The 72,089-nt window shown below is 39.6% G+C and overlaps 2 protein-coding genes across 4 annotated transcripts; both read left to right on the top strand.

Moving 5' to 3' along the window:
* Nucleotides 1–20,119: 20,119 nt before the first annotated feature.
* On the top strand, nt 20,120–61,616 carry spsb4a (splA/ryanodine receptor domain and SOCS box containing 4a). Of its 2 annotated transcripts, XM_057335193.1 has the most exons (4): nt 20,120–20,497; nt 32,016–32,046; nt 32,650–33,519; nt 60,294–61,616. In XM_057335193.1, the coding sequence occupies exons 3-4, from the start codon at nt 32,814–32,816 to the stop codon at nt 60,419–60,421; spliced, it is 834 nt and encodes a 277-aa protein (XP_057191176.1). In that variant the 5' UTR covers nt 20,120–20,497; nt 32,016–32,046; nt 32,650–32,813; the 3' UTR covers nt 60,422–61,616. The 2 variants fall into 2 exon arrangements, with proteins under 2 accessions (XP_057191176.1, XP_057191175.1); XM_057335192.1 differs by lacking the exon at nt 32,016–32,046.
* Nucleotides 61,617–62,153: 537 nt separating this feature from the next.
* Nucleotides 62,154–68,684, top strand: LOC130554648 (complement C1q-like protein 2). 2 transcript variants are annotated; one of them, XM_057334437.1, is made up of 4 exons: nt 62,154–63,505; nt 67,599–67,789; nt 67,955–68,080; nt 68,346–68,684. In XM_057334437.1, exons 1-4 carry the CDS (start codon nt 63,318–63,320, stop codon nt 68,624–68,626), a joined length of 786 nt encoding a protein of 261 aa, XP_057190420.1. In that variant the 5' UTR covers nt 62,154–63,317; the 3' UTR covers nt 68,627–68,684. The 2 variants fall into 2 exon arrangements, with proteins under 2 accessions (XP_057190420.1, XP_057190421.1); XM_057334438.1 differs by lacking the exon at nt 62,154–63,505 and having other exon boundaries at nt 66,713–67,789.
* Nucleotides 68,685–72,089: the final 3,405 nt, after the last annotated feature.

Raw genomic sequence — 72,089 nt, 5'->3', positions numbered from 1 at the left:
GTGTGTGTGTGTGTGTGTGTGTGTGTGTGTGTGTGTGTGTGTGTGTGTGTGTGTGTGTGTGTGTGTGTGTGTGTGTGTGTGTGTGTGTGTGTGTGTGTGTGTGTGTGTGTGTGTGTGTGGTGTGTGTGTGTGTGTGTGTGTGTGTGTGTGGTTTGTGTGGTGTGGTTGTTGTGTGTGTGTGTGTGTTGTGGTGTGGTGTGTGTGTGTGTGTGTGTGTGTGGTGTGTGTGTGTGTGTGTGTGTGTGTGTGTGTGTGTGGTTGTGTGTGTGTTGTGTGTGTGTGTGTGTGTGGTGGTTGTGGGTGGTGGGTGTGTGTGTGTGTGTGTGTGTGTGTGTGTGTGTGTGTGTGTGTGTGTGTGTGTGTGTGCGTGCGTGCGTGTGTGTGTGTGTGTGTGTGTGTGTGTGTGTGTCTCTTTGAGGTGACTGAAACAGAAAGTTTGTGTGTGGAGGATCAGCTGAAATGTTCCGCACTTTCATTTTATAGTTAGAAATTGTGTAATTACCTCTTTCTGTATATAAAGTTCTATTTGAATGGAAAGGTCAAAACAACACGATACCGACTAAAGGTGATTTGGACAGTCTGTGGGCGTTATCTCAGGCCTACACAACCAATCCGAGATCACAACAGAAACAGAAATCTTTTGCAATCTTTTAAAAATCTTTTTTTTAACCAGTTATAGTAAGTACGTAAAATAATCTCCTGATTCACGTATTAATATTTAACTGATCTGACAGATTTATGGAACATTTCAGATTGACGTCAATTTACTGAAACCCAAGTAAAGACAGGTTCATATACAACCAGCAATTTAATGTTTCAAACAGAGATGGCGATAGAGAGACAAACAGCTGGAACTACAGATGATATTGTTTCTCGGTTATTTATGTGGACTGTGTCGACGGGTAGAACATTTAATATTCAGTTGTTTAATAACTGTAACTTTTATTGCAAACAATTGTTGCTATATTTATTGTTAAATTGACCTTATCTCTAGCGGTTAAGGCTGTTCGCTCATGCGCGTGATTTCTTACGGACACTAAAGATGTGTCTGAATTCGCCCCCATCTCCTATACAGTATATCTCCTACTATGTCGGGTGTCCGCCATTTTGTAGTGTTGTCCGAATTCTGAGTAAAAAACTCATTCCCTACATTTGTTCACTACTTTTTACCCACAATGCATTCTGATTTTGAGTGTACATTCGATGTACACTCGCTCACTCATATTTCCCATGATACAACTCGAATCTACCGTCTGATTGGAGTCAGCTGGAGGAGAGTGACCGTTAATGCCACGAATGTACGTTTATACACTTGTGTTTGTTCTTGTTGACAGTTATTTTCTACTTTTGAGATTAAATGAATGTTATATATAGCAGTGTTGTATTTTAAAAATATTAAGTATTTTTTTAAACGTAATAAATGTAATAGTAAATAAACGTGGCAAACATTTGTTTTGTTCTCTTTATTAAAAACGAATACAATAAACGTTAGAAATTATGTAAAAATGAACTTTACCATTTTACAAAACAATCCATAAACAATCCATAACAATCACGCGTCCGAAATCGCCTACTTCCATATATAGTAGGCGAAACCTCAGTATGCAAAAAACAGTAGGCGAGGAATACCCGGATGGTCTACTACTTCCGCCTAGATTCATGAGTGTGGATCGGGATGGACACTTCTCTATCCCATGATGCCACGGGAGCTGAGCAGCGGTCAAATTTCAAAACTAAATCGAATAAATATAGCGGAAATAAATTAATTGCCAATGCCAATAAATTAATTTCTCGTGACTAAATTATGTTTTTATCAACTCTCACGTGTAGGTTGTTGTTAATTGTCATAGGTCAAAGAGCATACGGGTCACATGACCATAAAACATGACGGGCGCAGTATGTTCCGAAATGTATTCATACTACTCCCACTCATACTATATAGAACGTACTGTTTTTTGACGGCCGATAGGTAGGTACTTATTCAAATTCAGTACTGTCACAGTATGCGATTTCGGACGCAGCCACACAGCTGTAATATAAGCGTTATGACCAGTGTTGCCAGATTGGGCGGTTTTGAATTTGATTGTGCAGGTAATAATTGGCTTGAGCGGGTAGACAAAATTTGGGCGGATTTGGGATCAGTTTGGCGGGTTTGAAACATGTACATTGTATAGGCTTATTATTTAACAAAACCCAAGTGTGCATGTAGTCCATCCAATTAGTAATCGTGACTTTACTAAACGCGCACTGACGAGGTCGCAGGCTAGCCCGCGGCTTTTAGCCAATCACCAGTGATAGTTTGCCACCGCCTAAAAAGAAGAAGCAGCCAGCACTCAGCGGGAAATATAAACAGTCAATATACCGAAGTGATTCTGAAAAGTTGCGTTCAGCTGTGTTCTTCAGCATCCTGTCAAGTTACAACCGAGACCCTGTTACTGTTCTGCATTTAAAGGTAGGCTTAAGATCTCCCTCTCTCTGTCTCGCTCTTACTTACACACCTGTTTATAATGAGTAAAATGTAGTAATAATAATAGTTAAAATAATAATATTTGAAGTATAAACGAATTGGGTATGTGAATGATCTTTAAACTAAATCTACACTGTAAAAGTGCATTGTGTGTGGTGTGAGGGCGGGGCCATGGGCCATAGACGTGAACGTCTTATGTTGTCATTTTGTTACTGTGGTTCCGTTGCTGCTGGTGTATGTCGCTAGCCATAGCATTAGGGATGTAACGATTCACTTAGCTCACGATGCGATGCGGTTCACGATTCTGATCTCACGATGCGATTTATTCACGATTTACTCACGATTTATTTTGAAAAAATGAATTGAAACAAATTAGAAATGAACAAGGTCCCTTGCATTATTTCTTAAATGCTTCACGTTTCTTTGTATGATAAAATAATGTTTTATTTCAAATAACAAAACTAAACTGCAATTTTATAACAAATTAATAATAGAAAAAGTCTCTTTAATATAAACAAACTAATACTGTCTGTGCTTTTCTTGGATTTTTTGCATTTAAGAAATATCAGCATCCACGTTTAGGTTTGCAGTGAAAATAGCGGCCCCTGCTGTTCAAAAAATGTATTGCGATTCAGTTCAAGCCTCAACCGATTTGAATCGTCGCTCATTATAACCGATTTTCAACCTGCTCACGGTGAATCGTTACATCCCTACATAGCATGGTACATTAATTGTGGCATTTAAAATAGCTAAATATTGATCAAATTTAACCAAATATTAATCAATTATTTTGGGTGGTTTTGTGTGCGTTTGGGCGGGTTTTGGACCGTTTTTGGGCTGGAAACCTTCAGCTCTATCTGGCAAGTGTCAACACTGGTTATGACGAATGTCCGCGACAGCATAGGCTTGTTCGACTTGATGCGGCGCCGCAAGATCCGACAGGCGGATGACATCAAAGTACCGCGAGAGCGATTCGAAAGCTTTCAAACTTCTTATGGTTTTTCGAATCGCTCTCGCGGTACTTTGATGTCATCTGACTGTCGGATCTTTCGGCGCCGCATCAAGTCGAACAAGCCTTTTGTCAGACGCAGGGAATATTACATCAGTGTCCGAAACTGTTCACTCATTTTCATTCACTTCTACCCCATGTAGTGGACTATTTAGCATTCGCTACATAGGGAATAGTGAATGAGTGAACGAGTGAGCGAATTCAGACGCAGCTATATACTATCTTATTTTCATCTTCCTCGCGGTGTGTTTAAGCAAACCAAAGTTCACATCATCGATCCAGTTCCCTCTCGTATTTCTGATTACCGCTTTCTCGTGCATACATAACAGTTACCCTGTCTGGAAGTTTAAAGACATCCCGTCACGTTTCTTCATTCCCCTCCATGGACAGATGAACGCCCCATCATTCTCTCAGTGCTATCATCTGGATGACTATCGAGTCCTTATCAAAATGCAAATGTATTTCGCCGCAGGAGAATGAGCTGCTGTGGGATTTCACTGAGATTGAGAGTGGAGACTGAAGAGGTTTCCCCGGGTCCATTGTTTATCTTTGTAAAAGTCGTATTTAATGCAAGACACAATGGTGTGAGACAGCTTGAGTGAAAGGTAAGAAACACATCTAGCGAATGTAATGTTAATATGTAAATATGTACTATTATTATTAAGGTATCTTTAAGATGACTTTGGTAAATGCAACTACTCTGTCTTAATACATCACCAAACGTAAAAGGACATTTAAAGTCTTGGTGAAATTAAAAATAACAATTCCTATTATTTCCTGGAATATTGCAGTGTTTGTTATAAATAGCTTATCAGTGTGGGCCATTCACTTTTTTAAATTCTTGTGTCTTCATAATCTTTAATCAATATCTGAAAATGCACTTCTGCCCTATAGTGGTTATACGTCTCAGATGACGTCAGTTAGACGGCTTGGGCAGGGCAGAGCCATTAACTCCTCCCCTTCAACTGTCAGTCTGCTGCTATTTAATTTCAAAATGCAACGCCTGGTTTTATACATCCAATCAGATCGCAATGAAAAACACAAGCCCCGCCCACTATTTTGATGGCCGTTTCTCAATATGCGTTCTTCAGCGGTCTTGTGTCCTCGTGTCCGGTTCCAATACTCAAGAACACAAGAACCGAGAACGCATGAAAGTTCTCGATATCAAGGATGCATCGTATGCAGCATTGCGCGCATACGGAATCCTCTTGAAGTCCCAGAAGTCACTTCAGCGCGTCCATCCAAGTTTGTTCTTCCGAGGCTGCCTCGCAAGTCTGGTCTCCACAAGAACACTGTTCTGTCTGTTCTTTGCGTTCTTGGAATTGAGAAACGGCCCATATTCAGTTGCACAACTTCCGGTTCACTGGGAGTTTACATAAAAATCATCCACTCGTGTTTTATAATTGTCCTATTTTTATATAATTTCTATCCTCCTTATTTCTAAATTGTCTCTTGCTGTTTGTGCTAAAACGTAAAGCTGCTTTGCAACAATGCAAAATTCTGAAATGTTTTATAGATGTACATTTAAATTGAATGTTAAATGGATCTGCGTATAGTAGGTGCCAACAAACCCTGTTCCTTTAAAAGCTTTTATTTTCTTCAAATGTTTGTATATTTACTGAGGAAATATGGATTTTCAGGAGATGAAAGTGAGCAAAAGAAGCTATATTATGAATTTAGAGCAGACAAACCGATCTCTCGCTTTATGCACAATATTTGGGTAGGGTTTCTGTATAGACAATTGTGTTCTTAGACTACACCTTACATCCACTACCTGATCCAAACCAAGATAAGATAAAGTACAAACTGATCTGAATGAGCCATATCAGCTTGAATGACCTTTGACCTGTAACCCCATTGATAAATGTAGGCCAGCAGTGTGGTTTAATCCATACTGCAGCCAGGGGGCATGGTGTCTTTTAGGAGGTGTGTCCTGAGCTCAGCTGTTCAGGGTCCATAGGGATGGGGCCAGGTGCCACGCTAAGCCTGTTTTAATTTGGATAATTTGATGTCGGTCTGTGGGAGGCTGACTGATGCCCTGTCATAAGGGGTGGAGGAAAGCTGCACCATTGTGGCCTATTGCCACTTTTATTACTTTTATAGATAAATATGGTGAGAAGAGCGGGGATTAAAAATTGTGAGCCATATTAAAACTTGCAGTGCCCAAATGAGCAGCAGGGTTCAATGTATCAGATCTTTTTTTAGGGATGATTCTGTCTTGAAATTCATATTTCTTTTAATCCGCCTCTCTGTTCATCATAACAATTGTTCCATTCTTTCTCGCTATCTCCCTTTCGACGTATTATCGGTTATCTAACTCATTCTTTTCTTTCTTTCTAAGGTTTCACACGTGTGCTGCTTTCCTTCACACTCGCCCTCTCCTTCCCTTTCATCCTTTTTCCTTTTGGGAGTAATAAAATAGAATTACATGGACATATTCAGAAAAGAGACTGACAGATGGGCTCTCAATGCAAGTCTCTGACTCTCTCTCCCTCTCTCTCAGGCAAAGCACAACACATAAAAGGGGCTCTGAATTACACACTGGTTGGAAAATGATACCGCCGGCTCTTCTTTCCTTCCGGTGGTGCTAAATATGTCTAAGGTGTACGGCAGAACAGGATGGGTGAGAGGATGGCTGGTCTTTGTGTTGAAAACAAAGCCCATTGCTTGCCTGTTCAAAGCTTCTTAGATTGTATGTTACGGCATTGTCGTGTGTGTGTTTTACATAGGTGCTTATGTTTTGCTTAATGTAGCGCTGCGTCTTGGAAAACAATGAGGTGCTTGTGCCATTTACACACACGTCTGTATTGTTTTATAGCTTGATTTAGTAAAAGGAATTATGCAAATTGTATAATGGTGTGACTGCGCCCACAAAATTTATGATGAATGCAATTACCACGCCACGATTGCCCTTCGCAGGCCACTTCTGAGTGCAGAGTTGTGAGGATGCAGCATCGTGACACACTTTACTGGGACTGTAAAGCATCGCTCATGGTTATAATGTTTCCGAGATCAATTTAATAAATAAAGATAAAATCATCTAGGGTAGGAATAGCCAACAAGAATTGCTAAAGCATTGTGTTACCAATGCCAAAGTACTGGCTTCAGTTTACAGGAAACACTATTAAAACTTTTTCCTTAAATGCACTGTAAGTCACCTTGGATAAAAGCGTCCACCCGGTGCATAAATGTAAATGTAACACCCCAAAATCTTTCCAGCCTCCATCTTTCTCTCCTTCCAGACAGTCTGCATTTAGCTCTGTGTGTTTTTTAGCTCTCTGTTTTCGCTCATCAGGCAGTCAGAGTTTGAGCTACCACTGTCAGGCACAGTGGGGGACGCCAGCTCAGCTCACATTTACACTCCAAACCCACCCATCCAGCCTCACAAACAACAGCATTCAGCACTCTGCAACCTCGCCCCTGGGAGCCCAATGCTGACATACATTGTGGCTCTGACGCTCAAAAAATGCCAGGCACAGAACAGACCAGGCCTGACAGAACCTGTCCACATTCACCACGATCACAGACGTACCTGAACTATATTTAAATCAGTGTGTCATCCCCCCTAGAGAGGTAGACTTGGCCCACGAATAAATATAATTTTCTCATCTGTATTTCCTGCGTTCAGCTTTGAATGTTGTGTGGTCCTTCAATTGATATACTGTCTGGGCAATAGTTGTCTTATTTTAGTCAGGTTGTACATAGTATTTGTTCACTTATAATGTTTTTTAAAAAGTTTGAATCAACTGCTTTCACATACTCTATAACTTTTTGTATCTCTACTGTATCAATAAAGGAGAGATTTTAATATAAATCTTAGGGGTCCACAGAATGTGTCTGTAGCTCAAAATACACCATTATACCATGCTCTAGATCAGGGGTTCCCAGGTTTTTAGCCCGCGACACCCAAAATAACAGTGCCAGGGAACAGTGAACAATGAATGAAACATCAAAAAAAACAATTTTTAATAAAAATGAAAAATGTGAACACAAATAATTTAGGAATTTTATATTTAAAGCAAAGTAACATACAAAACAACCACAGTAAAATGTTGAATAATTTCCACAAATTAAGTTTTAATTGTTTTGAGTAAAAAACACAAACTATATTTACAAAACACATCAACTGCAAGTAATAGTAAATAACGATCAACGAACGCTCTTCTCCTTCTTCTTCTTTCCTTTTAATGGCGGGTCGCAACCAACATGTTTAGGTGTATATCGCCACCTAAGGTACCGGGGTGTGTAACATCAGGGTTTTCAGTACTTCGGTGATTATATAAAAAAGCAGATTTTCTAAACCTGTATTTTAAAGAAATTCGTGCAACATCAGCTAACATTGGCGAGACATCTATATTGATCGTCAAAAATATATAAATCCATCGTGTTTATTCATCCTTTTTGCGTAATTTCCCGGAAGCCATATGCGTTGTGCTTGCATTGCACGTTAAGACAGCGTCAGTCTGCAAGTAGTGTAGGGATGCTTAGATAAAATTACCCGAGTTAAAGTTCGAACTTTGGAGAGCTCAGCGACGCCATTTTGCCCCTTCTTTATTATTGAGTGGAGGTGACGTATTTCCTGTTCGAGAGTGGAGCCCACTCGCCCCATCGGCTGCAGCTAGACTCCTCTCGCCAAAGCGCGCATTTTTGCTTATTTTCGTCTTGTGAATATAAAAGTGAATGCGATTTCTTTATTTAAAAAAATGTTTTTCTCTTAGTTTGTTGTTGTAAATGTCCCAGTTGAGACCGAGATTGTGCCATTTTCAAACAGTTTACAAACAGTTCTAGCCTAGTAATGTCAAAATATGGATTAAATTAATCGAATCGAATCGCAAAAATTTCAGATGTATCGCAAATATCGCATCGCGAAAGTTTTACAACTTTGACAACACAGTATTTAATCATTTAAAAAGTTTAGTGTTTTTCCATTTCTTAAAAAACAGCAAATTTGGATGTCCAAGTTTTTGATACAGGTTGACAGACACACAATCACACGTACGCACGCACGCACGCACGCACGCACGCACACACACACACAATCTGCACGAACACAACAAACAATGACTGTGCTTACTCACAGGTTGTGGGTTTGCAGGTCTAATAGTTTTGCTGTCCCATCCAATCGAAATATAGATCACAGAATAAAAAATAAAAAATAAATTATTTTTTAAATTCACTTTTTAATGTTGGTTTACTCTGTTATGTACTCCAAGGGAATATTCTATCCAACGCTGGCAGATGTGGTCTTATTTACATTTAGATGACAGTTTCCAGTTTAATGAAGGTTTTACTGTCGGTGTCCAGACTGGAATTGTTTAAGTTGATTGAATGTGCCTTGAGTCAGTGTCAGGGCGGCAGAATGGCTAATTTAAGATGTTTGTGTGATAGCTGGTTAATGAGTTGTGTTCGTGTGTGTGCGTGTGCGTTAACCTGTGTCATTTATCTGTGTGGAACGCTATCCATTGTGTTAAATAAAGAAAACAAAGCTTTCAGTTTCTGCAAGGTCACAAATGAATGTGCTTTATTAATGGCAGGCATGGACAGGTTTGTGGATGTATGTGCGATATGTTTGTTAATAACTTCTCTGATATTTTTATTTGTGTGTGGATTTGTTTGTATGTGCATGGAAGTGTTTATTACAGTGTGTCTGTTGCATTTGGGTCACTTGTACAGGAAGCAGCTAAGAGGAGGGGCATTAATCATTCACTATGCTCTGAGCCGAGTTCACCTAACAGAGCACAACCCCCTTCCTTTTCATTTATTCATTCATTCATTCATTCATTTTTCTCCACATTTAGGGGAATAAACTGGGTCAAAACCCTGTGTGCCTTTGCCAGACTGGCTGATGTGCTGTATGGATCATTTCATTTTGTCTGCTTCAACCTGCCCTTTTTTCAATTTACCACCCGGCTGGGGTGAATTTGATTCCTCAACGTTTCGGTTGTTCTGTGAGGTCAAAAAGAATTACACCTCATTTAAAAACAATGAACCAGGCTCTTACAAAAATATTCTCATCTCCGGAACGTATTTACACGTGTTTTGTTTGTTCGAAGGCTCCTGCACGGAGCAGCTGATAATTGTGTTGATAAATGAGCTGTTGCCAATTTAGATAAGCTATTTTCATAACATAAATAATATGGTGCAGAAATTTTGAAATAATAGAATAGAACGAAGCTTATTCATTGGATGTCATTTCACAGGGCGATACACATTTGTTTCACTATTACTAACGACATCTCATAGACTTCCATTGTGACCTGCATATAATATTATTAATTCTCTACCCTCAACATAACCCTCCCACAAGTCTGTCTTAAGTCAGTTTTTGATTTCACTATTTGTGAGCATCTGTCAAATCATATCCAGGGGGCAAAGTAATTTTTTGACTGTGCTAGACACGCATTTGTTTTGTACTGACAGATTTTAACTCCAAACCATAAACTTTCTGATGACATCATCCAGCGAAGAGTATGAGAGAATAATCACGGCATTTGTTTGTGCCGATGGGTTTGCTAAATCTCGGCTTACACTCCACCTCATATGTCTCTGACTAATTCAGCGGCACCTATTGATTTCAGGCTGGGTCACCTTTAGCAACACACTACTGTGCTTCAGGGAGAGAGGGAGGAAAAAAGAGAGAGTGAGAGAGAAAGAGAATAGCTGTGTGAAGATTAAGAACGTCAAGGAAGTGAGAGGAGGCAGATATAGAGATATGGAATATGAAATACGGAGAGAATAAAGACTTCACAGTCTATTCTCTCATAAGCATTTATAGCATAAATAAGCATAGCATAAACAAGCATAGCGCTTGTTATTATTTTGTACTAAAATCTTTTTCCACATAAAAAATCAGGAGTTTTTTCACCTGGACAGTTGCAAATATTGCTTTACTGTATCATATACTGCGTTTGACACCTCTAAATCACAACATGCACAGCAAAACGGGAAATGCTTAGAATAGAGAGACATGAGGCTACAAACACAGCTATCAAACTGTCACAAAAAGTATTTTTATCACAGTGTTATTATCTGGGGGGTCATCAGTCTGACCCATGTCACTGACCGTACCATGTGCCCCAGTTTACACAGTACTTGTCTTTGGTAAATTCAGGTTAAGTCGACGACACGTAAACCCCCCTAGCACTTGTACATCAAGAAGGCTGGAAAGTGCCAAGCGCTACTGCAAGTCCCCATGGGAAATTTAGTAGCGAATTGAAGGGTCTGGTTGGCAGGAAGGGCAGCCAATGTGGGGCGACATGAGACGTCTGTAGTCCTCTCATTATACCTTGCTTTTTATTTGTTCTACTTTTCTTGTACTTCTTATCATACTTGTCTCTCTTCCTCTGTGTCTTGCTCTCAACCACCCCCCCCCCAGATAGCATGGGAAGCATTCTTGTTGTGTATGGTGCTTCGGTCTTTCCATGCCATTATTTCACAGTTGTCATGGAAACATAGAAATTTCATGTGCTGAGATTTCAGGGTCAGGATGGAAACGAGATCCTTCTTCCTTGGAAAGTGATATTTCATTTTAATTTAATCTATTTTTTCAATTTAATCTTTACAGAAACAGATTATAGTATTCCACAATAATCTGCCTGCTGCTACCATCTTTAAGAATCGGCTGAAAACACATCTGTTCCGTCAGCACCTGACCGATCATTTCTGACTTCTATATCTTTTCTACTCTATCTATATATAAAAAGATAAAAAATAAACAGCTCTCCTCTGTACACTGTAGTAGGCTTTGTGAGACATGTTTTATTGCACTTATGCTTTTTGTTTTCCTAATGATGACCCAATTGCTTCCATTGTTTACCCAATTTGTAAGTCGCTTTGGAAAAAAGCGTCTGCTAAATGACTAAATGTAAATCTAGATGGATAGCATGGTTATTTTCCATTTGATAATGAAAAAAAATTACATTTTGATTGAAGGGATAGATCATTTATTCATCATTTATTTACTTTCATGTTGTTTCACACCTGTACTACATTTTTTCTGCTGGGCACAAAGGGAGAAAAAATAGTAGGGACCTACAGCCGTCCATTCGCTATTAGTACAGATAAAAGCCACATAAACCTGCTACACATGTTTTTTTCACACTTTGAGTTTGAAACAGCATGACGGTAAGTGTTTATTTTTGTGACTCATACCTTTACAATACATGCGTTATGCTAACTTCAAATAAACTAAACTAATTGCAAATAACTGTTAATCCATTGACAGCCTTAGTTTATATATTTAGCATTTTAATGTTTTCCCTTATGGAAAACCATGTGACCTCTGCCCCCCTGACCTGTGATTGTTTGTTTACATGTGCATTCCTTTGGCCATGATGGAAGATGTGTCTGGCTCAAACTCAGCAGACAGTCCAACCATGCCGCTCATGCATGTGGTCATGACAATCACCTCCAGCTCTTTCTCCCTCTCATTCATTCCCAGATTGAAATGCATGCAGGCAGCAAGTGTTGAGGTGTGAAAGAAACATTGATTGTTGAGTGTAAAGGTTAACAGTGATGTGCTCAGTCTATATCAATCCATGCTTCATTGTGTCGTGTAGATTCAAATTCAATGCAAAGCCTCACTTTTGCCCACTCAGTAGGATATCCTCAAAATTTTGCCTTTTCATTCGTCAGGATCTTTTGAATAGCATGAAGAACCCACAGATGGCTGTCCACGTGTCCAGATGATGGCAAAAGAATCAATAAAAGGATTTGAAGACTTTGCATACAGTATGTCTGACTTGATAGATTTCTATGTACGTTTTTATAAAAGTGGTTGCGTTTTATGGTTCGCTGGGAGAAATCTGTGAGTGTGGAGACCCTTATGGTGGTCAGACTGGTCACTATGACCCCTATGATAAGTCTTGCTTCAGGACTTTATGAGACCCAGACGGCTGTTTTCTGAAAAGAGTCCAACCGAGGCCACATGTCCCTCAAAATGTACGATAAATAATGCAAAGGGCTGTGACCACGCTCTAAAAAAAATACCAGGTTGTTTTCAACCCATGGTTGGGTGAAAAAAGGACAAACCCAACCATTGGTTGGGTCAAATATAGAGATTTTGGGGAGTTAATTCAACCCAACAAATTCTAAGAGAGGGAGAAATTTAAAAGCTTCTCCTTCATATGCATAGACAAATGTGAGAACTCTCAAACGCCAACACACACTCTTGTTGCCCTTGGATATGCTCTGGTCGGAAAGTAGATCTACAGGCCCTCGCCTGCTGGCTGGCCAGGTAACAGGAGCCTCTGTGTCTATGAATATTTCAGCGAGAGAGAGGCAGGGGAAGATGGAATGAGCAAATCAACCATGCCATCCGCTGCTCTCTGTGTGTCAGGGCCCGGGATTGAATTACCGGGGGCCGGCACCCTGAACACATGGTGGCTATTTGGCTTAATCAGAAGAGGGCTTTTGTTGTGATAATACTAGGAGAAAGGAGTGTGGATAACACAAACACATAGTATCTAGGTTATGTTTAGTGGTCTGATAAGCTTTTAACAATGCCTGGCTAGAACAGAAGGTATATTCGTTTCTCTTGTTCTTAAAGAGACAGTCATGAAAAGAACATCTCTTTCCTATATAATGAAAGTAAATGGGGACTGGGGCTGCCATTATACAAAACAGCAAAAAAGTACAGTATGACTGCTGTATTTAAAATTTACAAACTTTACTAATGATTTGCACACTTTAAGTGAGGAACAGACAGAAATTCTAGTGGTTACGGACTAAAAGATCTCGACATCTGCTCTAGTTTTTCCTTTTGCTTTCATATGAGAAGTACAATAGTATTCACTTTCATTATATGGAAAAAATCATTCTTATCACAGGTTTTTTTTCTTTGGATTAAAATATTTTGAATTTGGGGTGTCATCAGGTTGAGGTTTATTCAAAATAAAACTGTTGAAATAACCATATTGCAAGGTCTCAAAGATGGCGAAAGTTTGAGAGGTTGCGTTATGTATGCCACTGTATGCCAATCTCATCTATTCCACATGAGTGCCCGCGGGGCTTTGCGAGCATTATCCTTACATTTTGCATTAGGTATTAGAGGCAGGATAGGTGGTTATAGAATGAGTGGGTGGTTTTAGGGTCACACTAAGATCAACAGCTGCCATGGGGGTCACAGTGGTCAGGGGTTGGGGGTCATCAGGGGAAAAGAGATGAACGAGCGGCTATTATGCTGATTAAACCCTGACCTCTTACCCCTCCCCTGACCCCACAAACAAATATAGAGAAAGACTTCATTGCCTCTGAAGGCCCCTGCTGGTGTGATAAGAGCTTCAATGGAGGAAATTATGACACACAACAATGCTTAGATAAGAGAGGACATGCCCTCAAATGTAAGATCATTGCGGAAACGCTGTAAACTCAAAGATCTTTTGTGGTGTATTACAGACCAGTGGCACACTGGGAAATATAACTGCGACATTTTTAAAACAAATACTTGTTTGGTATATGACATTTAGAGTAACTTAATATTAGTTTTTGGTTTCTGTTGTCTGCATTAGCTTTTGGTCAAATTTTAGCTTAGATCTGTTCTCTTAGCATTCTGTTTAAGCTTAATTAAATTAAGAAAATTAAAAGCAGTTGGATTTCACAGTTGCAAAAACATATTCGGGTGGGATTTTAAGATCCCAGCATGCTTAGCATGGGACTGAATAGTGAGTTAATGTTGAAATAAAGTTTATTATGCATTTTTAATGAAGAGACTAGAGTGTTTTTAGGAAGTTACCATTATGCAGAGAATTAAAGGAACAGTTTATCAAGAAAAAAAATTCTGCCATCATTTACTCACCCTCAAGTTGTTCCAAACCTGTATAAATTTCTTTGTTCTGACGAACACAGAAAGATATTTGGAAGAATGCTTGTAACAATCAGTAGTAGGAAACATTTCTTTGTAAAATATTTTGTTCTGTTGAACACAAAAGCAAACAGTTTTGGGTCACTTTTGACTACCGTTGTCATTTTTCCAAGTACTATGATAGTCAATGGTGGCCAAGAACTGCTTGGTTACAAGTATTCTTCCAAATATCTTTCTCTGTGTTCATAAAAATAAAAACATTTACACAGATTTGGAACAACTTGAGGGTGAGTAAATGATTACAGAGTTTATATTTTTGGGTGACCTGTCCCTTTAAGTTGATAACAGCCTTTTTAAAACAATCATGAATGTAGCTTTGATAAAAAGGCATAACATTGGAAGTGCAAGGACGAACAAATATAAATAGTTGAAAATACAACAAGACATTAGACATGATATTGCTACTTTGTAAAAAGTGAAGTAGTTAAAGCTAGCATACAATAAACTGACTAATGCTACTTTCAATTCCTCTTGAGAAGTTTAGTTCATACAGTAAGTACGTGCAAGTGATTTTGGTCCGAATAAAATAGACCCAATTGACAGTGTTATATTTTACTGTCCGTTTCACTTCCTTATAAGTAGAAGCTTACAAGATATGCGTCATGACTCTGTAATGATCACCAGTTTAGTCAGATCTCAGAAAATTCACAGAGAGTTTCCCACTGGCAATGTAATGAAGTGAATGAGAACTTCAGCGTGACAAAATATCACTATTGAAGTATTATTAAAAATGCGTGACTGGCATTCATATTCCTTCATCTATTAAATACCATCACTCCGACATGACTTTGCATAAGACCTTTATAGATGGAAAATAGAAATTAAACACGCTTGTGTAGGAATATAGAGGCCACATGAGACTGAAATATAAGAAATGGATGAAAGGAAGCCAGGGAGTGACAGGAAAGAGGAAGAAATCTGGCAGACAGAAAGACTGTGTATGCCAGAACTATCATCTATTTTCTCCTTCATCTCCCTGTCTAAGTTCTGCAGCACTTCTGCACCACTTAAGGGCATCGATTCATTCCCTTTTACAATTTACAGGCCGATACTGTACTGCATGTGATCATAGTGCAGAATCATCGCTTGAGTCAAAGCTAGGAGAGAGATGTGACAGAATGTAGTGTTACCAAATCTCTCGGGTCAATATTTGTGCAGGCTTTCGTCCTTTAGATCTGGAAGGTGATGTCATATGTTTTAGTCAGCTCTGTGTTGTCTCTGTGATTATGTTCTGAGAGCTTTTATTTGGAATGTCTTTTGTTTGTTGTCTGTGTCGTATGTTTTGTGAAGTCTGTTTTTCGACACATTTTGCGATGTTTTTCTTGGCTTTGGTTTCGTCTGGCTTCACACTGTGAGTTGTGTGTTGTTATTTTAGATTAGCTTTTTGTCACACTTCTGTTTTTGTGGACAGATGTGAGAATCTGTGCTTGTGTCTGTCTGTATGATTTTACTGGAAACCAGAAACTGGCACAGGTCAGCTGGACAGAAAAGCTTTGAATTGGCACTTTAAGATTGTTTCGGTTCAAACGTTCTGGCCTGCAGGTTACCTTAATGTTAGCTTTGGTGTAAACTTAATGCACCTCACAAAACAACACTCCAGATTTGTTTTTAAAACAATGGCTAAATTGCTTTATGTAAAATTCATTGTTAATCTAAAAGCAATCCGGTTTGGATATGAACCAGTATTGATTATGTATGTTTTGTAGAGAACATATTGATTGTGTATATATTGTGAGGTCATCTGACATTTATCATTTCCCCAAAATGACTCTCAAAGGGTTCCTGGTATCGACAGATAGTACACAATGTTTAGCAGAAATTATGGCTGACAAATATAGAATGGTGAAGATCGAGTGAACCCTTTTGTAATTTCAGATTCTGCAGCTTCAATGGAAGGTATTGATTAAATGACAAACAAATGCTCTGTAAAGTCTTAATATACAGTATGTGTGCTTTTCCGGATGTTTTAATCATGTTTTTTTAAAGCATGGTTTTATTTTTTATTTAAAAGCTTGTAACACTAAAGTTGTTTGGGACAAATCATCATGGATTAAAATGTACACTACATATTTTTTGAATACCTCTAAATGTAATTCAAATGATCATATCTTAAGTAAGGTTAATGTACAGGCGGCCGGTTATTATCGCAAGAATAAACCCTGACAGCGGAGGGTCTTGTATCACACTGAAGACGTTTATTGTGCGATAACAGCCGGTTGTCTGAACATTAAATATTGATCTGCAGACCTTCAGCGAGGAACACCCATTTACTTTCAGTTTTAAGGTAAGACACAACGTTCAAATGCCAGGAACACGCAATTTGGTTTAATCGTTTGTAAATATAATGTCATACATGTTATTAAAGGACATATTTATATTAAACAAAACATTAAACCATGCCTGTCAAAATGACCATGTGTTGTTAGTTTTGAGCAGTTGTTATCTGGGAATATCATACATTGGTATGTAGCAATTGGCCAATCAGTATCAAGTATTCCAGAGCACCGTGTAATAATATTGCGCTAGCAGGCCATTATGTTTGACGTGATGACATGTGTTATCATGTCATCATTCTGCGCATTGCCATAAAAAATAAATCGTGAGTAATTTATGAGTAATTTTGAAAAAAAAAAAACATAACCAGAAAGGCAATCCATTTTTAGAACGCTGCATGCCTGGCAACAAGGGTGAACAGCTGCCAGCGGTACTTACATCATTGACGCAAGAATTTCGCAAACACACCACGATTTTGAATGATATCAGTGTGGATCCAGCTGGTCTGTTTGCACCAGGAGCCTTGCTTGAGGGGGGTGGCAGAGTTTTCCGTGTGCCGCCACACGCTGATGTAAGCGGCCATTGTGTCATACACAAAGAAGGGCCAATACAGTTGCTTCTTCATCTGTCCATCTGCGTGCATGTGTGTGGCATAGAATTTGACCTGTAAGTATAACCTGAAACTTGCATCATTGTGTGCTGTTAGTGTGATGAATATGTGTAATCGTATGATGATAAACAAAGAATTTGAATATACGTCACCACATATATTGCCGCTGTGTTTGCCATCTGTTTTGTACCTGCCAGATGAGCGTACTCTTAAACTCCCCTCTCCTCTTTTTTACCCCTTCACATTTCCAGCCTCGAGCACAGGAAAGCGGACAATTGCAGGGCTTTGTTTGTGACACGTGTGTCGCCAGGAGGTGTGCCTGCCCCCCTCCCACTCCAAAGAGGCTTTATTATAAGCGGGCCACTCAAATGAGTCCCTCCGGTCCACAGGGCCATTATCTCTTTGTGGAAGGGGGTCTCCCCTATTGTCCTCTAGATTAACACAAACCCCTCCCATCGCCCCGTTCCCCCACCACATGCTGGCTCAAAAGTGTTAAAACGCTCTGAAGCAGAAAACGAGAAGGCAATTTACACAGCCGGCCACACGGCTGGGTGAGAGAAGAGAGGGGAAATAGACCACGAAAGATAAACATGATTAATGGAATAGTTTGGTGGGAAACGGCTATTTAAAGAGACACTGCATGTACAAATAAAACACTCTTGTGTCAAAGTTGTTGTTTTTCTAAAACTTTAGGTTGAGGCCAGTTTATTTAGCTTCACCGAGAAGCAGAGTTTTGTTGTTCACTTGCAAGAATAAGCAACACAACTAGTATTGTTAAAATGTAAGGTTTGGGAATTTTAAAAGCCCCAACCTGCAGTTTTATGTTTTAAATAGACATGGCAATACAGAGTCAAAGGATATAGTTAGCTGCTTTAAGTTTTAAATTTTGACATGTAATGTTCTTTTGACATTGGATTATAATAGACTTTGGTGTGCATTCTTTTGACATTGGCGAATAAGCAATGCTTAAAACCACTTCTTGGCTTCTGCACATCTTGGTTACTGCACTGAAGTTTGTTTTATACACTTTTATTTGAATATTTCCACTATTCAAGGGATAGTTCACCCAAAAATAAAAAAATATCTCATCGTTTACTCACCCTCTTGTCAGTCCAAATCTGTATGACTTTCTTCTGCAGAACACAGAAGGAGATATTTTGAAGAATGTTGATAACCAAACAACGGTGGTACCCATTCACTTCTATTGTATGGACACAAAAGAAATGCAAGTAAATGGGTGCCGTTATTGTTCAGGTACCAACCTTCTTCAAAATATCTTCTTTTGTGTTCTTTTTTAAAATGACAAGAGGGTGAGTAAATGATGACAGAATTTTCATATTTGGGTGAACTATCCCTTTAATACCTCTTTTGCCTGTATTTCTCAAAAGAATTGTTGGAACTGCATTTAATTGTCCTCAGGATGAATTTGATCAACGTTGTACTTCAGATTTTGCAAGTGGCTTTGGATAAATGCGTCTGCTAAACGCTACATGTGAATGCACAGCATCCAAGCATCATAGTATGACTTTTTCAAGCACCACCCACATTTTCTTTAGAAAGGGTTAAAAGTTTTTCTTGCAGTTATCAAGGAGGAAAAGCTAAATGGTCACGAGTGTGTATGTTTTTATGACAGCTATTGCTTTCTTTACACTGGGTTTTACTAGAGAGTGGGTCAGAATGTCTAAAAACGACAGATTGCGATTTCAGTGAAGAGAGGGCAGAGCATGACCACAGGCCAACTCTCTCTCTCACACACTTTACTGCAGCAGACCCTTCATTTTGTGTGTGGCCTTGGAGGAAATGGTCAGGAAATTCACGTCACCCTGAAAGACGGAGTGCATTCAAGGTGTCTCAGAGGGATTTGGTTGCACTTTGGGTTTGACGGGGCTTGCATGACGGACAGAGCTGGTGTTTGTTTAAGATCTGGGGCTTGGCTGAGAAGCATGCCTGGCTAAATGCATGTCCTGAAGATGTGCACTGTGCAAATTTAATTCAGCGACTTTTTGTTGCCATATTTTTGCTGTTATCTGATGAATTGGCATTAGGGCTGTGCAATTAATCGAAAATTGATTGTAATCGTCAATTTTGACTTCAACAATTACAAAAACAAAATAATCGAGGTAAAACGATTATTGTGCCACATTCCATTTTGCAAGGATCCTCTCTTTTCTCGTGGTATAAATCCACAGCGCACCCCCTTCCTTTACAGTTGTTCAGCTGTGCTATTTCTTTACATTTATTTTTCAATTGAATTCACAGTTTAAAAGCAAGTTATTTATTTTCTATGTTGTTTTAAAAGTTAATGAGTAATCGTGTTAAATAATCGGGATCTCAATATTGGCCAAAATAACCGTGATTATGTTTTTTGTCATAATCGACAGCCCTAATTGGCATAATTGATTTATGTAAATCGACCGCTAAATCACTGCAAATAAGCTAATGCTAATAAGCTAAATCCAATTTAGTTTCAAAGAAAATTATTTTTTGAATGCATTTTTTGTTGAGAAAAGTGAATAGAAAAATTGAAGACAGTTTAATTATCTAGAATATATATTTTTAAAAGGCCAAAAAGAGTATGAAAAAATGTTGTTTGCTTCAGTTTGTTAGGACTGAATATTTCATTTCGTTTAGTCATACAAACAGCGCAGTGTTGTTGACACTCCAGCTAGAGTCAGATTATCTTTCAAAACAGAACAGGCTGGAGACTCGCAGTGTGTGTTTCTGAGTAGCTCTCGTCTGATTGGCTGAGAGGAAAGCGCGAATGACTGTGGGGTGGAGAATGCATGAGTTGGGGGTGGGGTTAGGGGCGTGGCCTGTTTTTCTCTCTCTCTCTCTCTCTCTCTCTCTCTCTCTCTCTCTCTCTCTCTCTCTCTCTCTCTCTCTCTCTGATGAGCTCAGCAGATCACTTTTCATCATGAGTCGGCTCCCACGCTGCCGTTCGCACAACCGTCTCGCCTCTTTCACTCTCTCCATTCCTCTCTTCCTCCCTCAGTCCGTGGGCTGCGGAGCCGGGAGCGCGCGAGGACTTTAGGGGCCGTGTGACGGGGGACCGGAGCGTGGAGTGGGACGGAGGTTCAGCCACGGCAGGGATTAACCTCAGGGAGGGGGTGGGGGGTTACATCTCTGGGGAAAAGCCTCTTTTCTCCTTCCTCAGCAGGGAGAGGGCGAGAAAAGAGAAAAAAGAAGTAGCGTGCGCTCCTCACAAAGAGGAGTCTACTGATTTTTTCCAACAGACTACAGGAGTTCGACAAGGAAGACCTTCACGACCGCGTCCGTGTAAGCACCCTTGTGTTTGTGTTCCGAGCGTGCCGAAGAACTTGATGTGGCACTCTCAAGTCTTGTGTGTTTACATGCGTTTGTGAGTGGGACTACCTCTTCATTCCACAAAGAAACTACTGTGGGATCTTTTAGTTCTTCTCTTCTTTCGGCCGTATGGGTTACCTGATTTGCATTCATTTCTCTCGGCATGTGTTGTCCTGTAGCTTTTAATGGCTCTATTAGAGGTGTGATCCACCCTGGCAAGGATGCCGTCTCTTTGTGTTGGATGTTACAACCATGCTGAAGCATGTTGGCTCCTGTGATGTATTTGAAACTGGGATTTCCATGCATTCAGTACTTTCTGAGCTCAAAAGGGAGCGCTGCGGGGTGCAGTGAGGTTATAGAAACTCAATGTGAGTGTGTGGCGGCTTGGAGAATGATATATTTTCACCTGAATCTGCGGCTCATGTTTTCTCAGCTGCCATGTGTGATCAGATAAGGTGATTAGTGGAGAGGGGTGACGGTTGGAGTCTGTCCTCTCTTTTACATGCTGTGGCTATGATTTGTCTTTCTTTTCCTTCTCTTACTTGTTGTTTTCAGAGGAAAGGTTCAACGGTGTGAGGCGACTCTTAACACGGGGGAAAGATTTGAATGCTTTTCATTGTGTCACTCCTGCTTGTGTACGTGTGGGGCTTATGGATTTGCATGTGTCTGTATAGGCGTGTGTGGCCGTGTGTTTCCAGGGGTGGAGTATTTATGGAAACACAGTGTGTGTGTGTTTCTTTTTTTTTTGTGCAGAGTGGGCATCCCTTTCAATGAAGACTTGTAGGGGCTCTATGGTACAGTTAAAGGGATAGTTCACCCCAAAATGAAAATTCTGCCATGAATTACTCACCCTCAAGTTGTTCCAAACTTGTATACATTTCTTTGTTTGATTGAACACAAAGATAGATATTTGGAAGAATGTTAGCAGCTGAGATTTTTGGAGCCCCATTGACTACCATAGTAGAAATAATTATTGTATTGTTTTTTGTTGTGTTGAACACAAAATGAATTATTTTGAAGAATTTAGGGAAACAAACAGTTCTGGGCCACCTTTGACAACCATTTTAATGGTAGTCAATGGTGCCCCAGAAATCTCAGTTGCTAACATTCTTCCAAATGTGTTTCTTTGTGTTCAACAGAATAAAGAAATGTACACAGATTGAAAACAACTTGAGGGTGAGGATCTCATGACGGAATTTTCATTTTTGGGTGACCTATCCCTTTAAGACATCAGTAATGTAATAGTACTTTGTGTGTTACATCATCTCAATTGACCACTATAGTATACAATGGTATTAAAACAATACAATCATGCACACATGTGTATTGTGTTAATGTAACATAGTTAAGCATGGTAAAAACATGGTACCAAGAAGAAACACAACCCTACTTGTGAAAACCCAGCTAAAGTCATTTTATGTGATTTATTTCTAAATAAAATAATCCTACTTAATGTAAAGAACATTCTGTGAAAATATAACCTTGATATCTTTCATATTGGCTGTGTAATGCCATGTCAAAAATTGAAATCATAATGAAATGAATGATTGAAATCAAACTTTGATGCTCATTATTTCAACATTTGATTATGAGACTTTAGCCTGGATTTCACAGACAGGGTCACAAATGGTAACAGTGAGCAACTTTGTAGGACTGAATGAGTGTCATATTCATTCATCATAGTGTTTGCATAGGGAAATACTATAATATAAACATGGTAACATATGGTAATATTCCAGGTGCCCCCCTTGGCTACTTTAACACTAGGATTGTAAGATGACCATATTTATATCCCATACTATTTATTTAAATGGTGTTATCGTGGTATATGAACAAAAATACTATAGTACTAGTTGCAAGTTATAGCATATGACTTTTTTTATAAGTGATTTTTTGCTCAAGTGTGTTCCGAGTGGTGTGGGTCATGGACACAGTGTGTGTGATGTGGAGGGCAGTGGGACTGTTTTAATCACTGAGTGTGTTGTCTGAGAGCATTGGACTGGAAAGAGCTGACTGGAGCTGCTCTGTAGAGAGAGGCTCTACTGGGAGAGTTTCGAACTCAGCTGTTAACCGCGTGAAGAGCTACACAACCATTTGCCTAACCCATTCAGTGTCCCTCCTTTGGAGAGGGCCATTGGATGAGAGCCAGAAGGATTTGTGTGTGTGTGTGTGTGTGTATGCGCTGCTGAAAGGACAGGAGGTGGGATCGCACATCTGCCACAAGGCAGTGTGTGTGTGATTACTGGTTTTGCGATGGGGGTGGACACTTCAGTCGTGGTGATGAATGGCTTTTGGGCTGTCAGAAGGCCTGGCCTTCAATGGCTGTCTTATGTTTACACTCTTTCTGCTTATAGCTAGTATCTAATAGTCTTACTGCAGAGCTGGAAGGCTTCTGAGCTTCTTGGCAATGGAAATTAAATGGGGAGATTTTTGAAAGGGCTTCAAGGAACAGTTCACCCAAAAATGAAAATTCTGTCATCATTTACTCGCCCTCAAGTTGTTCCAAATCTGTATAAATTTCTTTGTTCTGATGAACACAGAGAAAGATATTTAAAAGCTTGTAACCAAACAGTTCTTGGCCACCATTGACTAGTAGGAAAAAAATCTTTATACATTTCTTTGTTCTGTTAAACACAAAAGAAGATATTTTAAAGAATGTAGCAAACCGTTCTGGGGCACTTTTGACTACCATTGTAATTTTTCCTGCTATGGTAGTCAATGGTGGCCAAGAAATGTTTGGTCACAGCCATTCTTCCAAATATCTTTCTCCGTCTTCATCAGAACAAAGAAATCTATACAGATTTGGAACATCTTGAGGGTGAGTAAATGATGACAGAATTTTTTTTGATGACCTGTCCCTTTAATGTGGAAATTTGTCATGTTATAATGAAAGTCAGATTTAGCATGTCTCTGTTTCAAACGGGATTTTTTTGTAGCTTTTCTGGTGATAAAGAGATCCTCAGCATCCCTGGTAGGTTATTTAACTGAGTAATTTTGTGATAGTTCATAAGATGGGCTTGTTTTGTTACGCACAGGAAAATGGAAGGTCTGGGGGCTTTTTACAACAGTTTGAAAAGTAGTACAGGCAAAACCGTCATATTTATTAAACATCAGTTGTATATTTTCAGGTTTGGATGTTTTGTAACTTGGCAACACTTTACAATAAGGTTGTATTTGTTATCATTAGTAAAAGCATTAGCTAACATGAACTAGCAATTTTTGTTAATTTAACATAAATCTAACACCTTTCGTAAAGGTGCCGTTTGTAACAGTTTTGGAGTAAAATATCCCAAAAACACTAAGCTAGTGTTACTGTATATATTTTGTTCAGCTGAGTACTTAAAATATCTCAAATATTTCCAACTACTTGTAAATCGTGAGAAAATCGCCATTCTAAACAGTGACACGGGACTGTGCTGTCGCCTGTCAATGGCGTCATATACCCTTTGTTACCGCCTTTACTGACGTAGAAACTGCATGACAACAGTGTCGTGGACAAATGCGGAAGTAGTGTCTAGCAAGCCACTAACTTGTTTCGAGCAGTCACTTATTTATGGACCATAATTATTCGCAACAATAAATACTTTACCTCATCTGCTAACATGATTTCTCGTTCCCGTCTGATTGATGGCCATCAGCGGTGGAGTTGAAGACAACAGATCCCATCATTCCACGCTCCTTCACAGCGTCATCAAGCTACGGCATTGTGTTATTTTGATTGTGCGCCCTCTAGCGGTGGTTTTTACAAACTGCACCTTTAATGTTAGTTAATGCCAGTATGATTGTTCATGGTAGTTTGTTGTGCATTTATTAATTTAAACAGAACAACTTGTGTTAAATGTATTAGTAAATGCTGAAATTAACATGAATCAAGATTAATAAATGTTCGGAAGTATTTTTATTGTTAGGTCATGTTAGCTAATGCATTAAAGCAACACTAGATAACTTTTGCTTATGGTTCCCCCATATGGTTGATAAGCGCAGTTGTCTGTTATCAGTGTCGTAAATACTGTCGCTGTATAAGCTTCCCCGTGGGCAGCGCAATATACGTGAATATTTTGACTAAGCAGAAACCGCTGTTACATCATGTCACTTCATAAACTGTGAATGTACTAAAGCGCTCTTTTGGCCCCTGTGGGGTATACTACTGGGCTACACTAATAGCTCAAACTAGATTCTGAGGTAGCAGCTGGTTGTTAGCCACTACCCCCCTCCAACACACACACACTTACCACAGAATATCACACTTATCACATGATACACGGTAACGTTACAGTGAACTAAACTTATGGAACTGACCATAGTAAATTTACCATTTATCTGATAAAATGTCACTGTGTATGCACAATAACAACAAATATGCACAATGTTACATTTAAGACCACAGTCAAAATCACTCGTCTCAAATAAAGCTAAGCAACATAAACAAATGTGCACATCAGCAACCAGAATGAATTGAGACAAGGTGGCCTAATAAATCATAAATAACTTAAAATTTGATGATCAAAATTACTTGATAACAAAGTCTTCCTCCTGTTGTTTTGAACAATGTTTATCAGCTTTTCTCTTTTTTTCCGAGACTTGACAACAAAGTTCAACTACATGCTGTTTTAGGTGACGTTTTCCGCATTTCTTCTTTTGAAATTTGGTGGTTGGCGAATCAACTTCGCGTGCTCCTTCTGTTTTACGAGACTGCTGGTGAACAACCCCCCAGATGGCAGAAAATTAGCAAAAAACAAAGTGCGCCCGTTTAGAAAGATGATATGATTGGTCAGTTTTACTGTCACTCAAAATTAATCTCTCTCATTGATTTACTGTACTGTCAGTGCCGCTTGAATTGAGCTTTTTTTTATAGATTAATTTTTACGATAGTTTAGGTCATCACAGAGGGCCTAGAGGGCCCTGAGGGTTCGATACTGCCAATAACATTAGTGTACATGCATGAACTAAGGAATCAGCAACTTTTGTTCATTGTTCATTCTCTCCTTTGCTTACTCCAGCTTTAATCCTCCTAGTAGCATGGCCTTGTAAACTAACGGTACTGTTTAGCATGTTGACAAAATGTTTATATGCTCTCCTACTTGTAAGTCGCTTTGGATAAGAGTCTGCCAAATGAATAAATGTAAAGTAATGTAATGTTTACATCACCGTATTTAATCAGTATTAAATTAATTAAATTCTTAATTGTTTTTCCATTTCCTGAAAAACAGCGAATCTGGACATACAAGCCCTGCATTCCATTTCGAAGGGCTCATCCCTATGCCCTAAGCCCTTCAAAGTGTTAAACCTCCGGAGTGAGATCTTCAAAGGTTGAAGGGTGTAGGGGACCAAACAACTGTTTCTTGAAGTGTCCTTCTGCGTCATCATCCTTTGTCCATAAATTTGCGCAAATTTTCCCCACAAAGAATCATGGGGACGTGAAATGTCCATCAGTACCTTTCCAAATCCTTCATTCTGAAGGGTCCTTTGAAGTGGCCAGTTATGGGCACTTCGGTTTGGAATAAACCTTTAATATGGCGGCCATGATTGTTTTTACTCTAAAGTGCCCGTCGGAGGGCGAAAAATTCCCATTTGGAACGCACAGAAGGTTTTACAATGACACCGACATCCTTTCTTTTTACGTATGAAAATGTTCCTTTTAATATTTAAATGCTCTTAACTATTTGGCAAGTGATGCGGGTAAACCTTATTCTGGGGTGAATACATTTAGAAGTGTTGTGACACATGCCCTGACAAGACTGCATGTATGAGGAGTTTTTGCTGTCACCAGTAGTGGTGTGTACAGTGTAAACAGACCTCTAATGTCTAACTGAAAGCAAAATTGCCATGTGGTTTGCATTTACCTTGTCTAGGTTCTGTTCACATTGTACAGTTTCACTTTTAGGTGACAATCTCCACGAGTGATTGCTAAATTCATAAGATTACGTGTCACCTCAGAACCCATCTCACCCGACACATAATTCACACGTGCAGACATAATACCCATGTGCCCAAACATAAAAAAGCTTATTGTATTGTTTTGGATTTTCTTAAAGCGGCTGTATCTCAGACAGTTTCTGCATATCTCATGTTAGTCTTGAGTACTTACAGATTAGTATCGCACCCTTCAAATATCTGTAGAGTCTTTAGTTTGATCACATTTATAAAAGACAGATACAGCTGTACGATTATTTCCGAAAACATACAACGCGTGTGGGAGGGACATCAGTTTCACTTACCGCATGCGGTTCATGTCCGGCATCTTTTATCGCTGGGACCACCGTTCCATCTATCAGATTCAAACGATCTCCAAATCCAGTGTTATATCCACCGTTTATATAACATTCATCACCCAAATGCAGTGAACAAACAAATACAGCTGAACTTCGCGAACGTAGTGCTCTCACTCTCTCCTGCACGCAAGTGAAAGTGACTTGTGCACATGCTTCTTCTCCTGCTGTCCTTGGTTGAAGCGTGGGCGTGCCGCGTGCTTTTCTGGGAGAATTGTCCAATAAGGGACTAAGAAAAATTGTTACGAAACGGATTTTCATGTTTGAAAAAAACTTTCCGAAACCTTACGAATGCTGGGGGAGTGTATCGAGCACAGAAATACTACGCCATACGTCCAACTCGTTTTGTGACAAGTTGACCATGTCAAGCATAAGATGACAACACGTTTAACATCGTAAATAACTCAGAATGCATGAAACACCGCTAAACACCATAAATAGCATAACCTAGTCACAGTGCCGATAAACACTTTTTGCAGTTCACTTAGTTGAAAGCAGTCAAAAACAGCAGTGTTTTGTTGCCAGTAAAATGGTTCCAAATAAGCTACTCCGAGTGGGATTCGAACTTAAAACAGGCAATAAGTTCTGTATGGGAAACAGGCGCTTTACCACAAGGTAAAATGTGGACATTTCTTGAACTCGGTGAGTGAAGTTTACCTGCAAAGACCACACTAGCTGATCTCCGTTACACATGCATAATTAATGCGTTGAGATTTTCAATCATAGTTAATCACAATCGCGTCATGATGCAAGAAGCTGTTCACATGTCACGTTTTTGCGCTCTCGTCTGGTGCCCCTCTGGTCATTTTGCGCCCTAGGCAACAGTATGTACAGTATGTCGCCTACAGTATGTCGGCGACATACTGTATGTCGCCTATGCCACGGGCCGGCCCTGGCTGTGGCCATTGGCTCCTCTCTGTTTCAGAGTGTTCAGATCAGAAAAACAGCTTAGTCTCCTACAACAGATGCCTGTTGTCTAGTCTTTTGTGTTTCTGTGTTTGGCAGAAGTGTATCTCCACGGATCAGGTCTGTTTAATTAGGACTGTGCAGGTGGATGGGGGAGGAGGTGTTGAATATGTGGCTAGACGGCTGTCTGTGTCATGACCTACGTACTGCCTGCAGTGGGCTCATGCTTTACTCATCTGACATTAGACGCTGTTTAAGTGATGAGGAGGCAGAGATTGATGCAGGGAAAGAGAAACCTAACATAACAATGGTTGAATGACAGAGAGATGGAGAGGTTAACATCATGTCTTAACACAGCGTGGTGTGTCAACTTTCCAGCAACAAGCAGGAAAGTTGTGTTGTTTGTGTTGAATGTGAAACTGTTGCAAACGTAATTCAAAGCCAGACAATTCAGTGAATTTGTGAATTCACATGACGGTCACTCTTTGTTGTGTTGATTTATTTGAAAAATGAGCTAGAAACTAAATTCAGTAGGCTTTATATTATTAACCTATTATTTAGCTGTTTGGAGGTTGCATTTGATTGGACAGAAATCTATGTAGTGCAGGATGAGTCATCAAAAATGTTGACAGTCTTTATCCTCTAAAAAAATGGAACAAAACTTTTGGACAATCAAAGCTAACACAAATTGTCAAAAAAGCACAAAACTTTAATTTTCATTGAGTCCCTGGAAACAGAGTTTTCAAAAGGGAAACAAAAAGTGTGAGTCGGGTGGGCAAGTGAACGACACTACTTGAAGAGAAGTGATATGTTTTAAACGAAAGGAGGGATGATGCAAAGGTAAACAACAGATGGCGAATGTGTGCTGCTCCTCATCAAAGCCACTGGTGGCTAGAGGTTTATGTCCATCACGTCTCTGGTGACCGTGGTAACGCAGGCAAGAGGCCAGGCAGCGGGCGCTCTCTCTATCACAGACCTCCCACCCTCCTGAAGGAAAACGCAGGCACCCGTGTGCCACAGAGCATGTGAGATTGAAGCCCTGCTGAGGAGTGATGAGTGCTGAAACATAAACAAATTCATATGAGGATGTACACGGTAAAGGGCACATAGCGTGTGTTATTGAAACAGAAAAAGCACAAAAGGGTTATTGCAAACTACATCACCGATGCTGCACATCAGTCTGTATGTAAATCTGAAATGTGATTTTAAAGGTTCAAAGCTTCAGTCCATGACAGTTACTTGCCTACCGTACAGTCACAGGTAAATAAATAAAAAACATGAAGTTAGTTCAAATGCCTTTTAGCCAATCAGATTGCATGTCCTGACTTAACTATGAAACAGATCAAGCCTTTAAGTGGACTGTGTGGTCTTGTACTAAGGTCTGAGATATTATCATTCCTCTAGTCATTCAGAACAGTTTTAAGCTCTTGAATGCTGGAGCGTTCGCCAAACAAGCATCACAGCGTCAGAAAAGTCTTTATAATGGAGCAAGCAAAACAAACTAATGCCCCGAGCATGGAATAGCTAAACTGAGGAAAATGTTAATAACCTAAAAACGCTGCAGATTGAAGACCCTGTCAAGAACCTGCACGTTTTCTCCTTTACGCTTAATCATCTGCATTTTAATAGTACAAAACAGTCACTAAAATCAAAAGACACATTTGTTTTGATTCAGCGCTATGCACTGCAGGAAAGCACAGGGAAGCACAATTACACTTGTTTTGACTTGCTTTGACTTATAGCCATAGCATCCGCATCCCAATGACACGCACGCCGATGGAGTGCTTTTGTGTTTCTAACAGATAAGTCGGCACAAATGGCTGTTTTCCCATGCCGAACAGACCGCTTTTATATGTGGCCTCGTCTCGCTTGGCTTAGCAGATGGAGACAGCGCATAAGAGCTCCATTAGAATGAGGTTGTTATAGTTGCATTAGTTGTGTCTCATATGGTTGGGGATCATTACCCATGAGAAGAGCTAGTGTAATTGATGTACTACACGGGTTTTTTCATCTCTCTGTTTGACGTCTGCGTTTTATCTGCAGCGTGGTCCCCGAAGGCACGGTACAGTCATGCCATGTGGTCACCCTCGCTCACAGCGTGACTCAGTCACTGACACATTGAAACAGACCGGCTACTGTCCTTTCATGCTGTCTGTGTAGGGTGATGTTTGTGACTTTGCGCTTGTATGTGATTGTATCAAGGTTATTTTAGTTTACTGTTCTAAAAATGATTGGAAAAACATAACTCGCGGAAAATTTTAAATGTTGCCTCAAAAATAAACTTTTAAAATAAAAAAATAATTAATCTTATATAGCAACGTTAAAAATAAACCAATTAGTGATAAAATGATAAAAGCATATACCAAAACTAAAAATCTGAAAATTAAAGCTAATTTAAAATATTAATAAAACTAAATAAAACTGAAATCAAAATTATAATAAATCTGGTGTGTATACACTACAGAACCGTTTTCGGCTCCATTTGAGATTCCATATAGACCACTTTGCAAGATGTAAACACTGTTCCAGAAGCACTTCCATTTCCGTTTCCATTTTAATTTATTTATTAATAGTATTTTTTTCAATCTTGTAATTAAATCTTAAATATATTTGTTTAACATTTTTAATCGGTTATAAATATTCTGTTGGTTGTAGTTTGTCCAAACCTTTGTGTAGTGTTAAAAAACTGAAACAGGAAGTTCTTCTGGACCAGCATCGAACTAACGCTGTTAACGTCATCCGAAAAGGTCTATTCAGTGTCTGTCTACGAAGGTTAAACAATATGGTATTTTTCCAATATAATGTTTCCTAAACATTTCCAGTAAACTGCTATGAAAATCCTGCTATTTTGTGTAATAATCAATATCAGAGGTTAAGTATTCTGCTTTATGTAAAAATAAATATAGGAATCTTTTTAAACGGAGGGCATCCATTGGATTTTTAGAAGCGTCGTAACGCTATACATTCAGTTTTATGCATTTCCTGATCCACTCCCGCACTTTACGTCTGGCTCTTAATGGAAACGATTGATCAGCAAAAGGCTTTTGTCATCAGTTTTTTTTTAGCCGTTTCTTTTTTTAATCCACACTCAGGCTTTGTTTTACAAGCCTTTATGCAATTACCTTACGTGAGAACAGTATTTAAAAATCTGTCTACGACTCCCAGACTAACAGCGTAATTATGTTTGTGTCCGTGTTTATTACAGTTATTAGTGACTACAGCGGTTTGAGTGAAGGAACGTAAGCTGAACTGACACGCGTTTCTGAAGCAAACACGGCCTCAGTGAAACAATTCTGTGGCTCAGCACGCTGAATGACTGTGAACCCCTGTCTGTGTTAGCTTGGGCCTGAAATTAGATACGGCAAAACTCACACCTAGACATGTTATGATAGTCGTGAGTGGCACGTTAGGGCAGCAGGCTCTCTCTTTCATATTTCATTCATTCGTCTCCCGTGCAGACACATGCACACTTTGTATTCCTCTTCTTTTCTTGACCTCGTTTATTTTCCCTTTGCTATCTGTAACACTTACTCAGGATTCTAGGCTCTGACTGTCTGGCCACCCTCTTTCCTGTCGTCTGAATTTGGCTGTGTGCTTTTCTGCCTCTTGCTCTCTCTAATGTGTGTGACCTTAATGTGTTGTGTGTCAGAGGGTGCACAGCGTGTGTATGTTTGTGTGTGTGTCAGACTTCCTGTTCCGTTGAGACCTGAATGGTTGGCTTCTCTGATGACTGTTTGTCTGACTGAGTATGTTTATATTTTCTGGAACCATTTCTCTCCACATGACCGCTGTGCGTGTATCTGTGAGGGTCTTTTTGGGCATCTTCCCAGGATGAGATCCTTCTTATTCCTGGAAAAACTATATGCGTCACTTACTGTAGTAAGACGTGACTGCTAGCGTAAACGCATTTAGGCCTATTCCCCCTTTAATGTGTAGGTTTTTCTGTGACTAAACCTTTCCCTCTCTTTCTCTTTTTCCTTTGTTATTTTTCTACTCTCAGTGCTTGGAACTAAATGATAAATATATTTGTTTCCATTCTTTTTTTAATTTTGAGTTAGTGTTGCATGCTAATAGTAGGCCTACAGTAGTGAACCTGCTGTACTTTTGCTCATACTTAGTGAAAATCCTGGAAATACTAAATACCCCAAAATTAAAATACTTTCATTTACTCACCTTCACGTCATTTCAGAGACTTTTTTCCCTCTGCAGAACAAAAAAACGTTTTTTGAAGAATGTTGGTAACCATGTTCACTTTTATTGTATGGACACAAAACCACTGAAAATGTTCTCAAAATATTTTCTTGTGTGTTCAACAGAGTCATATACAAGCTTTTGAGTAACATGAAGGTAAATAAATGATGACACAATTTTTATTTTGTGTAAACTGTCCCTTTAAATCTCTAACTGCGAGTATATGACCTCGTGAGCACATTAAAACCACTCGGCATACCTCAGCAACTCCCTGTCACTCAAACATATTCTATAACTGTGATGTTTATCCCCTCGGGCAAGCAGCACTCTCATTTTCTTCTGTTTATTTATTTATTGCATGCTTTAATAAGTGTCTTATTTGAAATAACTACCATCTATAATATTTTAAAATAAAATGTGTACGTTTGTATTCCTTGTGTGTAAAGATGTAGGTGATGTGTCTTGTCATGTGAACATGTGATTATAATTGCATGTGTGTGTGTCATACAGAACGTTCTCACCCGCTGCCCATTGCATTCTTCCCCATGGTGCTCTTGCACATGCTGTCAGCAGTCGAGCTCAATTTCTGTCCTTCGGCTCATCTTCTAGTATCTTGCTTATATATATTTTTTTATTTCTCTTCTCAAACACCTTTTCACGTTAGTTTTTCCACACCCACTCATATGACCAGTACATCAACCCATTGGTCTCTGTTATTTTTGTTTAATGACATGGCGGATGTGTGTTTTTGTCTCGTAGGGTTTCTGTAAGGCTGGCCCACTCGCCATTGACGTGCATTCGGGGCCTCAGGCCGACGTCTTGGTGCTTTGATGAGGTAACGGCGGAGCCCGGAAACCCAGCCCCTGCGTCGCACTACCCCCTCCCTTTCCCCTCCTCCCTCCCCCTCGCCACACAACCAAGCCATGGGGCAAAAGATCTCGGGGGGCATAAAGTCCGTGGACGCACGTGGGGAACCGTCCTTTAGACCTCTGAGGAGAGAGCTGAGAGGGCCGGACTTCTTCAAGCCCGCCAGGTTGGACTTACTGCTGGACATGCCCACCGCTCCACACGAGCAGCAGCTTAGACACGCATGGAATCCGGATGACCGTTCCCTGAACATCTTCATCAAGGATGATGACAAACTTACCTTCCATCGCCACCCGGTTGCTCAAAGCACAGACGGTATACGGGGTCGGGTGGGTTTCACGCGAGGACTTCACGTTTGGAGGATCCATTGGCCCGCCAGGCAGCGGGGCACACACGCGGTGGTGGGCTTGGCCACGGCAGATGCTCCGCTGCACTCGGTTGGCTATACGTCGTTAGTTGGCAGTGATGCTGAGTCCTGGGGCTGGGACCTTGGACGTAACAAGCTCTACCACAACAGTAAGAACCGACCGGCATCTTCGTCCCCCACCTACCCGAGCTTCCTGGAGCCAGAGGAGGCCTTTGTGCTGCCAGATGCCCTGATGGTGGTGCTGGATATGGATGAGGGCACCTTAAGCTTCATGGTGGATGGACAGTACCTTGGAGTGGCCTTCAGAGGCCTTAAGGGCAAAAAGCTTTACCCCATCGTCAGTGCGGTGTGGGGTCACTGTGAGATCACTATGCGCTACATCAATGGCCTAGATCGTAAGTAAAAAAAGATTACATTTTCTCCACAGCTGTTGTCATCACTTCCACACCCTCATGTCATTCCAAACTTGTATGACTTGCTGTTTTCTGCGGAGCACAAGAGAAGATATTTTAAAGAACGTTGGTTACCAAACAACATTGCCCCCCATTGACTTCCATTCTAGGGACACAAAACCAGTAATACGTTTCTCAAAATATGTTCTTTTGTTTTCAACAGAAAAAAGTCACATACAAGTGTTAAGTGACACAAGGGTGAATTAATAATAAGATAATTGTTAGCATAGGGATGGAGTCACCCAAGTATTGGATAGGGTGTAACCTGTGATGTTTTGTGCCCTGTTTGTTCAAGACCACTCTGCGAAATAGATGTTTGGTTCTTCTCTCACGCTTGTTACCCTCAGGGAACTTGGGCATTGCTGCCGGGACACATTCATTATTAATGCAAGGAACAATGTAATGCATTGTCAACGGAGTCAGGAAGTTTCCAAACATCGCTGAATGGAGAATTGGCTTCGACTACCTAGACCTGGCAAATCATTAAGGCTAATGCAGAGAGCTTCTCTTAATGCATTTTGATATTCACAGGAGACTCGAAATGAGATACTTATGGGCAGGTGACGTTGCCCCGTGCGTACGTAGGGGCACGCTCTGCGCTCGCATGTTTGTGCAAGTGATTATGTATTAGTTTGAGCACTTGGAGCTGTCGCGCTCTTCTATTCTTTCTAAGGCTAAACACTGCGCTTCTGTGTTTGTAGAGGCTTACAACTCTCCTTCACCCATCATCAGCATGTGTTTTGGAAATACTTTTCCTGATCCGCTGCTGCCAGGCAGACACCGTGTGTTTATGAAAGAGAGAGTTTCTGTGAGACAGCATTTAAAAGCCAGGGGCATGTTTTTGTAACGCTCTGAGCTGCATTTGATAGCATAAGCTGAAAGTGTTTTTCTTCAGACATCTGACAGAAAACCAAGCGACTCAGAAACTCACAGATCTAATGGATTTTGCCCTGTTCCATTAAAGACTCAATTTTACATGTCCAAACCTGTGTATGAATATGACAAAGGCTGCACATTACACTTTTATAGGTAAAATCACTAATGTTTTTTAAATAAGGACTAGTTGACAAATATACTGTACATGTGTCCTATAGTGTGACAGCAAAAATGTAGAAAATAAAACTCTTAATAATACTGTATATTATTTTTTATTATTTATATTTATGAATGTTATATATGATACATATTTTGTATTCATAATATAAAAATATAATTATGCATAATGCTGCTGTCCTTCTGAAACATCGCATCTCCATATTTGCAGATATCTAACCAATAAAATGTATTAAAAAGTGTTTGTCAACTTTTACAACACGGTATTTAATCATTTAAAAAGAACGGTGTTTTTTCCATTTCCTGACAAACAGCGAATTTCGCCATCCTATGTTTTGGAAAGACATCGACAGATTTATCTTCGTTGTTTATTTATTTATTTTATTTTATTTTGCTGTCACACCATACGACACATTAATAACAACAACTATGACGTTTTACAAATTATTCTAAATTTAAGAGAATATCACCAAAACTGTAACAATATTATTGGGATAACTTTTTTCCAGATGAACAATAAAACATTGACAGCCTATCAAAATCCATTTGAATTTTAAGGGTTTGTGCTTTTATAACAGCAGCGTACAAGGCAAGCTTAGAATAAACAATGTTATTGTCCGTTGGTGCGGGCGCTAATATAGTTATCATTCTGGGTGTGAATGGGTCTTAAATATATTGAGTACAATTCAATTGATTTATGGTCACAGGTGTCTGTATTACTGTATTACATGTATATCCTATCAGAGATTGTAGCTGGAACTACAGTATTCTTCATGACATTTTTGAAAAAATAAATGACATCTTTAAACAAATGGTCTACAGAAATTTCAGTGAGTTTCGAAGTATGTGGGGGGGCATGATATCCTTTTATAAAATTCATCATTGTATGTGACTTCAAAGCATTCATTTCAATAAGCGGTAGTAAGCTCATAACCAGAATCCTATCAGTGTCATTTCAGCCCTGGTTTATTTGGATTAGGCCGCATTGGCCTTGGCTCCCCGGCGTATCTTGGTATCAGGGAACTGAGAGCAGAGTGGGACACACTCAAAGCCCCCTCATCTGAAGTTGAAAGAGCCTCTCTTTTCTTTTCAGATAGAAATAGTTCAGGCAAAGGAATTGTAATAGAGGAACTCAGTAAGTGGCCCTAAGTCTGTTTGAAACCTTTTCAAAGCTCCTAGTAAAGATGTCTTTATTTGCTGGAAAATTGCATGAAATGTATGGAAGGTAAATCCTACCGAATTTAAATAAATAAATTAAATGAGGAAAATGACAATGAAAACCAGATTAACAATTTCATTATGGTCCGTGTACCTTCTGGTGATTGTTTTTCAGTGTGAAATTGAACGAACGGGAGTGAGAAAATGGTGCCATTTTCGTTTTTTCGATCATTAAAAAAAACGGAAAAACTTGAATTCGTCTTGATTTTTCATTTTTAACTTCATGGGTAAAAAACGAATAAACAGCTTGAATACTTGTTTTCCACATGTGGGTGGTATGTATGCCCCCTTCCACCACGTGATGTCTTCGGTTGTCCCTCTTGATTCAGTAAATGAACAGAATAATAGTCGCTAGCATTACCGTACGGATTTTAAAGTACGTTTCGATTCTCTCATTAAACAACTAACGCATTTCATATAAATATTTATGTCACAAATATTAATGCAGTTTGCATCTTTCTAGCTGGGTCCAAGGTTTAATCTGCATGGGAAAGCTGCGCGAGACACTGGACAGCACGCAGCCATTCTTTACGTTACAATAAATTAAATATAGTACGCATAAATAGAAGGGCGAAGATGGAGTGATATAGAAAAAAGATGTGTTCCCTGTAGTGCAGACGCTCATCCACACCCACTGAATAACATGTCATTTGCATGACTTTGAAAATGAAAACGAAATAAGAGAAAATAAAATGAAAATCAAACTTTACATTTTAATTTGAATTGTGTCAGTATTATTGTGTGAGCATTAAAATAACAACCTTTGTAAAACAGTTTTTGCCATTTCTTTTTCACATATGCATTTTCATTTTCACATTGGCAGTCTTGCCTCGATATTTTAGTGAAAATGAAATGTCAAATCACCAATTGCAAATCACCGATTTCTTTTCCAATTTGATAGGGACAACGTATTGTCAGTGTTAAAATGAAAATGAAATCATTTCATTTTATTTTTAATTTTGGCACATATTGTGCGCGCAGTTATGTATAATGAAATTGCTAATCTGGTTGTCTTTTTCATTTTCCTCATTTAATTTATTTATTTAAATTTGGCAGGATTTACCTTCCATAGAAATGAGGGAAGTGCCATGTAAAGAGAGAGAGAGTGAATGTTAGGAAGTGTTTGGCAAAGCCATCTTCGGAAAGCGACAGCTTCCAAGAGCAGCTCTGTCCAAAGTAGTGTTAAGATTGCCATCAGTGTGTGTTTATATGTGAGTTTAAGGCTTTTAGAATGGTTTGAGACATGTGCAAAAGGCTGTTAATAATGTTTCGTTCGTGTGCAAGGGTTTCCATATTTTTTTTTGGCATGACAAACGTTTGCAGCTGCATGCAGACAGAACAGTGCACAACAAAAATAGTGCAAAACATTATACAAGTATATGTAAAGACACGATGTACAGTGATAATGAAAATGAAACTATTAAAAAGATCAAACATAATATTGTGGTAAATATAATTGTTGTAGCAGGTAGACACATGGTGCTGTCACAGCAGTCCTTGCATTTCTCCAATAAGAAGAGCAGTTTTCAGCGCTGGTTAAAGTTTGAGTTTTCTGGTGTGCGTTTAATTTTGTGGTAAAACTTTTCATGCATGTCAGTGTATTTTGTGCATTCTGTCCGAAAGTGCTGAGACTAATGGTTGCGGAGAGAATCATGGGTAATGATGAATGCAATAAGGAATAAGAGGTCAGCCAAATGTAAGCTGTGACATTTTTAGATATGTGCAGAGCAATCTAAATCCCATGCTTAATTTTAATATATATGCAAGCATGCTCCCTGCTCTGACTTCTTGCACATCTCCGAGGACACGAGCGAACTGGTTTCATTAACACGCTCGGATCTGTCTGAATGAGGCAGCCGCTGTTGTAAATAGCTCTTAGAATAGCTACATCTGAGTTGAATGTTTCCAGTGTGGAAGATTGTGAAAGATGCCAGTGAGACAATGTGTGCAAAAAAGAGAGAGATTTGTTGTTTCTCCACCTAGTGAGCTGCCCACTTGAACGGTATTTTTGGGCCGTATAGATGCAATGTCTCCAAATCTAGTCAGCTGCTAACCTGGACAGGTTTCTCAATGCCTGCTAAGCTGCCAACTAAAACAGGTTTTTTTTGGCATCATTCATTCTGTAGATATGCTGTCTAGCTAACTATGTTTTTGAGACACAGCCTACTGTATAATACGACACTATAGGAATATTTAGATAAGAAAGCGTTTATGTGAGTGTACTAGAAATGCAAACAGCCGCATGCACGTTTTTGTGTGAATGCTGCCACGGCGTAGCTCACGTCTGTCTGTTTTGTTGCTTTCCGCCTGTGTGTGAGTGTCAGAAAGCTGAGAAGTTATCTGCACAGTAGAGTAGAGTGTTTCTCGCTGCCTGTTTGATTCATAGCATCATAAATGAAAATCACCAGGCAGACAGTGAAAGAACTTACGAACGCCCTCACCGCAGTGACATGGGGATGGCACAAGGGATACTCCAGTTATGGCCTGAAATGGTCGTGCAGTTCAGATGGAGAAGGCAGAGCCAGCCGGTATAAACGGTCCATGCTGCTGTTTGAATTATTATGTGCTTTATCATTCCATGCTATGTTTACAACCCCAAAGCCGACAGCCGTTCTGTCTGCATACAGTATGCCATCAATAATGCGAAAGATGACCGGAGAACGGTCGACTGTGTGTATACAGACACTAATTTCCAATCAACAAAGAAGCAAGCCTGAAATTGACATGTGCCGCCCCATTGTGACTGTAACACAGAGATGGCTCCATCTATCTGCTCTCTTTCTCTCTGACTGGCAGAAGGCGTCTGTCACTATTCTCTGTACTGTGAGCGATTAAAACGCCAATTAGCTCTAGCTATGATTCATCGCACAATAGCGTCCGTATTCCCGCTCCGCCAGCGCGTTGTCTTACTGTCATCTTCAGCAACCAGAGAGGACGAGATGAGGGCAAATATACAGAGAATGTCAAGCGCTACATACAGTAGATGATTAACATCTGCCGTGATGGAGATAGACGGGAAAGAATCAAAGGCCGACTTGCACAATGCCAGTGTAGTACGCGTCCTTGTATATCTGCCTGACCTTGTATGAATGTGTGAGATTTGCAATTGCATTTGTATAATATTTTTTAATATTTGCTGTTATCTATTGACATTGACTTTTGCACTAGTTCAGTTAAATTTTCGGAGATAGCTGAAGACCATAACACACACCGTTCAGACCGCCAGCGACAAAGGGACATGATTCCATTCATTTCAATGACTTCCAGCAACACGAGCGACAGTGACCGTTGGCGACAGGAAGTGGACGTGTCTAGAGACGCAACAAAGTTGAGAATTGCTCAACTTTATGCAAATGATGAGCGACTTTCGGAAGCGACTACCAATAGGAGTAAAGCAGTGGGAGCACCTTATCCGTCTCTCGTCAGTTACTACAGGGTTTGTTTATAAATGTTACTAAAGCGACCAAAGCTAGGAACGCCTTCTACTGACCTCGTAGCAAGAGACTAGCGACACCTAGCGACAGAGTCGCTGGCGGTGTGAACGCACAGTTAAGTTTACGTGTGTATTTGATATTTTTTAATACACTCTTAATTTCAGATGTGCCTGTAGAGTGATGTTTCGCTGTCTGTTTAAAATGGCCACTATTTGGGTCAGTAGGTTAGCACAACATGATGCAGCTTAGATGATAGGCTGATAAATTGTCTGCATCTTATTGAAGATTATGGTCGTCAGGCTCTCTTGAGGATTGTGTATGTGTGTGGGAGAAAAGTGTGACGCATCAGTGCCATTTGGACCACATCTGTTCTTTAAGACCTATGCTATGTGTGCTAAGCTGTGCTTTATTCTTTACTTTGATGTTAGTGAATCTCTTAAGACACCTACACGAAATGTTTCTGAAGAGGGAGGCTGCTGAACAGGCCAGACTGGCATGCATTCTTTATGTTGGTTTTGTGCTGGTGAACCAGGTAAGGTTGGGCAGCCACCATCGCTTTTTTTGATCAAGCTAGTTGACCTGCTGGGTAGAATACAGCAGGGTTGTTTACTTCATTTTTACTTAACCTATTAAAGGAACAGTTCACCTAAAAATTAGAATTCTGTCATCATTTACTCACCCTCAAGTTGTTCCAAATCTGCATACGTTTATTTGTTCTGATGAACACAGAGAAAGATATTTGGAAGAATCCTTGTAATCAAACAGTTCTAGGAAGCCATTGACTATCATAGAAGAAAAAATTGCTTTGTACATTTTTTGTTCTATTGAACACAAAAGAAGATATTTTTTAAAAATGTAGGAAAGCAAACAGTTCTGGGGCACTTTTGACTACCATTGTAACTTTTCCTACTATGGTAGTCAATGGTGGCTAAGAACTGTTTGGTTACAAGCATTCTTCTAAATACCTTCCTCTGTACTCATTAGAACAAAGACATTTATACAGATTTGGACCAACTCGAGGGTAAGTATAAATTTATTTTTTGGGGGGTGACTTGTCCCTTTAAGATTTCCAATTAGCTGATAATAGTCCATTTCACTGCTCTTTGGGCCACGTCCCAATTTACATACTTATCCTATGTGTTAAAAAGTATGTACTTCATTTGTGATAGTATATACATTTTTATACCAAAAGGCCTTTTTTTATGCAGTTTTTATGCAGTTTTATTGTCCATAGATTTAAAAGATTTTAGGCCTTTAGCATACTATTTTTAATATACTATGGGCCGCATTAATCTACTATTTTTTGTAATGAGTAATATGGAAATTTGGACACAGCCCTGGTGTCATCACATCCTTTGCCAAATGCCCTTTGTGTTTGTGTGTTTTGTTAGTATGTGTGTTTATTCTTCTTGTCTGTCTCTAATCGGTAGATGACAGCAAATGGCTCAGATTTTGTGTGTTAATCCAGAGGCTTGTGGGAAATTAGCATTTGGGTAAGGGAGTTAGTGCCATCCTTACATGCGTTTTAATTGGCCCATCAGCATCTGTCAGTCAGTGAGCGGGCAGAGACACCTGCTGTGTCACATACGAACCCAGATATCGTATGCACCTCTGTTTTTCGCCTGTGAAAGTCGATCCACAATTCCATTTGATACTGGGAGTGGAGGGAAAGCACCTGGCATAAAATGGGCGTAAACAGATGGATATATATATTTAAAGACAACGTGAAAAAAAGAAGTCCTCCTTTCAGGACAAACGATTTGCTTTGTGTTAATTGGGAGCTGGTCATTAGAGGATTAGTTTACCAGATCAAGTTTCAGATAACACCGTACGGCTGATGCCTCATCCACAGCTGTTACATTCACCTTTAAAGTACAACAATCGCACACACGCTGTGAAATCAAGTGAAGGTTAAGCACATCGGCAGAATGCCTCCGTAATGCAATAAGTAAGAACTGTTGAATGTTGTTTTTCGCTGACGATGTTGGCACGCTGACCGGTCTTGCCGTTTTTGGTGCCTAGATGTGTTTCTCTACCCTGAAATGACAGATGTCAAGAGTGTTATTAAAGCATATCATTACTCCACCATCCCTGCGTGATAGGGCACCCGAGGTCGCTTCAAACCCTTAAACTCGTAATATGTTGAAATGAGGCTTGCCAATAAAAAAAGCTGACATTGCGTTTCTCTGTGTGCGTACATTTGTGTTGTGTGACTTTCCCTCCCGAGCGCGCTCCACAAAAACTTCACAAAGCGGCGTTGGCTTACTAAGCATCTTGGGTAATCTCCCCGAAGGCTTATTTTTGTGGAAAAACAAAGCGCAGACAGAAGCTGTTTGTTCTGGGTATTGTTGGCACTTTTTATACCAAACCCAATGACGTGTCGCAACACGTCAGGCTTTATGCGTGTTTTGTCCACACCTCAAACACAGGACAGGGGATTTTTTACATGAATAAACGGTTCACGATAATCTCTAAAATTACACTCTGTTTAGATAGTTGTCATTAGTTGCTGTAATTTGGTTTCCGTCCTGTTTTCGCCACACAAACTGAGTTTTGGCATTAGATTTAGCATGATGGTTAACCCCAAAGTACCCGGTGTACCCAAGCCATCCATTCATAGATCTACTCTTTGGTTCCTTTTGTTCTCTCCCCACCCCAATCTTTCGGCACGTTCTGTCCTTTCCAAACCACTCTGCAATATTTGCACACCTAATTGCCTAAAGGAGTTTCCGTGGAAACAGACATCATTGAGTCACTGACAGAGACAGAGCGAAAAGAGAAGCGAGAGTGAGCGAGAGTATGTTAAGTGATTGAGCTGTGGAAGCAGAATGGGCTCTGTTAATAAGCCTTCCCACTGCTTCTGCTCTGTTCCACAACCTCATCCAGCAGTAAGCCTGACCACACAAATGAGAGAATTGGGTGACCGCACACATGTAGACGTTTGGATTATGTTAAGCGTTATTATTCTCAATCTTAAGATTACAGGCTTGCCCTTGCATTGCACTGTGCGTTTCTGTGTGTGTGGGTAGCAACCTTTAAAAATGTTTTACCATCTTCCTCTGACCTGGTAATGAGATGCATAGATATGAAATACCTGGATTCCGCTAATCGCCGCAATACATCAGTATGTCTACCATATTGGAAAGGTCAAGATCTGCTTGTGAACAAATGTGGGAATTGACAGATGAAGCATGCAACAAGCATCATGCGGTACCCAGTCACTTCTGGTGTACATAAAACCAATGCAAGTGAATGGGTACCGCCGTTGTTCGCCGTTACCAACTTTCTTCAAAATATCTTTAGTGTGTGCTTGACGATAGCTTCACTCAAACAGAAAAATGCTCATAAAATACAACCTCAGAGCAACTCTGGAGATGAAGTTCATGTGTATAACCTCATACAGTGCAGATGCAGACAAATCCTCGACCATCACTCGTGTAGTATGTTAAACTGTGCACCTCATTCAGTCAGACACGCAGAATACTTACGTGTATGTCTTTTTTTGCGACTTTAATATATATTAAACATAAAAATGTATATCTGTGCAAAGTATTACATTGCGCTGTAACTAATATTAATAAATTAGACCTTATTATAAAATGCTTACCATAAACAGCTGTATTGTCCAATCTTTTAATAGGTCGCTCTCAATACTGCACATAAGATTCTAATGTTCCTGAATAATCATGGTCTTCCATTTATTTTAATATACTGTATACATAAACAGTTATTCACTCCCCTATCACAGTAACACAGAGCAGACATAATAAAACACGGATCCATAAGGCGTGGCAATGATCCAATGCACCCACGAGGAAAACGTCTGATATTAAATATTTTATTTTACTAAAATATTTTTGATAATGTCAGAAGCACTAGCGAGAACGGACAACAAGAACACATTTTTTTGTAATTTTCTGAAACAGAAAGTGTAATGCGAGTCTGACGGGAGGTATGGGTCATGTCTTCCCAGCACAACGCGCTGCCTTTACTGTAACGTTAGTTTATTTTATCAGTATAATGCAGGACCAAACCAGACAGACATAAAGAATAAAATGAGACCGAGAACATCATCACAGGATTTATTATATGCAGTTCAGTGGTCAAAATCAGCAAGTACCTGCCTCAGGTTGCTGTCCCATAAACAGTACAAACATTAGATTAAGACCAAAACAGCAGTACTAGAGACCCTAGTACTAGAGTCCAGTTCTAGAGTACTAGCTGCGAGGTGTTTTTAAATGAACTCTTTCAGTTCCTATTACATTCTGCCTAACATATCCTTATGTCTTCAATAGAACAAAGAAAGTCATAAGAGTTTGGATCAACCAAAGTTAAATAGAGAAATCTCTGACAATTTTTTTAAAAGAAAAACATACATAGGTTTGGGGGTGACAAACTAGGCCAGTTTGTCAACTTTTGGTCCCGTGACGGCATTGCTTTCACAGTCCCTTCCCTTTTTTCAACTAAATTCTTACGATGCATCCTCATTGAAATCAATAGATTCTTAACATTCTCTGACATAGCATGAACTCTGTTGTGTAGGCGCTCTAACTCTAACTATTGGAGTGCTTTAAAGTGCACAGATATTATTCCACCGGGTCACTTTACCAGTGGGCGCCAGTCTTACTTTCTCTCTCAATCTTCCTCTCTTGTATCTCACCATACTGATCTATCGATTATTTTTCGTCCGAATTCCTCCTGCACTGCATGATCTAAAATCCATGGGAGCTTCTCCTTTCAGCTGTCATACTTTTAGCATTTTCTGATTGCTTTGCATAGTCACTGTATGGTGTAAGCCAGGGCACAGACAACTTCACAGTCTTCTCTAATTAGACTGTATTGGTTGACGAGGCTGTTGTGATGTTAATTCTGCCAACTTGAAAGTGCTTTTGAGCAGAGCTAGTGCTGTGGTATGAGAAAGGTTCGAAGGCTATTGAAGGCCTTATTTAGTCTCATTTGCATTGGCCATGCTTTTTTTTACCTGTCTCGTCAATTAAATTGCAATGAAGAGCTTGAATGCTACTGAGAAATGCGATGAGCCAGAGGAAATCGATGTACGTTTGGGTTTCCAGTCTTATTATAAGTCTCATATTATAAGTGACTTTCTTATTTGGCTTTATCTGTAAGGTGCTTTTAGGTCATAAACGTTACAGTTGCTCCATTTCAACATCCAGCATGCCATCAATGAGCTTTGTGTGTGTGTGACAGTATGTCCCTGCATGTCAGTCTGGCTCTGGTACATTTGCTAACTGGGTCTGGCAGTTCTGTTGTTCAGGATCAGTGGCGTGTGGGTGGAAAGGGGGTCAGTAGATCACCTGGTTTAATGGGCACAGTGTCTGTAACAGACCCCTGAAATAAAGACATCTCCTCTAAATTGACTTTTCACTTATAGTACATGTTTCTGGACCAGTCAAGCCGTGCTCTCATATCTGCTGTCCTGATCCCCGAGTTGTAGACCCTGTTTATACCCGGTATTAGATGTTTGAATGCACCTTAACGCATTTGTAGCGTGAACGCTAAACTGGAAGGATTTGACAGCTTACAGTAACATCAGTCAGCCAATGCAAAAAACAATATACAACCACGGTAAAAATTAAGAGACTATTCCCAATTTTCGTTTAATCAGCTTTTCTAGTGCACAACACTGATGATGTCTAAATGTAAATGTATAAATGTATTGTGGCGAGTCCAGTCCAGTGTCTGTTGAATTTCAACAAAATCAAACCTCAGTAGTGACATCAAGACTGACAGCATTACAAGACGACATAAAAAATCGACTTAAAAAATACATGTGCAAATATAACTGTTGTATTGCTTAAAAGTGAATATGAACTTGTTTTTGCAGTATTTGAGGTCTGAAAAAATACAGAGCATCTTTTCTGTTATTCTGCCCGGTTTCTTCAGTTTTCATTTTCTGCAAATAAATGCAAATAGAAACAATATTTTTAGTTGAAATTTGGGAGAAATATTGTTAGCAGTTCACAGAATGAAACAACAATTATAATTTAACCTAAACACATACCCATAAATAGTAAATAAAAAAAACCTGAAAATAATTTTGAAATGGTCTCTTAATTTTTTCCACGGCTGTATATACAGTATATGAACAGCATGGCTTTACTTTGGCATGCAAACTCGGGTAAGTGTCTGAATCTGTGGCTCCGGGTTGTTTGTGTCTGTCTTTGAGGACTGTGAGACAAGAAGGATCTTTAGCCTGATGCTGTTTCGATGTCTCTCTCATCATTGCACTCAGGCATGTTTGCCCGACCGTAACAAGATGATGTTTGACACCCTGTGATGAGGAGAAGGAATTTCACTTTGAAAGCAGAATGGGTCTCTCTATCTCTCTCTCTCTCTCTGGCTTTGATCTGTTAAATGAAGTCGGCCTCATCCGAGTAGCACGTTAAAGAAACTCACCTCCTCAGATTAAGATGACTTGCAAATTGCATATCAATTAAAGTGACTGCTCGGGGCTCGGCGCTGTGATGATATGGCCATCACTCACTTTAAAGCACTTTAATGCGAGAGGGGTGTGGATGGGGAGGCTGGATGGATGATATTAAGTAAACAGGGCAAAGGTGAAAGATAAACTCTATATGTAACAGAGATGAGGTAAATCAGCAGTGTGTGGCAGAATGATATCAATAAACAGTAGTGCACAACTCTGATGATGTCTTGTCTGTGATGTCATTTATTTTTGACTGTGATAAAAGTGATTGGAGGGAGTTTTACATAAGAGACTGTATGTTTTGCTGTATTATTGCACATCACAGCTCTGGTTCATAAGCCATTATATTATGTAAGATGTTATATAGTAATCCTTTTATTGATTTCGCCCTGTCCTCTGAATTTTAGAATGTATCTCGTAGAACATAAAACATCAATAATTACATATTTTTTTACCAAAAGTATATTACAGTGCTTTAAACGATACTTTTATACAGTATTTTTTTCAAGTTGGCATATAAATTACAGACCCATATTAAAGGGATAGTTAACCCAAAATTTTGGTTTGTACATATATATTTACAACATAGAATGATTTCGTTTACATTTATTGCGTTTGGCAGATGCTTTATCCAAAACGACTTCAATTTATACAACTTGCTATATTGAAGGTATACAATCTTTGCAATGCTAATGCAATACTCTTTCTATTCCATGCCAAAACAATACCAATACCATAACTCAGCTTGTTGAATGTTAGCCATGGTAAACTAATTTCACCAGCGTATTGTTCACATGCAGAACACTTTGTCGGCTCTTATGAGGAACCACAGCTAGTCCTCGATTCATGTTCTCCCTCATCTCCCTCTCTCTTCGACTCCACTCTTCCTCCAGCCTGCAGTACATGTGCAGAGAGAAGTGCCATTCTCCATCAGAATGTCCTCCGCTCGATTCAGTAGATCAGAGACCTGCTGTCGGTCCTGGGGAGTCTTGTTGTTGAGCACCCCATACCTATACCTGCACTTTTCCAAAAGCCAACGCAGATCTTCCCCAGACTCTTGGATGTGGTCCTGTATGCTGCAGTCGATCCCCAAGCGTGAACACAGTCATGGTATGCCTCCACACTCCTCCTGTAAGGAGCTCCATGCGTTTCTGCAGTGCCGCTCTCGCCGAGCCACTAAATTGCAGTATGGGAATGACCAAATGAATAACTTGGGGTCCCGGCTCGCACAGAGACAGGGCTTTATGTAGTGCCACTTTTTCCTGTTTAGGGGCCGTGTTCTCATTTGTCTTGATGCATCGGCGACCATCAGCTCTCTGCCCTCGGATTGTCCGTGTGCCACGGTGCTGTCTGCTCCACGCCACGTATCAAACACATTTTTGTTTGCTTCTCTCCTACAGTTAACAACCTCATAATGACACCGTTAGGACCTGTTTGAAATGAGGTGTGGGAGAAAATATAGACAATTTTCATTCTGTGTGTGCATTAAGCAGTCTCACACGAGCAAGAGAGTTTTGTTGAATATCAGCACATCTGGGATTCGTCAGCAATTGCCGTTCCATAAACAAGAAGTTAACATCTGGCAACCCACAGTTACAGTTTATTTTAGATTTGTCTTGTAAGTTTATGTTTACAAATGTTGACCGCTTCTACAATAAAGTTAGTAGGTTTACTTGCTTTCATAAGCATTAAGGCGAACAATGCCTTTTGCTTTGTATGTCGTAGTCTTCCATCCATAAAATATTTCACTGTAGTTTAAATATACATATAGTAGCATCTGTGTATCTGTTTATAAATATTGTAGCTTATAGACAAGTTTACATATTACAGTTGTCTTACGTACGTATTTCTGTCTCCATACAATTTGGCCATATTTTATTCACTTGTAATGTAGGCCGAGGCCATGTGACAAGGCTGGTGTACGTGCAGGTGGAACACAGATCATCCTATTTACCAGGTAGGGTCGTGACCAGAAACTCCTGCCAAGTCTGTCACAGTCAAAATTCTTGGTGTTGTCATTTCCAGTGGGGTTTATTGCTTGTACTGTCAAATATGTATATATTGAAATGTGTTTTTATTGAATAGCCATAGTTAGAAAAGTAAATTGCATATTTTTAGCACTGAGAATTGGGATTATGGTATCATAAAAACCGTCCAAAACAAAGTTCTGTTTTTTACAATCATATGTTGTGCTCCGTCGACGTGACTGGAAGTGAGGTGGTTGTTTTGGTTATAAAGTCAGAAGAGTGGAATGAATGTCATGAGTAACATGTCGGAGTATGTGCCAAAAACGTGAGCGATAAAAAAAACAAATACATGTCATTTTCTAATATCAAGAGAACCACATAGCCACCTCAAAAGCTTTATTCACTAAAAAAAGTTTCTGTACACTACAAAAGTATTGAAGAAACTTTGTTTTTAAAGAGGTGGCAAAACGTTGGCACAAGCGTTGTGGTTCGCCCTATTGCAAACTAAATTGTTGTTTAATGATAATTGGTCTACAGAACCAGTTCCTCTGTGCTTCATTTACTTTTTAACATTAATTATTAAGTAGCCTTGACATTAAAATTACATAACTTGGAAGATTTAATACTCTGCTATAAAAATGTTGTGGTTTAAAATGTTTGTTGAGATTATTCGTCATTAGGGCATGTAAAAAACATGACGTTACAAATTAATTATACTGTAATACACGAAGGACTGTAAATACTAATTTTTTTCCTTTCACAAATATATTTTTTTGTTTTTATAATGTTTAATCATCATCTTGAATGTCATTTCATTACTCCTGCGGCATGACAAATGAATTTTTAAAGTGAAGATATTCCATGTTATCCTCGGTTAATAAAATATGATTAATAATTTAACAAGAAATATAAAAATGCTGAGGTAATTATAATTTACTGTTATGAGGGCTTGATGATGGTGCTAAAAAACTAAACTTGGGCTTTTCAAACGCATGCTTGACAGCAGTAATTGTTATTTTATAGTGAAGTTAAGATCAGTTTAGTGCACACTTGCGCTCTTTGACAGACTCTTCTCACTTGTATTTCTGGTAAATGTTTGTCTAATAGTCATCATGTCCAGTTGTAAGGGCACATGGCTATTTTTTTGGTTTTTAGTGGTGTTTAGTTCCCTCAGCTAACTTCCCTGTTTATGATCACTTGTCTTGTGATGATGTGTACCGCAGTTACTTGGTTTCATTGTAGATGCATTTAAATGTTTTTCTATGTCACTATTCTGAGTGTAAACGCAGTTTGTATCTGTCATAATGTCGGCACAGTTTTAGTTTTAGCAGATTTATTTTGTTTTTGGGGAGACTGTCTCGAGTCTAATGTTGTTTTGTTGTTCCTGCAGGGGGGCCAAACTTTAAGAAGCATATTATCCTCTTCTAAACAGCAATGGGTCCCATGGTCACATGCTCCTTGTGTTCCTCGCCTCCCCCCCCCCCCCCCCCCCACACACACACACACACACGTGAAGACATACACACACACACACGTATAACGCTCGCACACTGTCCTGTTTCGTCTCATCTGTCTGTTTCTGCTGCTGTTTCCTGGGTAAATGCCTAGACTCTGTTGCTTATAAAGAAATACTTCACCCAAATGTATTGCTTTCCCTCATTCACTCCAAGCACATTTTAATTTCCTTCTTCCTTGGAACACAAACGATTTTGAAGAATGTTTTTACAGCATGCCAGACTATGCAAAGTTGTGAATGAGGTTTGAAAGCCAAAGTGTTTTTTTTTAGTAAATAACATTCATTCTTCCACACCCAAATCTCCAGACCGGGTACATCATAGAGCACAGGTCTCAGAGTTCTTAAAGCCACTGCTGTCCTAAAGATTTGAGATAGGCCATTTGTCACGATGAGTGCCTCTAATTGTCAAGGTAGTAAGAGTTTGACAGCTTGTCTGGCTTTTGTAGATTTTGCTGCCTCATTTATTATGTCTAATATTTCTCGGACTTGTATGTGCCAGCGGGCTTCGCTGATTGGCCCATTATTTGGTCTAATGCATCTGCTGAGTACTGTACGCACCAGACACCATCTTCGGTACAGCATGCACACCTGCTCGAGATGCGTCATTAGCTTCACTTATCAAACACTCATCGTTTTTATTTTGCATACTTGTACACTAAGATCACGTGCATTGTTGTGTCCCGTGACCAGTCTCATAATGTTGATTGCTATTACTGCAACGCGGAGTCTAATTCAAGATCAGTGCATGAATTCTATGGGGGTTGGATGACCATCTCACGTCCATCTCACAAGGGCACATAAAACATGCATTAGTGCTGCATAATGAATGCTTCCTTGAAACGCTGGACATTTTCTTACACATGATCTACAGTCACTGCCATTGTGCTGTGTTGCTTGCGGTGTTTAGGGAAGCGAGGAAATGAAGCATTCTGAGTGGACGAATCCGTGCAGAACCTTGGTTATTTCAGTATTGATTCTCATTTAATGCCTTAAGGATTTTCTCTCTAGACGTACGTTGTTTACAGAAGTTAATCGTGCAGAAAAAACACAAATGCAGCAAAATACAACAGGAAACAAATTGTCCCTAGCAGGCAGTTATTCATATCAATGACTGTTCAGGGCTCAAGGATGGCCTGAGTCTAGTGGAGAAACACAGTTTAAATAATCATATTTTAAAGGGGTGATTAAACGCGATTTCATGTGTTGCTTTTGATTTAGTGTGCATGTACTGTATAAGACGTCCAAAGTCACAAAACTCAAAGTTTTGCACAAAATGATTTACTCTAACTAAAAGAGAAGTCTGATCCAGACCTGCCTAGATCGCCTCGATCTATCACGCCCCCACATTTCGACGTCAGTTAGTGGTAATGTTTGCATGACGCTGCCCAAATTTACACGCAAAGAAGAAGGCATAGCTTCAGTAATCACAGCCATGGTGCTGCAGGCACCATGTCACAGCGTAAAGTGTCCTTCTGGTCGATCCGTTGGTTTCATTCTCCTAACTAGGTTATAAGGCAAAACAGATGCTGGTTTTACTCTTTATGCTCTTATGTACTTGTATTTATGCTATTTCTTATAACTGATCTGACGTGAATCCACTCCCGATTGAGTGGCGAACTGACGATCGTTTCATTATTTAAACTGACACTGCTGTTATGACGCGAAACGTCTCCGAGTGAGAGATGAACTGACAATCGGCTTCGTCTTGGAAGTTTGTGGTTATGGTAAGGGGAGTAACATTTCCGCCACACGCTTGAGTTATTAAGCCAATCACAACGCACTGCTCAACTGGCCAATCAGAGCACACTGTGGTTTCCAGAGCGATGAGTTTTATAAAAATTGACACGTTAGAGAGGCGGGGCATAGAGGAGCTACAATAATGTGCAGTACACTCTTAAAAATATAGGTGCTTAAAAGGTTCTTCACAGCGATGCCATTTTGTTTCCACAAAGAATCATTCAGCCAAAGGTTCTTTGAAGAACCATCTCTTTCTTACAGTTTTTATAACTTCAGATGTTAAAGGTTCTTTATGGAACCAAAAGGTTCTTCTATGGCATTGAATAACTTTTTGAAGCACCTATTTTACAGAGTGTAGGTGAAAAATAAGGAGTTTTTTCCTCCTTAAAACGTATAAACACATTGTATTGCACCAAAAACACAAGTTGTAAACAAGTGTTGTAAAATGTTAATAATAGATAGATATATAATAATAGATCATCAATATCTATGCCCATTTCTTGAAATGGTTAAATTTGATGTGGTTGTCATCACTTGAGTCATCTTTCTGTTTTGAAACCGATTATAATTTCACAGATTAGTTTACTTTTCTTGTTTATATCGCTAATATACATCTTTAAAAAAAATACTGATACACATACTTGATTAATATGGTCTAACAAACGAACACATAATTATTTTATTAATATGTATTTACCAACACTATCTCACGGCAAAAACGTAACTATTTTACGATTTGGCTAATTTGTATGAATTTGTATAATCTTATTTGTACATTTTTTTGTAGAGTTTGCTAATTTTGGCTAATTTGTATGAATTCGTACGATCTCATTCATACATTTTTGTAAGATTTGCTTTCACGCCGGTGATGTTAGGTTTAGGGGCGGGGTTAGGGGCGAAGCTTCAGTATTTCTTATATTCTTTTTCATTCGTTTTTGCACGATTCACAACGTACAAATTCATACCGATTAGCCAACACGTAAAATAAGATCGGGTTGATATTTACTGTAAGCAGTGCAAAATTGTGAAAAGTGCTATACAAATAAATATAATTTGAACAGAATCTAATGGACTGGGCCAGCAGAAAAATCCTTACTGTCGAGCCCCGTACTGTTATAAACGTTTGCAAGACAGATGGTTGACTCCCATAAATTCCTACAGGGATTTGGGTATTGCAGGGCTGTTGATGGAAGACGTTGAGAAATGTTGAACGCTGGTAGTAGATGCCATGCGTCCTAAATTCCTCAGACATATTATTCCCGCAGTGAAACTGACAGATGAGGCACACTCTTAATCTGCCGAAGGTGACCCACTGTCTGATCCGTATACTCAGCCAAAATCAAACAAACACAAATCCATCTGCACTCCATCTGAGCTCGCACACAGCGGTGTCCCACGCTCACCTTGTTGTTTGGAGTCTAGAGGCATGCTATTTTAAGTTAGCCCGCCCGCCTCTGCAAGAATGAAATATAATTGTAAATGTTGATGAGTTAGGAGCTGCATTAATATCTGAATCATTCATCATCTCCTGAGTTAGATAGAATAATAAGTGTGGGATTTTGCTGTTGGTTCTGTTTGTTCGTAGCCCACAGCATCCATAAAGAACCCGCCTGCAATTCCCGCTGCGACCCTGTGATTCATCACCCGTGGCAGACATTAGCATGTAGTGACTCATTAATGTCTCAAATTGACCATTATCCGAATGTCTAAAAGTCAATTCACCTGGTGGGCCATATTAACGCTTCGCTATTTCCGAACATTTGATGTTGTGAATTATGGCTGTCGCGAGCCTTCATGCTAATTGGTCCCAGATTAGCCCGAGGACTTCAGGTGCTGTGATCTACTTCTGCTTGATCCAGTACACTTCATTTTACTCTTTTATTAATGGACTTTTCAGAAGTTACGCTAGGATCAAAGCTTAACAGATCACCCAAATTACCTCCAAATGGCCCTTATATGTCTCACTGCCATTATTTGCATAATAACGCACCTTGTGCGTTAGTCGCGGGATGTGTTTGACGTCTGTGTCTTTAAATCTGTTTCCTTGCTATTCAGAGGCTACTGGGAAATATATGCTTGAGCCTCCAACTCTGTCTAAGTGCTGTTGGGAATTTGTGGGCGATGGTGTGTTTCAGGCTGCATGTGTGTTTGTGGGGGTGTTTCAGTTTGTGTGTACCTCGGTTGCTTTGTAATGTGTATGTATGTCTTTGATTAAAGTTGCGAATATGAAGTGCATGAGGCCCTGCATTAGTATACAGTGCTTTACACCTCATTTTAAACATATCTATAAGCGGTCGATTGCTAAAAATAGCCTGTTTTCTGAGTGTGCCTCCATTACGTGTCTGGTTATCAAACAGGGGACCCAGGAAGAGGCTCATCGGAGCGCAGGTCCAGCCCATGATAAATCTGTCTATTACGAAACCATCCGTTCCTGCAAGAGAGCTGCCCTTCCCTTGTGCCCTGCCCTCTGCAGGCTCCTGTCATCATGACAAAGCTGTTTACGTGGTTTCCCAAAATCCTGTTGTATCCATTCGGCCACTCACCAACTTTAATCTCTTGCAATCTCCAGCACAGTTTTGAGCCTTGAACTGTGAAGGGATCCAGGGAACAAGACTGGGGATTGGCACCTGGCATTTGCCACAATCGATATTCAGCTACAGTCCATTTTGCTGAGTATGTGGGAATTTGGCAGTCATTCAGCATGTAGATGGAGGCGTGGTTGTTTGTGACATTGCAAATGGTAATAAAGATAGTTCATTTATTACATTAACAGATCAACAATGATTTTGGATAGACAATTTAAGACAGGGAGAATAAACTAGGGTTTAGTTTTAATAGGAATATCTCAGAGCAGCTGTTACTAAAAATATCTCTAGCTTTGTAGAAATGTAAATATGCTGTGTATAGTTGTCTAATAATGTTCCAGAAAATTCTGGTTTACAGCTCTCTGAGGGAACCCATGAAACATTTGAATTTCTTTGAGCTAATGTTAATTCCCCAACGGATGCAGTCAATTGGTCTGTTGATTCATTTATTCAACTAATTGAAACATAATAGCTCAGTTGTCAAGTGGCTTATGTGTTGGTCTGCATGTTGAGGAATGCCGTGGACTCTGCCCATAGAGAGCACGTGTCTTTTAACGCTGCAGGGGTCAGGCACATTTACCTTACTGTGTGGATCTGTGCATGGGTCTTAAGGGTCTTCAGGGTCTTAAGGGAGCTGTTGTAAATAATGAGACGTACAAAGGTCAAAGACCAGCCCACTGTATCTCATGTGCACTGCACCTCTGATGACCTTTTCAAGTGCTTTTCCAGAGGACAAAAAAAGTTGAAAATACTTATATATATATATATATATATATATATAATATTAGTTAATAGATTAGTCAATACATGTATTTTAAGGGCTGGTCTGCTTGGCATTGTTTGCATATGTTAGTGGCTACACTGCAAAAAAATAAATTTCTTGCTTAGTAGTTTTGTCTTGTTGTCCAGTATCTTGAATCAGAGTTGCTTTTAAAAAAAAATGTTTATGCTTAAAACAAGAAAACAGTAGCCTATCTGCCAACGGGGTAAGAAAAAAAACTTGAAATAAGTTTACATTTTTTGCACTATTGATAGATATTTTACATTTACGAAGTTCATTTTGCATCTCAAGTAGATGTATCTTGATTTAGGAATTTTTAGATATTTTTACTTGAAAACAAGAAATCATTTTTTGCAGTGTATGCTGCAGGTGGCATCCAGGTACCTCAGAATTATGGTTATTTGCATTTTTGTCCACTTTTTGTTTAAAAATGTCTTAACTTTGGTAGTCCAGTAATGAGATGTTAAAAAATAATAATATTGTTTCTGTTACTTTACACAATTGCATTGCATTGTGGGATACAGTAGATACCATAACTAACGTGTGCTCTGATTGTATACATATTCTGGCAAATACAAAAGGTAATTTTACATTTACAGGTAAATGGAGTAGGTTTGCAATGAAGGCGTTAGGTTTCCATATAAGTTTCCTTGCATCCATTTCAGACACAGACAGTCGTTGTTTTGCCCTGCATCATATTCATGGATCAGTGCCAATGTGTAAAACACATGTTTCAATCTGATCATCAGTTCACTTCTGTTATACAGCTTAGATCAGTGGTTCTCAGCCCTTTCACCTTTTCGCGCACCCTGTAAACCCATTTAAAGAACTGGCGCCCCCATACTGTACATTGAGGATAGATAAGATAATGTGTAAAATATGTTATACTATATATAAAGAAGCAAAAAATAGCTGTATATGACGGATTGATCTCAAGAGATCAGATTATAAATGTATCAACCCCGCTGATAATCACAGAAATGAATGGTGTCCATTAAAATACCACTAGCTTTCTGCATTAAAACCATTACAAAATTGTAGTGTTTTGGGCATTATTCCAAAAGGATTAATCTGCCAGATCACTAGAACGGTGCGCGTTTCGTTGATTTTAACACGAGCGAGAGTTTATTCGCAGTTTATAATACAGAATAAACATGCATGTTCAGCTATTGTTCAGCCCATTAAATAAACGTCATGTTCTGAAGTAACACAAGCATAAGGCTTAGTCAAATACTTGACCTGGCTAAGTACAGTAAAATCCCCCGTTACATAATTGAATTATTAATCAATGTGAGTTTTGTGAGTCACCACTTTCAAGGACATGTCATATCTTCATTATTTCTGCAGTCACAACGGCTTTTAAATCCATCACAGGTTGGTATTACATGATGAACTAAACTCTACATGTAGAGCATCATGCAGCTGTTTTGATCAGTCTGCATTTATATGATCTTTACAGATCTGTTGTTAATAGAGAATCATTCGTAGTGGTCGATGCATGTAACCACAACACAAACCCACAACAGAGTCTAAACAGCCATCGCTGCCGATCTTTGATTTAGCCGTTACGCTGTAATGATAGCTTGTGTACTGTCTCTCAGTCTGTGGGCGGATCGCAGGCCGCTTGACGTGACCGCTGCAGATCTTTCAATTAATCACCAGCAGACGTTAATCGGTTCACAATGATTTAATTGAATTACACTGCAGACTGCTTTGATCTTACTGGCATCTTTCTGTGGCCTGAAGCTTTTTCTAGAAGGTTCCACATCTCGCCTCAAAAGTCTTGAGTCTCGACCCCCTCTGTGAGGCTGCCCGCCGCCGCTCAGAACGAAGGAGGAATGAATTGGGTTTTGCAAGATGTAACGCTTTGATATTTACCATACGAATCCTGTTGCTTATTGGAACGGTAATAACGAACATGAAAGTGTAGGACAGAAATGGCTATAGTTCTCTCTCATCTCTGCACAGCAGAGCTCATTTATAAGGGTCTAATGGTGGAGTCAGTGATGTGCAAGAGATGGAGCTTGATGATTTGTCAAACGACTGTTAAGACTCGACTGATACTGTGCGGTTGTGGGCTGCCAGTATGGAAGATGAACTGGAAAATGCAGTATATTACGCACACGAAGCGATGACGTATTTCTGCTTCAATCTCAGCCAGTTCTGTTAGATCTGGCGTCCATAGGGAACAATGGCATTTTTCACTCGGTCGCTTCAAGATACATGTAGGATTACGGTCAACAACGTGAATCAAATTATCCAAACACTACGTCACACATCGACAACCAAAAAGGAGAAGCGCTGTAGGCTATCCGTTTTAAGCTACATCCACAAATATGAAAAAAAATGTCCAAATGTGACTATGCACGTATCGTAGGTAGGGCTGTCACGATTATTAAATAATCGTCTCATCGCGATTGTTTGACCTCATCGCGATGGTTTCAGATCATCGCAATTATTGCACATCTCTATAGAAGACACTAGGGGGAGCTGTAGTGCATCTGCATATTGCATATTTTAGTGTATATATGGTTACTAAAGCATGGTAATACTTGTAAAATGTACCACCACAACACAATCACTTGAAAAAAAACTAAAACATACAAATTACCTGCAGTACAATTTAATATTATTTAAGCAAATATCAGTGTGAAAACCAATCTACCAAAATTTCATTAACACACAAGTAAAATTTTATTGTAGTCTTGCAAGTGAGAAAAAAACAGATTAGAAGCTTTTCTATGACTGATAGTATTTTAATGGTGGCTTCAATTCACACCTGATCAATTTACTTCATTTACAAGTATTTGGCAGTTGTATTATTGACAGGTAAAAGCCTAAACCTTAAATATATGATGACCCAATTTTTTCAGATGTATTTCCAGTAAAAAAACATAGTCTTGTATTCAGAACAATATGGTTGTTTCAATCGCTGAATCAAAAATGTATGAGAATTAAATGTCAAAGCTCAAAACAGACAATTAATCATCATAACTGCCAAAGCCCTAAAACAGACAATTAATCGTCATAATCGCAATGATTTATTAGACAATTAATCGTCAGTCAAATTTCATAATCGTGACAGCCCTAATCGTAGGCGTATTCTGTATAAGACATGGTAAAAAGGTTTTAATGTGACCTTTCAATAACATCAAATGTTTTGGTCCATCCAGCGTCAGTTAGCTCGTTGCTTGTATTGTTCAGATTGTGGTTATAAAATCTCTTTGGGTGAGCCAATGACCGGTTGACAGTCTGACCGTAGATGACTTTGCACCACTTTTTCCTCAGTGTATCCCTTAAGGGCCATTTGTCCATCTGGTGTGCCGTCTTAGTTTTAAGCTGAAGGACAGAGATTAGTAAATGTATGTAAGCTATTTTGACCCATCAGTTATGTCTTCATTTACTTATTTTGGCAGAATAACCTTATAGATAGGAAATTATAACCAGGAACATTCCTGCCCAAGGATGACTCACAGACGTGTCCTGGTCCCATTTCACACAAAGTATAAAAGTACATAAGAAATACATTTTCTAAAATGATACGCTAAACATCTTTTTTGCATTGCCACATTATTTTCATAAATCTCATTACTGTACTGTATATCAGATAGTAAATTAACATCAAATATGTTTCTTGCCATAAAATTCAAATGTTGTCTTTTAATTTTGGAAGTGAAATATGACAGTAGTCTGTTTTATTATCCCGTTCTGAGAGTTTGAGAACGCACGCAACAGGATCACATTGACATATCGGAACCTTGTAATCTCATTTATTGCGTATAAATCACATCAATTTGATTTGTTGCCATAAGCGACATGTAGGCAGCGCCCTAATGTGATTGAGCAGCGATGAGAAACAGCCTGAGAATCACAAGCAATGACAGGTCACTGCGTGTGTTGTGTATTTCACCGAATTATGATGTGTTATGTGATTACTGGAGACTTCAGGCTAACCTTGAGCACGTCGGCGAACGTGTTGACGCGTAGGCTGGGAATGAAAAATTGAGATTTACTGCGGTAGAAGTATGACCCCCCACTGTCAGTGGTCTCTTCCTGACCCTCTTACCTCCCAAACCCCGTCCACCGCGTACTACTACATCAGATCTGCATGTGATGTCTGGTCGGTGCACTTGAGATTAGATAAAACGTGACTTTTAAGTGATTTAGTGGATGGGATTTTCATTTTGTGTAGTTGCAGGAAAATACATCATTTTAATGGTTGTGTTGTGTGAGACGTATATTTTCTTTATTACACAGTCGTGGCACTGTGCAGTCAAATATTCGTGTATAATGAGTAAACTGTAAAATTGTGTGTTGTCCCAAGCAACCCATTTCCTTTATATCAGTGCTAGTTTAATATCTCTTGTATCACTGAGGTCTCTTTCTTCTTACATAAATAATTTCAACTTACGCAATAAATACATAAATGCACATGAATTTTTAACATAAGTAGTACAGGAACACTCTTAACTTTGTCTTTTGATTTTTTTTCAGTACCTCGAGAACAATTCACAATGATATGCTGAAGCACCGTAGTGTAATGGAAAATTTAAATGGAAAAAAGCCTGTGCATCCAAAAAACATTTCTTTCTCGCAGGGTGTTTTTTTCATGCTATAAGGGCTCCGTGGGGAGGCATTGTTTCATTTTGTGAACAGATATTACAATACTCCTTTAGTTGAGCGTGCCAGGATAAAGGAAAACGCATCTCACGACATGTTCTGTGTGGGACTCGATCACAGCTATAAATATTCAATGTGGATGTCTATGCAGCTGGACTGTAATAACTGTTCCTCTTCTGATTGTTAGGCTCACATACTGTACTTGGTGGTAACCATCAACCAGTCGCTTGTGCCAGATCTCTGTGATCCGATTAGTCATATCGGACCAGGGCCTTATAAAGACCTAATGGCTGTTTTTGTGTGTTGGTATGAGATCTTGGCCGGAGTGGAAGCAAATGGGTAAGTGGGGGCGCACAGCTCTGTGATGCAGGAGCTTGGTTGATGGATGCCGAGCTCTGGTGGCAGGATCAATCCATTATTGAACTGCTCGGTCAGCTTATGGAGCGGAGACGCATGCCAACACTAGACAGACACTGGGATCTTTAAAGGAATAGTTGACATATTCGGCATGATTTACTTTCTTAGGACACAAAAGGAGAATGTTTACATTTATGAATTTGGCAGATGATTTTATCCAAAGCTGCTTTTACGGTGTATTTGAGGTATACATTTTATCAACATATTTATTGGCTTTTTATGCTTTTATTGTGAGAGAACAGCAGAGAGGTGACAGAAAAGCAAGATAGGGGAGCGAGATCGGCAAAGGACCCTCCAAGACGAGAATCAAACGCGGGTCACCGCGAGCGCACTGGCACTATTTGTTGGCGTGCTAACCACAGGGCTACCGGCACCAAGCCAGCACCACTTTCAGCACAGTTTCTCAGGAATGGATCGCAGTTGCAAGCTCCAAAAAGGACACAAAAGCACAATCATAATAGTACCTATGACTTGTGAGTCCGTGCAATTGATTTATGTGAGGAGTAGATTGATTTTTACGTTATACACTGAAAAATCTATCATCCGTTCTAGATTTTCTTCACAAAGCTGAGAAAAGTGAATCAAATATTTTAAGTCCAATTCTCTTGAATGAACTGAATGATTTGTTCACCAGTTACAACGATCCGAGTTTCGCTCACAGACTCGGTCCAATTTCTGCAGATCTCTAGCTGGAAGAGGAACATTACCATTAAGTAACAACAACAGACATTTCAGTAAGCGTCACCCAAAACTCATTGACACTGTAGATTGCGAAGATTTCACTATAGCACAAGTCATCTTCACGGTGGAAGAATTTATGAAAGTCATATTGGTTGACAGGATTTCTTTCGAGACTGTAAAACTTTGACCAAAGCTATTCTGAATACGGTTTTGCGATTACATTTCTAACATTTCCTGTTCTTCTTGTTGCCTCTCTCCAGCGGAGCCTCTGCCTCTGATGGACCTGTGTCGACGCGCAGCGCGGCTGGCTCTGGGACGTGAGCGTCTGCAGGAGATTGAAACCTTGCCTTTGCCCCAGTCTCTGAAGAATTACCTCCAGTACCAGTGAGAGCAGAACTCAGGCCCTCATGACGGACACGCACAGAGAGGACGCCGTGCAACTGTAACGCCACCATCAGGCGGATGAGGGAAACATGTTTACAATGTGGCTCACTAGTGGAATCTTAGGGTTTTGTATTTGTTTGTTTTAGTTGTTTTTATTTTTCCTCTTTATGAGTTGTTTAAATTATTGACGGCTTTGGAAGAAGCACGGAGGACAGTGTTGTTGAAATTAAACTGGACGGTGTGCAGCGGCTCTCCAGCGCCTCCGTGTGTACGTTTCGCCCTGGAGAATACGCCAAGGAGCGGTGTTTCAGAAGCACAGTAATCTTGGGATGCCTTTGAAAGCTCACAGTAATAATCTTGCGCTCTTTTCCTGGATTTTAACCTGCAGAGCACAGTCAACACTCAAAGGAGAGCTCACCGAGACAACATCTCAGTGCAGACAACCCTGAAAGGTGCCAGTACCGTTACCTGCACACAAGAACACCGGGGAACATTAGTATATACGGACCGACAGCAGACATTTCCCGTTTTTCCTGGGATGGATGTGTTTTCCCATGGACACACATATGCATACGCACATACTGTATACAGCCAACAATCATATGCGCATTTTACATTTTTTTTATTTCTTCCTCTGAGAGCTCGAGTCACTTTGTCTATCTGAATTTTACGGAGACCGTCTGGTCACCCCTCGGAGAAAAAAAAAACAAGACCCGCAAAAACCGTGCTCTGTTCGTGGGTACAGTTTATTAATCCGAGAGCACGGTTTTGTAAACTGAGGGAACGAATTACAAAACTGTGGCCACGGATTTGCAGGTCTTGTTTTTTTTCTCCGAGGGGTGATCAGACGGGCTCCGTAAAATTTGTACCCTGATTTTATTGTGAGTGTAATTTTTATTTTTTAGTTGATGATCTATCGAGATGTTTTGTCTCTCTTTAGTTTTATTTATCAGGTTCTAGTTTCGTTAATGGACAGAACGTGCGAGCTAGCACATAGATGAACACGATCATACTCATCACATATGGCTTTCTATTTTAAACTGGGATGCTGCTGTTATACAATTAATACAATTAATAATATTATTATTATTCTGCCTGGATGTTCAGAGAGAAGTCTGGTTTTCTGAGGCGCAGTGGAATGTAAAGATCTCGCTAGCATTAGCATATTTGAAATGTGAATAAAAGCCAAGTGAACGAGATGGATTTCGCTTACATTTTTGTCTGGATCGAATAAGAAAAAGCATTCATACAGACAGTAAGGCCTATTTGCATAACACCTCTTTATTGCTTCTAACATCCCACAGAGGGTTCCCTCCTTTCCCAATTTCGCACTCTTTCTCACCTTCTTTCTTTCTGTCTGTTTCTCTCGGTGTCTCTCGCTCGCTCTCTGTCTGACTCTATCACAGTCTGTGCTTGAAAACGGTTATCTAACCCAAATCTGTGACAAACTTGAACGTTCTTCTCACACTCGGCTCTGTTGAGATTCGTGGGAGGATTTTAACCGCAGTCGCTAACCTCAGGTTCTTTCTTAAGTTCTCCAGACGTTCAGTTATTTACCCACACTTGTTTTTTTAACCTGTATGCTGTCATTTTTTCCCCCAGTGGAACTTAAAAGCAAAAATTAATGACACGGCTGTTTACTCAAGAAGCGCATTTTCAGTTTGGTGCGAACTTCAAAATGCCATTTCGAGTCAAAAATCTTAAGTGATCGCAAATGTTGAAGAGAGAGAGAAACATATTGCATGTGTGCCGCTTCCATTAAGTTCAACAAACTTTAAGTGGCTTTTTTAGATAATGGGAAACGCGTCCTCTGAGCCAATTCACTTCAAATAGCGTGATACGGCCTGTTTTAGTTTATTGTATCTGGATACGTTCAGGACTATTGTATTGGAAATCAATGCGAGACGGCAAGACACCGTCCTCGTGCGCCAGCATGAAAATGGGCTTCTTTTTTCTTGCTTCTTCCCTTCACATTTGGAATCGGCTCAGATGTAATTGAATAACACGGATCTGAGAGCACGGGTGCAAAGATAGGGCTCTGATCAAAGCATTGCTTCAATTCCGACGCAGAACGATGACTTGTGGTTCAAGCCAGGACACTGAACCTCCCCATCCTCCGTTCTCTGAAATCTTGTCTTAAATCATTAACAAACTTGACACAAAAGGTTCAGGGTGTTCCAGTCTAAAGAGAACGTCAGAAGCGTTTACGTCTGTGTACAAATGCTTACGTCTTGGGAATCACCGGTTGTTTATGTTTGCGTCCTTCATCATTAGCAGGCAATTGTTGAACTCTTGGAAGTGAGTATTGTACTGATTTCCTCCCAGTGTGGTTCTCCATACGCTGTGGAGACATGGGCCAGTGGCCATTTCCTTAACTTACCAGGGTGTAAATAACAGGGTAAGCCTGAAGCTCATTCACCACTGATAGACCTTGGGAGACGGGCGAGACAGCCTTGATGTGCTTCCTTCCCTATGGGTGTGCGGCGGTTCAGTGTGGGAGAGAGAGAGAATGAGGGTATAAATGGGAGCCGTGGCAATTGGTGAAAAGATATTTGTGTCCTAAATGACCTCAGTTTCCACACACAGGTGCATCCTGGCCTGCAAGGGTCACGCCCTTACCTAAAGAACACAGTGGCTGCGAATCCGCTCCGCTAAGAAAAACCCTGGAGACGGCACCTTTTTGTTTTGATGTTCTCGCTGCAGATTTCCCATTCGTCCACTAAAAATCGAGGAAGTGCAATATATAACAATTCTATTGAGGGACAAATGTAGACAAGCGATTATGTAAAATCCTAAAAAAAACAGGTTTTCAATGTAACCTAATGTTTTCATATTTTAATTTCAGCCATGAATAAAAAATCTGTCATCATTTACTCACCCTCTTGTCATTTCAAACCTTTATGACTTTCGTTCTTCCGCAGAACACAAAAGAAGATATTATGAAGAAAGTTGGTAAGCGAACAGCACTGGCACCACTCCACTTCTATTGTACAGACACAAGTCAATGGGGCCCAGACCAACATTCTTCAAAATATCTTCTTGTGCGTTCTGCGGAAGAAAGGACAAACAGGTTTGAAATGACAAGAGGGTGAGTAAATTTTCATTTTTGGGTGAACTATCACCTACAATGTTAGTGGCATATCGTGCACATGCTTTTCTGGAAACATGTACTACAATGTTGCTCAGTAAGCAGTCCAGGCTGTCATTTGTCATGGGGATACTGGGGATTCGGACTCGGCATGGCCAATACGGAACAGGTATATTTAGGGATTTCATCTCCAGATTGAAAATAAGTGTGTGTGCTTTTCTCTCAAGCTTAAGCGAAAAACACACAAGGAGTGTACAGAGAGATGAATCAGATTAGTGCAGAGTCAACACGTTCCCCCTCTCCTTCACTCCCTCTCTCTCCCTCACTGTTGGTTTTCCGAGCCAGCCTGTATAAATAGCATATGATCCATCTATTATGTCTATGAGTCTCCACTTTCCCAGACTCCTGTTTAGCTTCTCGGCTCCCCCGGAGAGCATAAGCAGATTAAAGAGTTTTCTAAAAGATACAATGTTTTGCTGTTCCAAAACCTGGTGAGATGACTCTGTGCATTTACATAAAGCTGTACAAGTACCATCTAGCAAGGATGCAATCCTTCCTATAATGCAAACACAGCGATGCAGACATCATTTTCCATTTCACCCAACCAAACCGTTTCCTATTAAACACATCACAGTCAATGACTTTGCTTGGGTTTAATGGTTTTTGCCACGCGCTAATGAGCACTAATGTTAATCTAGCACGTGTGACACCATGTATTATTCATCCTACAGTACAAGATTGGTCCTTAGTTATCCGAGTTAAAGAATTGGAAAATTCTCAAATGAAGCATGTGCACCAGATTCCATTTGTCATGTTCTCTGAAATTCAAGCGAATTAGGGATGCGCTTTGATATTACGTGCTGTCTGTTCAATTTCTTTTCCCATAAACCCGTTCCCTGATGACTCCATGCAAACACGGGAAAAGTGAAGGCCTCTTAATTTGAAAAAGGCAAAACGGGCCCTTGGGTTCATCAGTGTCTGTACTGGAGCTGCTCAAATGAGGTTAATTAGCTCTCACAGCCAGGAGAAGTGCATAATGAGATCTAACCTACCCAACACACACATGCATACCAGTAGAAACGCATCATTCGAAACTTTAGGAAGAGAAACTCTGTGGTGTAAGCAGATGGTGATACTATGGAACTGGATGCTACTTAAAGGGATAGTTCACCCAAAAAGCAAAACTCTGTCATCATATATTCACCCTCATGTCGTTCAATTTTGAGAAATGTCTCCGTGGTTTTGTGTCCACACAATAGAAGCCAATAGGGCACAGGGTTGTTTGTTTACGAACGTTCTTCAAAATATCTTCTTTTGTGTTCTGCAGAAGAAAAAAGTAATGCACTTGATTCATACTGTACTCGTATACATGGACATACACATGGCCGCTGTAAAAGATGACAGAGCTTTGATTTACTGTGTGAGGTGGCTGCTGGTGTAGGAATGGTGATAAAGGTTTATGGTATAATAAATTGTGAGGATGCCACAACATGACAGTTTATGGTTTTGTCTGGGGTGTAGCATGGCCTACAGTGTTAAAAAAAATTGAAATGCATGTTTCATAAGTCTCATCACAATCTAACATGCAAAAGCTGTTTTAACACCATCGTCACACACTACATTACACCATTAGCACATGCTGGTTTGCTTCTGTTGAATAACCTGATGAAACGATTAGTGCTGAGCTGTTTGCTTAATGATCATTTGTTCCAATCCTAATTGTTTACTGTTGAGACAGAAACCATTCATTTTATGCTTGTAAGAATTTCTTATTTAAGAGTTCATTTTTTAGAGAACCAACTGAGACCTCTAGAGGCATTTAGAGATCAACACAGCTGCATTTACTTCATTGCTTGTGTCTGCCTAATGTCTGCCCTCTAAGTGTGGAAGATTGGTATTACAGGCGGAGTACCTAGGTATTCTTGGCTTGCATGATTTGTGTTCTGGGAACATTTATTTTGGATTCGGAAATGAAACCAAAAAAAATCATTATTATTATTTTTAATTATTTATGATCAACAATAAATTATAATTGCCCCAAAATATCTGTCCTTTTGAAGGTGTAGTTTTCCATAAATGTCTTGTATATTTTGTCTATCAGCTGCACGTACTAAATCATAAAATAACTCACTCTTGAGGTCAGTCGAAATATATTGTTTTTCTGACATTGTTATATTTTTGCCCTTGTATCACATTTTACAGACATATAAATTCACTTTCATTACATGGAAGTGTGGACAGGATGTTTTATCCTGGAAAGAAGACGAAGCATTTTGGAACTTTTGTTAGGGTGAAATACGATACGATACACATTTGCGATATATTGCAATGCTTTAAATAGAAAATGTCAAAAGTAGAGCTAGAAATACAACATGCTGTGCACCAGCGGGGGTTTTCTGTAAGGATGAGTGTAAAAACATCTTACCTCTGCAGAGTGGCCATGATGTGTGATGCATGGACCTTTAGATCAGAGGTTTGGGTTCTCAAACTGTGGATTGTGCCCCTCAAGTGGGTAGCACAGAGGAATAAGGTGGCTCACGCAAGTCACTTGGCTGTTGTGGTGCATTACAGTTAAAACACTGAACATGGGCAGTATAAAACCCCTGCTTCATCCGTGCTGTAAATGTGATGGTGTCACATCAGTGAAAGCACAATAAATGTCATTGTTACTTTTCTTAATAAACTTTTTGTCTAATGCACTGCAATAGCCAAGTGACTTGTGTCATGACTTGTGAAGCCTACAAACAGCATTATTTTATATAACTCATTACTCCATGACTTATTTTGAAAACCAAAGCACACCCACACATCAGCTCTGAGAGCTCCAAGCGCTCTTATATTGTTCGCCATGCTCGCTTCCGCTTACTTTAGGCCGTATGTACAGTATATGACATGGTTAAAAAAAATTATCGATAGTAGAGGTATCACTATCGATACACTATCGAAAAAAAAAATATTGTGATAGTTACATGTATCGATATTTTTGCACAGTCCTAATAAAAACACATTGTAATTATTTTATCTTACAAGAAAAATTCCTGCGAACAGTATAAAGTACAACGAATACAAGGTACTATCGCAGCATATAAATTTTCATATGCCTTACATAATCTACAACATGTTAATAATTATAAAAAAAAAACTGAGGCATCAAAAAATTGCAGTTTGACTTTGTACTGCCCTGAAAACTATTTTACATAACAGATCTTTGCATATGCAGTAGTCCACAACACACAATAAAAACTGTATTTACATAAATAAACCAGTTCAAACGTCTTCATGCACTTGATTCTTAATAATGTGACATGCCATCACTAGATGCCAACAACTGTTTTATGTTTTGTGAAACAAACGAGCAGTTAAAATGTCCACGCGTCTTCAGAAAAATCCTTCAGGTCCTGCATGTTCTTTGGTTTTCAAGCATTGTCTGCATATTTGACCACTTTTCAAAGTTTTTTTCACATGTCCAGAGGAAACGCATAAAAACTAAGAAAAAGGTGCAAACATTCAGTGATGCTCAAGAAGGCAACATGAACCTTTACACTCAGAGCCAGGCGTAACTTTTAAACTAGTGGCATGAATTGTTATTATTATTGAGTCAACAGCGAAGAATGTGCAGGACCTAAAGGAGATTTCTGACCAGTGGACAGTTTAAGAGCTCAGGACAAACAAGGGACTCATGACCAACTATCCTAAAACATAAAAACAGCCAATATATTAAGAATCAAGTATAATTTAAAAGTTGACTATTCATTCAGTTATTGTGTGTTGTGGACAATATGTACACAGTGCACCTTACTCACAGTACTGAATAAAAAACAAATGCAAATCCCGATTATTTTTTTTATTAATAATCTGCCATCATATGCAAACGTTTGCACGTTTTCAGCAAAATCTAGAGATTAAATTGCTATCATAAATTAAATTAAACATTAATCTGCCTGGGTTATATCAGGAGAATTTCTGACCTACATGCACACTTACTGTCTGGTGCAGGACCAGAAGCAACCTTCAGATTTCCTGCAACACATTTGAGGACTTGAGATACAGTAATGATGGCACGTGCCGTTCCCCTTCTGCTTCTCCTGTTCAGCTGTACCTGTATGTCAGTAATGGGGCAGGAAGGGAAGAAAATCTTTATAGATGAACCTGAGCACTTGCGTGAGGAAACAGACGCTGCTTCCATGACTGAGCACACCGAGCCAATTCCGGCCGAGCTGAGCAACACTGTGAAGTCTTTACAGTCCAGACTAGAGGCCACTGAGGAACTTCTCAAAGGAAAAGGTCTGTACTCATGTTTCATCTGCTCTTTGATGGTGTACAGTACTTATGGATGAAAAAAAGAGTATCAGTGCACCCACATGCAAATGATATGAACATGATTAATATTGTAGGATTTGTAATATTGTTTAGTTTTTTTGCCAATAAAACAATATTTGATACATACAGAACATAAAGTGGCATTTGCAGCCTCACTTGGAAGCGTACAAAACCATGGACCCTTCAACACTGAGGTCACACTGGCTTACAAAGATGTGTTTGTGAATCATGGGAATGCCTACAACCCAAGCACTGGTATGTTGTCTTGTAATATTCAACTTGTTACAAAGACAAAACCACATTTCGTCCAAATAAATACATACGGATGTTGACATGAAGTATTTTTGTGACATTTTGCCAATGTCCCTTTTCGAAATATTTACTGACTATGCATGCAGTTGTGTGATCTGAGACGTCATGAAATAACCTATTTATACTGTACATGTCACTGAACTTTAATATCATTATCTCAATACATTACCATGAATGTCGGTGTAAATTGTTGCCCTTGCTGTTACAGGTATCTTCAGAACACCTGTTAAAGGTGTCTATTTCTTCACTATAAATGGGCATAGCCACTCATCCAAACCTTTGGGTCTGAGGCTGTTCAAAAATGAACAACAGATGGTCACTGTGTACAGTCACCCTCAAGGAAACCGCTATGAAACCGCAACAAATTCAGTCTCTTTGATCCTGGAGGAAGGAGATGATGTCTATGTGCGTCTAAGGGCGAATACGTGGGTCTTTGATAATTCAAATGACCACACGACATTTGTTGGCCATTTACTTTTTGCTCTTTGATAACCTTTTCATTGAGCACAAAATGATAAGGTAAAATAAATAAAATAAAAACTGTAATTCAATCCATAATGATTGCATAGAAAGTTACTTTTGAACATGCATTCAAACACTGAATTTATACATCATAAGCTTTCTATGTATATTTGTTAAGGATCATTTTGCTTGTATGTCATTCTGCATGTGCTGAAAAATAAAACTTTATACACTACAATACAACATTTATATAGCACATTTAAAACAACCAAAGTCGGCCAAAGTGCTGTACAGGCTATGCAAGACAAAACGGGTCAATAAAATTCTAGGTAATAAAACACAGACTATAAAACACACACTGTAAAGTGGATAAGGCTCATCATCGCATACCACGTCAAAGAATATTAAATGCCAAGGAGAAGAAATATGTTTTAAGAGTATATAAAATAGATAAAGTTGAGGCAGTTCTGATGTGGACTGGGAGACTATTCCACAACTTAGGGCCAACAACAGAAAAAGCACGATCACTTCTGTTTTTAAGACGTGCCCTGGGAACTTGTAGAAAGTCAGAGTCAGCGGATCTGAGCGCTCGTGACTGAGTATATGGATGTAGTAACTCAGATAGGTACTGTGGAGCCTGATTATGAAGAGATTTATATACATACAGTAACATTTTAAAATCAATTCTGTATTTGACAGGCAGCCAATGCAATGCAATCAAAAGAGGTGTGATAGACTCATGTTTGCGCTGCCCACAAAGAAGCCGAGCCGTTGCATTCAGAAACAACTGCAAACATGAGACACATGACTGAGGTGCGCCGATATACACTGAGTTGTAGTAATCCAATCGAGATGTTACAAAAGCATGCATAACCATTTCAAACTTCATGAGAGACAAAAATGGCTTCACCTTCTTCAGAATACGAAAATGACTTATATAATTGGCTTTCAATAACAGACTTATTTTTTAATATCATATATTTGGAATATTCTTATCTTTCTGCACACATGGCACATTTCAATGTGATTTCTCCAACAGCTCCTTCATACAGAAACTGCTTGCAAACATGCTATAAAAATCCAACCTCTGTTTCATTCAAATTCTTTGGTAACACTTTACGATAAGGTGCTATTTGTTAACAGTTAATTAATGCATTAGCTAAAATGAACTACCAATGAACAATATTAATACAGCATTTATTAATGTTAGTTCAGGCAAGGCAAGTTTATTTATATAGCACTGTTGTACTATGCTCAGATTTTCTTGTTCTAGTCAGAATCCTGGCAGCAGCGTTCTGTAGGAGCTGCAGCTATCTAATGGTCTTCTAGGGAAGGCCGGAGAAGACCATTGCAATAATCCACCCTGCTGGAAATTAAGGCATGAACAAGTTTCTCCAAGTCTTGACTGGAAACAAAACATCTAATTCTTGCAATGTTTTTGAAATGGTAGTATGCTGATTTAGTTACCGCTTTAACATGACTACTGAAACTATGCATTCACCTTGAGATTTCCAAATGCAATGACTTCAGTTTTCTCTTTGTTTAACTAAAGAAAGTTTTGGCACATCCAACTGTTAATTTCATCAATGCATTGGCAGAGAGAGTCAATGGGGCTGTAGTCATTTGGCGATAATGCTAGGTAAATCTGGGTGTCATCTGCATAGCTGTGATATGCAATTTGGTTCTTTTTCATCATTTGACTCAATGGGAGCATATACAGGCTGAACAAGAGTGGCACAAGAATTGAGCCTTGTGGGACTCCGCATGTCAATGACATCCACTTAGACTTATGCTCTCCTATACTCTCCCATCTAAGTATAACCTGAATCATTTGAGGACCGTCCCAGAAAGGCCGACCCAGTTTTCTAGTCTCTCTAGAAGTATGTTATGATCGACAGTGTCAAATGCAGCACTGAGATCTAGCAGTTCCAGCAGTTGCCAGAATCAGAATTTAGGTGAATATCACTTATTGTCATCTTTATTACCACATTTGCTTTTAAATGTAGACTAATAGTAGTATTTCTAAACTGTATTACTTCTACACACTACACACTTCAGACAATTACAGGTTGAAGTCCTCAAACATAATCCAGAGTGATATTGTTTAGATCAGTGGTCTCCAACGTGGTGCCCGCGGGCACCTGGTAGCCCGCATAAACTCTGTAAGGTGCCCGCCAAACACAGGGCTCAACAATAATGCTCAGGACAGTTGACGAATCTGTGACTATACGTATCAGCCAAGTGCTACATCATCATGAAATGTTATTAGCACGTGTTGTAAGCTTTAATATATTCAAGTGGAAAAATATGTGAAAGAAAACAGAATTTGGTCCTGTGAGCCTAAAAATAATGCATCACGTGTTTCAAGTTTGAAAGTATTTTATCAACAAGTAGCCCTCTAGATGATTTTATATCTTCAGGTAGCCCTCGCTTACAAAAAGGTTGGAGACCCCTGGTTTAGATTGTGTGAACACCTGTGAAAAAAGATGACACAAACATAACTATCTGAAACAGATACAGCAGTCTGAAGTTAGAGATACCCTTGTGAAAGGATCCTCACCTCAACACTGTCCATTCAAACTGTGCTGATAGATCACAGGGGATCTGTGACGTTTAGGCACATCGGTCTGTGGATTCTGCAGAAACTCCCACATTTCATTAGCCTTTGGTTGACACATCTGCCTCAGGCTTGTGTAGGTCCATCTCTTCAGCTCGACGCTCGCTCTGTCTGTGTTTCCTGCAGGGAGCTCCCACGTCTTATTAACTAGAGCTGATGCATCTTCTGCACCTCAAGGTTTTCTTGAGCTGATGGTTCTGATTAACTTCCCATCACCAATGACCTACGTTTTCCCCAACAGCTCCTTCATACCGTCACTGCTTACAAACTGAAGATATGCTATTCCATATTCATTCTAGAAGATCCAACGACTGTTTCATTCAAATATTTTGGGGGGATTTAAGATGGTAACATTTGCTTTTAAATGAAGACTATTACTAATATGTGTACCAGAGGCGGATACAGAAAGTAGATGATAGTTGGGCCTGTAAAATTGTGGGTGGGCCGGAATAATTCGCATCTCCCTTTCAACCGGAGTAATTTTTACGAAAAATTACGTCCCAAATTACGTCCCATTGTGGCGTCAAATGCTATTCACTAAACTTCGCTCTACAAACGAAACGGCATCACCGTGCAGTTGATTTAACAAGGTCCCACGGTTTTACGGTGCATGGCTTTCCCTGTATGCGTCAAAAGTCAGCGCAACTGCGTGTGGTTTACTAGACTCGTGTTTGTTACAGGCCTGTCGGAGGCATTTCCAATTTTTATAACTGTCTCTTGTGAAAGTAAACTCAGTGTGTACCTCAAGAAAATGTCTGCATGCTTTACAAAATATGGCATCTTTTTGTATTTGCTATATTCAATCCATTTAAACTGTTCATACCAATAAGAACTGAAGCAGCGTGGCTTTCCGTCAATTACGGTAATCGGATA

This window comes from Triplophysa rosa, linkage group LG5, assembly GCF_024868665.1.
Source record: "Triplophysa rosa linkage group LG5, Trosa_1v2, whole genome shotgun sequence".
NCBI classification, from domain to species: Eukaryota; Metazoa; Chordata; class Actinopteri; order Cypriniformes; family Nemacheilidae; genus Triplophysa; species Triplophysa rosa.
This window is presented reverse-complemented; position numbering and strand designations above follow the sequence as displayed.

Bases quoted from the DNA above. Each gene is read 5' to 3' on its own strand.
- spsb4a (XM_057335192.1), top strand. From the start codon at position 32,814: ATGGGGCAAAAGATCTCGGGGGGCATAAAGTCCGTGGACGCACGTGGG. The intron at 33,520-60,293 runs GTAAGTAAAAAA...GCCTCTCTCCAG, and splicing joins CTACATCAATGGCCTAGATC to CGGAGCCTCTGCCTCTGATG.
- LOC130554648 (XM_057334437.1), top strand. From the start codon at position 63,318: ATGACTTTCGTTCTTCCGCAGAACACAAAAGAAGATATTATGAAGAAA. The intron at 63,506-67,598 runs GTGAGTAAATTT...TCTCCTGTTCAG, and splicing joins AGGTTTGAAATGACAAGAGG to CTGTACCTGTATGTCAGTAA. The intron at 67,790-67,954 runs GTCTGTACTCAT...TGATACATACAG, and splicing joins GGAACTTCTCAAAGGAAAAG to AACATAAAGTGGCATTTGCA.